The sequence below is a fragment of the Chanodichthys erythropterus genome, chromosome 15 (assembly GCF_024489055.1).
Source record: "Chanodichthys erythropterus isolate Z2021 chromosome 15, ASM2448905v1, whole genome shotgun sequence".
Taxonomy (NCBI): Eukaryota; Metazoa; Chordata; class Actinopteri; order Cypriniformes; family Xenocyprididae; genus Chanodichthys; species Chanodichthys erythropterus.
In genome coordinates this window covers 38,000,591-38,072,679 of record NC_090235.1, presented here as the reverse complement: position 1 = coordinate 38,072,679, position 72,089 = coordinate 38,000,591, and the positions used below count along the sequence as shown (strand labels likewise).

The 72,089-nt window shown below is 44.9% G+C and overlaps 1 protein-coding gene across 1 annotated transcript; it reads left to right on the top strand.

Moving 5' to 3' along the window:
• Nucleotides 1–65,141: 65,141 nt before the first annotated feature.
• On the top strand, nucleotides 65,142–68,195 carry 42sp43 (P43 5S RNA-binding protein). The gene is made up of 9 exons (XM_067361346.1): nucleotides 65,142–65,355; nucleotides 65,447–65,547; nucleotides 65,968–66,064; nucleotides 66,169–66,254; nucleotides 66,382–66,455; nucleotides 66,961–67,041; nucleotides 67,176–67,405; nucleotides 67,677–67,730; nucleotides 67,809–68,195. The coding sequence occupies exons 1-9, from the start codon at nucleotides 65,218–65,220 to the stop codon at nucleotides 68,046–68,048; spliced, it is 1,101 nt and encodes a 366-aa protein (XP_067217447.1). The 5' UTR covers nucleotides 65,142–65,217; the 3' UTR covers nucleotides 68,049–68,195.
• The last annotated feature ends 3,894 nt before the right edge of the window (nucleotides 68,196–72,089 follow it).

Here is a 72,089-nt window from a genome sequence, read left to right as displayed (position 1 = left end):
GGGGTGCATACAACATATTTGCCCACCGGCAACTATAGTTGCCGCACATTCAAACACGTTTAAAAAAAAACAAAAAAAAAACCTGGGAAAAATAAATGCAGAACATGTTCACATAGGACATATTAACAGGACTATATGCATGAAACCATTCAGAAAAATTTGGGCACAAATGGGTTAAAGTCCCCCTGTGGTCAAATATTTTATTTCGTAAAACTCATCTTTGATCACCAAAATGACATATTTTAAAAAAAAAATCAAGTGAAAAAAATGTCTTCATGCCTTAATAGCTTATAAACCCTTGTCTCATTTAATATGCACAGATCTATGAATATGCAAATTAGCCCCGCCTCCACTTGCTCAGCCGTTTTCCTCTGTGAACACGCTAATGGATGTTTGACTTCTTCGTTGCTTTTAGTTTTCAGATTAAAAAAAAAAAAAAAAAAACATTCAGATGAAATCCTGAAGGCGCCGGAGTCTTCTCCGTACATGATACAAATGCACATCCTTGAATGAGTGCGAACTTCCATCGTATTTACTTATCAGTTATTTAACTTATCAGGTAGGCAAAGATTTATAATGGACTGAATAGCTCTCTGAACTTGACGTGCGAGGACACACGAATCACGGTCACACGCACACGCTCAGAGCAATATTGTTTTAGCTATAGTATTAAAATATTTCTAAGGACAAAAACGTGAGCTTTATTGGCTTTACTTCAAGTCAGCTGTCACTTTACTTAGCGCGAGCCCCTATGCGCTTGCACACTTGGCACAGCCCTTGCGATGGTTCTGTCTTTAATATGGATTAATATAGATAGCCTTTTGATTGACTACGTTATCAAACAGCTAATAATGTGTTGCTAATGTTACACACACCGTTCCTGTTCTTCATCTCAGACAGAGTCAGACAGCTGTCTTCTTACAATCAGTATCCTTACAAATGCTTTGAACAACTCAGAATGTCACTGGAGAAAGGCTTATAGTTCATCATAACAGCGTAATAGACATAGTATATTGATAAATCTACACAATTTTTCATATCAACAGAAAATTTAACGGGATAAACTGGCTTCTCTCAAGACTTTCCTGCTTCAGAGCATTCATGGTTAATAATATGCTAAGCCTGCCGGTGTTAAGAGATTTTCGGTTTCTGAGATTTTCGGTTTCCGAAGGTGGAGCATACATGAATATTTTCTCAGATAAAATGTCGTAATTTAACGAGTTTATTCTCAACATTTTATCTCAACCTTTTTCTCAAAATTTAACGAGTTTATTCTCAACATTTTATCTCAACTTTTTTCTTGAAATTTAACGAGTTTTTTCTCGTAATTTAACAACTTTAATCTCGAGATGGTTTTATTTTTTTTTATTATTGCTTGGCCCTAATCCTCTTCCGTTACCACTGAAGACTATATACAGTGCCCTCCACTAATATTGGCACCCTTGGTAAATATGAGCAAAGGCGGCTGTGAAAATTAATCTGCATTGTTTATCTTTTTGATTGACCATTCCTTCATGCAGAATCTCTCCAGATCATTCAGATTCCCAGCTCCATGTTGGTGCTTCTTCTCTTCAGCTCACTCCACTCATTTTCTTTAGGGTTCAGGTCAGGGGACTGGGATGGCCATGGCAGAAGCTTCATTTTGTGCTCAGTGACACATTTTTGTGTTGGTTTTGATGTTTTTTTTTTTTTTGGATTTCTAGCAGAAGCGGTCAGGTTTTGATTTTTTATCTGTTGGTATTTGATAGAATCCATGATACTATATATCTGAACAAGACGTCCAAGACCTCCAGCAGAAAAATAGGCCCACAACATTAAAGATCCAACAGTATATTTAACCGTGGGCATGGGGTACTTTTTATCCATGCGTGCATTAAACCCATCTGGTGGGTTTGCTGCCAAAAAGCTCTTTTTTTTTTTGTTTCATCTGACCATAGAAGCTGGTCCCATTTGAAGTTCCAGTCTTGTCTGACAACTGAACCTGCTGGAGATTGTTTCTGGATGAGAGCAGAGGATTTTTATTGAAACCCTCCCGGACAACTTGTGGGGATGTAGGTGCTGTTTGATATTTTTTTTAAGCTTTCTGAGACTCAAGACTCAACTAATCACTGCAATTCTCCAGCTGTGATCCTTGGAGAGTCTTTGTCCAATCAAACTTTCCTCCTCATCATGCATTAGGATGATTTAGACACACGTCTCCTTCCAGGCAAATTTGTAACATCTTTAGTTGATTGGAACTTCTTAATTACTGCCCTGATAGTGGAAATGGGGATTTTCAATGCTTTAGCTATTACAGCCACTTTCTATTTTGTGAAGCTCAACAATCTTTTGCTGAACATCAGAACTATATTCTTTGGTTTTATTCATTGTGATGAATGATTAAGGGAATTTGGCCTTTGTGTTTTCTTAAATACTCTTGTGGAACAGGAAGTCGTGGCTGGACAATTTCATGTTTATGATCACCCTGGTGTGCTAAAAAAAATAAATATGAATGGGAATATACTTCAGAGATATTTTACTAATAAAAAATTCTAGAGGTGCCAATAATTGTGGCCAATGTGTTTTGGAGAAAAAACATTTATTTCATAATGTGATTTCCCCCCCACTTTCAATTGCTTTACTTTGATGAAAGGTTAGAATTTTGTGATTTTTTTTTTTTTTTTTTGAATGAAAGATCAAAAGGATTAACAATGCAGATTAATTTTCACAGCCACCTTTGCTCATATTTACCAAGGGTGCCAATAATTGTGGAGGGCACTGTATTTAAATAGAAAACAAATCACAATATTACTGTTTAGCCTATTTTTGATTAAATAAATGCAACCTTGGTGAGCCTAAACAAATAATTTTATGAACCCTTTTGAAGAGCAATAGGCCTGCATTTTAAGAACAATATCAGAATAGATATAGTCCTTAAAGGTGCCCAAGAACGTTCTTTCACAAGATATAATATAAGTCTAAGGTGTCTCCTGAATGTGTCTGTGAAGTTTCAGCTCAAAATACCCCATAGATTTTTTTAAATTAATTTTTTTAACTGCCTATTTTGGGGTACCATTAACAATGCACTGATTTACACTCGGCGCCGCCCCTTTAAGACGCGTGCTTCCTGCCACACGAGCTGTCGACTATATTACAGTGCATTTACAAAGTTCACACAGCTAATATAACCATCAAATGGATCTTTACAAGATGTTCGTCATGCATGCTGCATGCATGCTTCGAATTATGTGAGTAAAGTATTTATTTGGATGTTAAAAGTTTTATTCTGAGTGAATTTGAGGCTGTCCTCCGTGGCTAACGGCTATTGCTACACTGTTGGAGAGATTTATAAAGAATGAAGTTGTGTTTATGCATTATACAGACTGCAAGTGTTTAAAAAATGAAAATAGCGACGGCTCTTGTCTCCGTGAATACAGTAAGAAACAATGGTAACTTTAACCTCATTTGACAGTACATTAGCAACATGTTAACGAAACTTTTAGAAAGACAATTTACAAATATCAGTAAAAATAGCATGCTATCATGGATTATGTCAGTTATTATTGCTCCATCTGCCATTTTTCGCTGTTGTTCTTGCTTACTTAGTCTGATGATTCGGCTGTGTGCAGCTCCAGACGTTTGTCTAATGCCTTTTATATTGTTGGGAACATCATGGGCTGGCATATGCAAATATTGGGGCGTACACCCCGACTGTTACGTAACAGTCGGTGTTATGTTGAGATTCGCCTGTTCTTCGGAGGTCGTTTAAACAAATGAGATTTATATAAGAAGGAGGAAACAATGGAGTTTGAGACTCACTGTATGTCATTTTCATGTACTGAACTCTTGTTATTCAACTATGCCAAGGTAAACTGAATTTTTGAATCTAGGGCACCTTTAAAAATATTTATACTGGTTTATTTCAGTTGTTACAGGCATTGATGTACTTAATGATAACAACTAATAAAATACCGAGTTTTAAATCATCACAAAGGAAGAGCACAATGAGCTGAACTCATTGTAGACGATAGCTGAAGGTTGCTCTGCTATATCTGTCATTCAGTTACAGACAACTGCAGAAATCGTGCATACTAATGAAAACATTATAAACGTTTCCTAGAAGTAAACAACTGTAGTTTAGGCATAAGTCAGCTGTTACCTTTATGGAATAATCCACTAAATGTGCTGAGATACAATGTGAACTAAAATTCTCAGTTGCACGTGCAATCGCGCATGTCTGAGAAACTCATTAATATTCATGTATGCTCCGCCTTCGGAAACCAAAAATCTTAGAAACTGAAAATCTCATAACACCGGCACATTGTTGTGATTGACAACAAGGTACTCTGTGACGTCACAAACACCACGATTTTAAACCGCGGGTTTTTGGTTTACTCAGTTTTAAACATAAAATACTCAGCAATGGTGCTGACTTATGAATTTGCACATGGTTCGTCTTAAAGCATATTAAAAACACTACATAGAAATAAACAACATTAAAAACGTCTCGGTTACGTATGTAACCCTCGTTCCCTGAAGGAAGGAACGGAGACGTACGTCAATAGTGACCGACGAATTGGGATATCGATAGAGAGCCCTATCAGCTTCGAGAGAACTAAAACAAGCAAATGGAGATTGCCGTGCGATATATGCATAATGCGCACCGTCCCTATCAGGTGGATATAAATAGGGTAGCAGATGTTTTTCGCTGAGGAGACTACCGGTGTCCGTTGTGCCAGGGGAACGGAGAAGGGGGCGAGCTCATGCCGGGAAGTTTACTGCTGTTCTGAAATACCCACTTAGTAAACTAACTAGACTGGGGAAGTGAACCCAAGGGCACGCTGCGGAGACCACTACCTGCCTGTAGGGAGGAATTACATGAGAAACACATATGGACTAGCCAGATGGGCTGTACGGATATGAAGTCCCTGGGATGGCTCCACCTAAGAAGGGGGAGACACATCTGACAGGTGACGGCAGAGGTCAATCGTGCAAGTCAAATCGAAAACAAACATTCTGTGTTTATGTAATCTGTATGAAAAGAGAGCCATGTCAGAAGTCTGTGATTCAGCTCATTATCTGCTAATGCGGCCACACCCACGGAGCCAGCGCTATTCAGACGCAAATTCAGAGGCAACTCATGCATACATCATCTCAATCGTGTAATTATTATCTTGAAAAGTGTTTATCTGGATGTTAAAGCCATGGTTAGCGAGCTCTAGAAGACATGCCATTAGTTCCTGGTTCTTCTTCTTCTTTATATGGATTTGTGGCCTAAAGGTGCACAGAACGCCCTCCGGCTGCAAGTATGAATTGAAAACACAGTATCCAGCACTCAGTGATGAGAATAAATATAGAATAAATATTACTCCTCTGTATAGAAAATTGACATAAACATATAAGAATCCATCAATATTTCTCCAAATGTGCATGTTTTTAACCTAAAAGCCTATATGAAATGCCATAGAGGTAACATAATTGTTCAGACAATTTGCATCACAGAAATACATTATATTTTAAAGAATATAATAGAATTCCATTATTTTATATTGAGCTGAGACATGATTACAGAGGGTTTTTTCACAGCCTACCTGACTAAAAGGCCTCATTAATATGCAAGTAATTTCAGGTCATTATTATGTGATTCTTTTATCTTCTCAGGTGAGAATCATCCATTATTCATGATGATACACGCCTCCACGCATACTGTGTTTCTTGACAAAAAGTGTCTTACAAAAACTAAATCAATATATTGTTTTATATGAAGGAGTAGGCAGCATAATTTTTACATAATTCTGAAGCAAAAACACTAGTCTACAACCTCCAATACCTAGAAGTCTTATGAACACAGATTTAATATACTTTTTTTGGCCTTATTTCAGTGACTTAAGTTTTTTTGTTTTTTCAATAACCACGCAGAAACATTATTCCTTCAAAAACACTAACATGTATATACATGTTCCTCACATATTATGGTAGCCTAGTTTGTGCTGAATACAGTGTAATGACACTTGTGTCATTAATGTGTTTATGAACAAATGAAAAAAGCATAAATGTCAGGGCATGTCAAAACTTCTCCAGGCCCCAAATCAGCCTCAGACTCCAGAGGGTTAACCATGGATGATACACATATGGGACCGCTGACAAAGAGGGGTCACAGCATATGGAACCCAGCCAACATCAACGCCGAAGACCGACGTTGGCCTGGCATCAGACACTCCGCAATGTCCGAGCCAAAGGGGCAGGCAGAGGAACTCGACAGGGTTCGCCAAGCAGGGAACATGACTGGAGTCAAGAATGCACGTACCCAGCCCAGGGGGCAGGAGTGGCAACACAAGCCGACACAGTCTACCGGCTGGTGGAAGTGAATACACGGGAAGAAACCAGCTCTACACGTAGACTATAAAATCTAGTGAACGTGTTGGGTGTCGCCCAGCCCGCAGCTCTACAGATATCTGTCAGTGAGGCGCCATGAGCCAGCGCCCAGGAAGAGGCCACTCCTCTGGTGGAGTGGGCTCTCAACCCAAGCGGGCAAGGCACGCCCTGGGCTTCATACGCCAGGGCGATGGCATCCACTAACCAGTGGGCCATCCTCTGCTTGGAGACAGCCTTCCCTTTCTGCTGGCCTCCGTAAGAGACGAAGAGCTGATCTGAGGTCCTGAAGCCACGTGTTCTGTCCACATAGATATGCAGAGCGCGGACTGGACAGAGCAAGGCCAGGGCTGGGTCTGCCTCCTCCGCGGGCAGCGCTTGCAGGTTCACTACCTGATCTCTGAAAGGAGTGGTAGGAACCTTGGGCACATATCTGGGCCGGGGTCTCAAGATAATGTGGGAGTCACCAGGCCCGAACTCCAGGCATGATTCGTCGACCGAAAATGCATGCAAGTCCCCTACCCTCTTAAGCGAGGCCAATGCAACCAGGAGGACGGTCTTAATGGACAGTTCTTTTAACTCAACTGATTGCAAAGGCTCGAAGGAATCACGCCGAAGAGATGTAAGCACTAAGGTGAGATCCCAAGAGGGTATAGAGGAAGGGCAAGGTGGATTTAGTCTCCTCGCCCCCCTCAGGAACCTGACGATCAGATCGTGCTTCCCCAAGGATTTTCCATCAACTGCATCGAGATGTGCAGCAATAGTGGCAACATACACTTTGAGAGTGGAGGGGGACAGCCTACGCTCCAGACCCTCTTGCAGGAAGAAAAGCACGGATCTGACCGAGCATGATCGGGGGTCCTCTCGATGAGAGGAGCACCATTCGACAAATAGGTTCCACTTCAACGCATAGAGGTTCCTAGTCGAAGGAGCTCTAGCGGAGGTGATGGTGTCTGCAACCACTTGCGGGAGATCACTTAGAACCTCCGCGTCCCGTCCAGGGACCATACATGGAGGTTCCACAGGTCGGGATGCTGGTGCCAAAGAGTGCCCCGTCTCTGAGTCAGAAGATCCTTCCTCAGAGGAATGGGCCAGGGAGGGGCTGTCGCGAGGAGTGTCAAGTCCAAGAACCAGGTCCGAGTGGGCCAATACGGAGCCACTAACAACATCTGCTCCTCGTTCTCCCTGACTTTGCACAGTAGCTGTGCAAGAAGGCTCACTGGGGGACACGCATATTTGCAAAGGCCCCGGGGCCAGCTGTGTGCCAGAGCATCCGTGCTGAGCGTACCACTGGTCAGGGAATAGAACCACTGGCAGTGGGCAGTCTCTGAGGAGGCGAACAGGTCTATCTGAGCCTCGCCAAACGGGGGAGTCCAGGAACCGATACTTATCGGTCTCCCTCATGTTAACCAGGTTCAGCTACAAGTGGCGCTGCTGGACTACAAGTGTAGCCATCGCTTGACCAACAGAACGCGCTGTCACCTTAGTCGCTCGGAGAGCGAGGTCCGTGGCAGCGCAGCTCCCCCAGCAACTGTTGGTCAAGACCACCCTGGGGCATTTCGCTCAACGCTTTTGCTTGATATACTTGCAAAAGGGCCATAGCATGCAAAGCAGAGGCAGCTTGTCCACAGGCTCTGTAAGCTTTCTCTGTCAGATTCGAGGAGAATTTACAGGCCCGGGATGGGAGATGCGGCTCACCATGCCAGCCGGCGGCCGTTGGACACAATTGCATCGCAACAGACCGCTCGACTGGTGGGATCCTCGTGTAACCCTTAGCTTCCCCGCCATCCAGGCTGGTGAAGGCGGATGAGGGGCCAGGCCTTGAACGAATGCTATACAGCGTCCGCCAAGACTTGGTCACCTCATTGTGCACTTCCGAGAAAAATGGCATCGGAGCGGGACGCTGTGGACCAGCGCGGCCCGCCCAGAGGTACCAATCGTCAAGCCGAGAAGGACCGGGACAAGGCGGAGGATTCCACACAAGCCCGACCTTCTCGGCCACCCGGGAAAGCACAGCAGTCAACTTGGGATCTGGCTCGGCAAACGCTGGGGCCCTGGAAGGTGGCAGCACGGCTGAGTCTTCATCTCCCGAGGACTCTTGCTCACCTTCCAATACCATGGTCTTCCGCAGGTGCACCAAAGGACAGCCCCGGACGCTCTGTAGAGGGAACGGTGCGGTCAATTGGTAACACCACGGGCTGCAGTGCTGAAGAGGCGGCAGGGGCCCGCGGAAGGGCCCTAACGCTGCCTTAGGGAAGCGCCCTTACTCGGGGGTGTCGGAAAGGCCTATTTCGCACTCCGCGGACAGCCGTTCGTGGACACTCCGCACCGCCCCCTAGCGTCCGCAATCTGTACAGGAACGTCCTATCTTTCCACTTTCGGCCTACTTTGCACTCCGTGTACGGCCGTTCGTGGACACTCGACGTCGCCCCCTAGCGTTGGCGCCCCGTACATGAACGTCCTATCTGTCCCCTTTTGGCCTATGCCAGGGGTAAGGGGCAAAACGTACACTTGGCCGCTCCCTTGGGGACCCCGCCGCAGGCAAAGTCCCGAGCCTCGGGGCCCTTCCGCTTCCGAGATACGGCCACTTCCTGCCGGGCTTCGGGCGGCCGTATCTCGGGAACCGAGCCGAGTGGGAGCCCGAGACTCGGGGCGCGGGAGCGGCGTGCCGAGGGCCCCCCTCGACGGGCACGCGGAGCCCCCGGGACGCTCGTTTCCGGCCCCCGTCGGATAAGTTGGGTGCGGGCGCTTGCGGGTTAAGGGAAGCGCGTTTTGCGATCCGCGGCGGCCCATTACCACGGGTCCCGCGGGGCTCCCGGGGGCCCCAGCGAGACGGGGCCTTTTCCGCGCGTTGCCGGAGGGAGCGCGAAAAATCGTTTAGGGGGCGCCGCGCAGCGTCCTGGAACAGCCGTCCACCGAGTGCAAGATAGGCTGTTCTTGGCGGCGGGGGTAAGGGAATTCCCTAAATAGGGGTTAGGGCACGTAGTTAGTTGCCCTAGGCTTAAGAGGCCACTGTACCGATGTATGAGGACAGGGTGGCTGTCTTTGTACACCCACCTGCTGCTTATTCTGATGTCCATTGTCTGTTTTTCCCTTACTCCGGGGGTAAGGGTTTTTTTCGGGCGATAGTCGGTGTGTGTCCACCAGCGGGGGCGGTGTTGGGTCGGGGTGTACAGGGACAGCCTATCTGTACCCTTCCGACCTAAATTTTGGGAAACGGCCCGTGGCGCCCCCCGACGGGCGGCGGAGGGCCGGGGTTCGCCCGGGGCGCCCTCGGGTGGGCGTTTCGGGGGCATCCCCGAACGGCCTACGTGCCCTTGCCGGATAGGCCGCGCGTGTATGTGGGGGAGCGCTTCCCGCACAGGGGAGGAGGAGGGGGGTCCATTTCGGAGTAAGTTTGCATACCGGGCAGGCCGAGGAAGCGCAGTTACTGGGAAATGCACCAGCGCCGCTCCCTGTGCATTTTCGAGTAAGAATGCATGCGTTTACCCGAAATTGCAGGCCGGGTGGCCCGGTCCATTTGCGGGTGAATCTAGCTGCGTCTTACTGGAGAGTGTAAGTCAGAAGGGTCTCAGGGACTGACGGGTGAGACAGTTAGGTTTAGGGTGCAGGTCCAGTGGGAGATGGTTAGGTTTAGGGGTGCAGGTCCAGTGGGAGAGGGTTAGGTTTAGGTGCAGGAGGGCTGAGACGGTTAGGTTTAGGGTGCAGGTCCAGTGGGAGATGGTTAGGTTTAGGTGCAGGCGGGCCGAGACGGTTAGGTTTAGGGTGCAGGTCCAGTGTGAGGTGGTTAGGTTTTGGAGGAGAAGAGAAGTAAGTGATTTGGCCACGACTCACTGGAAAGTGTGTCTGGAGGAAGAGGCCTGTGTGATAGAACAAAGCAAGGGGAGTCAGAAGGTCTCAGGGACTCCGAACTTGTATATCGCAATATATGCATAGGTTTTTCAAGTCATAAAACCCATAAACGAAAAACCCGCTGTCACTGGGAAAGGAACAGCAATCCTACGGGCTCCTCGTCGAATAGATAGCAGGTGGGAGGCCGCAGGGTAAGGGAAGCTGCCATCGGTGTACAAACACATGCATATATTCAAGTTTCTCAAGTCACGAACCCCATAAAACGAAACCCATGGTCACCATCACGCGAGCAGCATCCCCAAACGTCCTACGGGGTCCTCATTGGATAGATAGCTGGTGGGAGGCTGTTGGGTAAGGGAAGGCGCCTGGTAGTCCAGGGGCCCTCGGTTCCAGGTCCTGGATTTCGGGGTTCAGGATGGTTCCCAAGCATGTTTTTTCGCGGTGCAAAATTCTTCTCCCTTTTCGGTTCCCATTGAAAAGAGTCTTTCTGCCTATGACAGCAAGAGGCCCGAGAGAGAGATTGCAACAAAGCGACCTAAAAACGTGTCCCTGCGTGCGGGAGACCCTTCCTCTCAACAAGCTGTCCCTGGGGCCCCACGTATAGTTTGGGCCCCTGGCTGTACACCAACAGCCTATGTAGAATAGGCAGGGAGTGGGATGCGCAGAAAGCAAAAGGGGCAAAACCATGGCCCGTGGGCCACGGACTATCCACAGACGGCCTAGGGGGGCCCTGTCGGATAAGTTAAGAGTGGGAGGGTGACCAGTGGTTGTCCACGGAATGCGCTTTGGTCCCCTTCCAGCCTATTTGGTGGGTCATCACAACAACTGTAACTTATCCAATGTGTGCAAACTGTGTACAGGCCATCCACTTGACCTGGACATCCCCAAACATCCTACAGGGTCTGTGTCGAATAGATAAAAAGTGGGAGACTTGCAGGTAAGGGAAGCCACCTGTGTACAAATATATGCACACTTTCAAGCTGTTCAAGTCAAAAATCCCATAAAATGAAACTCAAAGTCACTGCAGAATCCCCAAACAGCCTAAACGGTCTGTGTAGAATAGATATAAAGTGGTAGACTTGCGTGTAAGGGAAGTCGATAAGCCGCCTGTGTACAAAGATATGCATCATTTCAACATTTTTCAAGTCAAAAATCCCATAAAATGAAACTCAAAGTCACTGCAGAATCCCCAACCAGTCTGTGTAGAATAGATATAAAGTGGTAGACATGGTAGGCCCCCCTGCCCCTAACCCTAAGCCCCTAACCCTAACCGCCTGGGCCCCCCCGCGCCTAACCCTAACCCCCTAACCCGCCTGGGCCCCCCGCCCCATACCCTGGCCGCCTCCCGCCCCGGGCGGTCGTTTCGGGGGAGTTTAGGCGGTCAGGGGGAGGTTCGGGCGGTCCGTGGACGCGAGGAAGACTACGGTGGAGGAAGGTCGGTCAGGGGGAGGTTTAGGCCGTTCGTGGACGGGCGATGAAGGGTAGTCGGTCGGCGGTAGGTTTAGGCCGTTTGTGGACGGGCGGCGGAGGGTAGTCGGTCGGCGGGAGGTTTGGGCCGTTGGCGTACGTCTAGGCGCTCGGGGGGAGCCCTAGGCTGTCCCCGTCCCATGGCGCGAGGGCGCCCCCCCCCTGGCGTCCTTACCCTTGCCCCAGGGGTAAGGCCGAAACCTCCCCCCCGCGCGCTAGGAGATGGGGGAGCGGGCGTCCACGGCGAGCGCCGCTCCCTCCGACCCCCTACACGTCCAGTGGCTGTCAGAGGCTATGGGTGGCGCGGGCCACGAACAGCCGGTTCCCTTGCTCCCCTAAGGGCACGGCGTTCCGTGGGAGCGTACGCGAACGGCCTGTTTTGCAGGCCGCGGACGGCCGTTGGTGGGAGGTGCGCGCCGTCCCCCAGGGATTTTTGGGGGGCGCGTCGAAAATCCTGGCTCCCGGACGCGGTACCGGCTGCGGCCACTGGGTGGAGCGCTTCTCCGCGGACGTCCTAAACGTCCCCTTTCGGCCTAGGTGCTTCCACGGAAGTCCTAAGCGTCCCCTTTCGGCCTAGATTTTTTCCACCAAAGTCCTAAGCGTCCCCTTTCGGCCTAAGTTTTTCCACGGACGTCCTAAACGTCCCCTTTCGGCCTAAGTTTTTCCACGGATGTCCTAAACGTCCCCTTTCGGCCTAGATTTTTTCCACCAAAGTCCTAAACGTCCCCTTTCGGCCTAAGTTTTTCCACGGACGTCCTAAACGTCCCCTTTCGGCCTAAGTTTTTCCACGGACGTCCTAAACGTCCCCTTTCGGCCTAGATGTTTTCCACCAAAGTCCTAAACGTCCCCTTTCGGCCTAAGTTTTTCCACCAAAGTCCTAAGCGTCCAGTTTCGGCCTCACTCTCGCCACCAAAGTCCGAAAACGTCCCCATTCGGCCAAGGCTTCCCACCAAAGTCCTAAACGTCACCTTTCATCCTATGCCAGAGGTAAGGGGCAAAACGTACACTTGGCCGCTCACTTAAAGAGGAAACGGGCGTCCATTTGTTGCAACGCTCCCTCCGACTGGCTAGACGTACAGTGGCAACTTAAATGAATGGGGTTTTTCCCACCAACGACCTAGTTTCCCTTCTCATTAAAAACAAAGCAACTAAGGACCAAATATAAGTATTCTCATCGGACAGAGTCAAAAGCCTTTTCGGCATCAAGACTTATAACTACAGATTCCATATCAGTTTCTCATATGGTCAATGAGGTGGAGAGCCCGTCTCACATTGTCTTGGGTTTGCCTGTTTTTTACAAAGCCTGTCTGGTCTGAGTCTATTAAATCCTGGATTATGTTTTCCAATCGTTTTGCAAGAATTGATGCATATAATCTATAATCAATGTTTAAAACTGATATACAGTTGTGGCCAGAATTAATGGCACCCTTCATAAATATGATCAAAGATGACTCTAAAAATAAATCTGCATTGTTTATCCTTTTGATCTTTAATTTATAAAATTAGCAAAAATCTAACCTTTCATTGAAGGAAAAGAATTGAAAATGGGGAGGAAATAACATTATGAAATAAATCTTTTTCTCCAAAACACGTTGACCACAATTATTGGCACCCTTTTATTCAATTCTTTTTGCAACCTCCTTTTGCAAAGAGAACAGCTCTGAGTCTTCTTCTATAATGCCTGATGAGTTTGGAGAACACCTGAGAAGAGATCAGAGATCATTCCTTCATACAGAATCTCTCCAGATCCTTCAGATTCCCAGCTCCATGTTGGTGCTTCTTCTCTTCAGTTCACTCCACTCATTGGGTCTCATTCATGAAACATTCGTAAATATATGAGTAAATATGTGAGTGATATGCGTGTAAAGAGACCTTCCCGAAAACTCTTCTCCTGATTCACAAATACTTTGTAAATGTCAGAAGTGATATTTAAATGTGTGTGTGTGTTAATGAATTCCAATCAGTCGTAAATGGGACGCGCGTGCACGCTTATTCTCAATTACCATAAATCCCGCCCATTAAATCTGACTGACAACCATATATGGGCATCATATTATGACACCAAACGAAGGATTTTGGCCATTTTATAGGAAACAATTTCCGTAACAATTAAGGGGCCATTAGTTTGCCCAGCCCTATTGAAATAAATTAATTATTTGATTAAAGTGCTCCGTTTGCAGATGCTAATACTGTCTCTCACAATAAAAGTAAAAAGAAAAAACATATGTATATATAATATTTTTTCCAAAATGCTGTGTAATGTACCTTATTAAGGTGAATTAAAATGCAGCCTTATTAATGAGCAAAACATTCGGATGTTAAACGCACTATTTACATGTGGCTGGGAGCAGGTGTAGATTTCTTTCGTACCAACTAACATTTGGAAAATACAAACATTTTAATGAATCCGAAAATTTATGCCAGAACCGCTTTACACACGATTTATACCAAAATTTGTTCTGCTCGTGTTTCATGAATGAGACCCATTTTCTTTAGGGTTCAGGTCAGGGGACTGGGATGGCCATGTCAGAAGCTTCATTTTGTGCTCAGTGACACATTTTTGTGCTGGTTTTGATGTTTGTTTTGGATCATTGTCCTGACAGATGATCCAACCACAGCCCATTATAAGATTTCTAGCAGAAGTGGTCAGGTTTTGATTTTTTATCTGTTGGTATTTGATAGAATCCATGATACGATTTATTTGAACAAGATGTCCAGGACCTCCAGCACAAAAATAGGCCCACAACATTAAAGATTCAGCAGTATATTTAACCGTGGGCATGGGGCACTTTTTATCCATGTGTGCACCAAACCCATCTGGTGGGTTTCCTGCCAAAAAGCTCTTCTTTTAGTTTCATCTGACCATAGAAGCCGGTCCGATTTGAAGTTCCAGTCTTGTCTGACAACTGAATATGCTGGAGATTGTTTCTGGATGAGAGCAGAGGATTTTTCTTTAAACCCACCCAAACAACTTGTGGGGATGTAGGTGCTTTTGATATTTTTTTTAGGCTTTCTAAGATTCAAGATTCAACTAATCTCTGCAATTCTTCAGCTGTGATCCTTGGAGAGTCTTTGTCCACTCAAACTTTCCTCCTCACTGTGCATTAGGACGATTTAGACACACATCCTCTTCCAGGCAGATTTGTAACATCTTTAGTTGATTGGAACTTCTTAATTATTGCCCTGATGGTGGAAATGGGGTTCTATTTCACTTCAGTCAACACGCCACAGTATGGGTCAGCCTTGCTAAGGATGAGCTGTCAGGAGACGGTATATCAAATTAACCACGCCCCGCTTGCAATCACCGTCTATATATACAGGTGTTAATCACCCGCCCTTTCTCTTTTTTGCCTCCTGGCTATCGATAGAGCTGTTAACGGTAAGATTCAGTTGCTTTGTTTCATTATAATAGCTGGTGGACGGGAGCCTCTTTGCCTGTGAAGGTGAAAGTTGCCTCGTGGCCGCGTGCTGTTTGGAAAGGAGCCTCTTTACCCGCGAGGGTTAAAGCTACCGCGTTAGTGTGATCTGTTATATAAAAACAAACACGTGAAGGGTAGTAGGGTTAAGTTTGTTATTATAAGTTTTGTTATAATAAGTGATATGTTATTTATAATTTAGGTGTTATTAGTTACACAGATCATTTGTAAAGGGGCCTCTTCACCTGTGAAGGTGAAAAGCTACCGAGTTGGAGTAAGCTGTCTTAAGCACAGCGTGGGAAGAGATTCATTGTTCAAGTCAGCCAGAGAAACCCTCTTTGTCTGTGAAGACAAAAGCTAGCTGGTTTATTTTCACTTCCCTATCAAGATGCAAGGGGAAGATGACATTGAATGTCCAGAAGAGATCTCTGCAGGTCAAGTGCAGTATCGGCCTGGGCAGGATCTTCAAGAGGAAGGTGTCAGGCGTAAGCAATCTCGCAAACGCAAACATGTAGAAGTGGATCATCTTCAGAGGCAAATGCAAGGGATGCAAGAGACTCTGGATAATTTGCTACAGGCACAACAGCGGCCTTTAGGGCCTCTAGGTCCTGGGGAGCTGACGCATGGACAGCCATGCCGCCACCCAGATGAGTTATCTGTGATAGCATCTGGTGTGTTTGGAAGGGAAGACAATGCCATGCCATTAGATCAAGAGGACTTCTCTGATTCAGAAATGGGGGATGATTCTTCTCAGTCCTCGGATCCTGTTCCTTTGGATCCGTCAGATAAGGCAGTGATTGCTAGGGCAGCACAGCGGGCAAACCTAACTCCACAAGCTGCTTCAACTTCATCCTCAGTATTTGACAGAGGCTCACAGCGCCGGAAAATAGAAGGTTTGCCTATACTTCCAGACTTTATAACGGAGTTGCATTCTTCGTGGAAGGCCCCGAGTTCCACTGCCCTCCCTAGGATGCAGCTGGGCAACCTGGCAGGGGCGGCAGCTTATGGGCTGGCTTCAGCTCTGCAGATTGGGCCCACGTTTGCTATGCTGGCAGGAGCAACTGCCAGGGCTGGCAGAGATGCTACACACCCTAGCAAGCATTGTAGGGTAGTTGACAGTCAGCTGAGGAAAGCCTATCATGCCTCTGCCCTGTCTGCAAGACTTGCATGCACCAATTCCCTCCTTTTAGTTTATTTAGAAGGTATGCTGCAGGATTTGTCCTCGACTTTGACAAGCGAAGACATTCCAGAGACATTGCGGGTGGTGGATATGCTGATCCGAGGAACAAGTGCACATGCACAAGCTCTGGGACAGTCAATGGCCAGTGTGTTTCAAGCACGTCGTCAAGTTTGGCTATCTCAGGCCAATCTTTTGGACCAAGACTGCATGGCAGTTGTAACAGCTCCACTAGTCCCTGGTGAGGTCTTTGGAGCCCCTTCAGAGGCAGCGTTGGAGCAGTCCCGTAGGACAAGGGAACTGACACGCTCTGTACGTCGAGCACCAGCTATTCGTGGGCCTCGGATAACAACTGGGGGCAGTAGCTGGACTCGGCCTGAATCGTTAAACCAGGCCTACCCAAGTCAGCGTAGACCAGCTGCCCAAGGGGCTCTGGCTGGACCAAGCCAAGGAGTTCGCCAGTCCTTTCGTAGGGGCAGACAGGCAGAGACTTCCATCACACGAATGTCAGGCGGAAGGAATCGTCGCTGACGGTTCTCAGCCTCCGGCCACACACTTCTCCAGTCAACAGCTCCACCACTGGCGCCAATGCACTCGTTGCCCATGGGTGCTAAGCACTTTGGAGTTCGGATACAGACTCCAATTCAGGTCAAGACCACCCAGTTTTCAAGGGATTGTTCCTACTGTTTTAGGAGACAGGAAACAGCGCAAGTCTCTCGCAGCAGAGGTATCAGTCCTTCTGGGAAAGGGAGCAATAACACACCTGCCCTTGGAAGCAATAGGGCAGGGGTTTTATTCCACCTATTTCCTGATTCCGAAAAAGGATGGGAATCTTCGTCCCATCCTCAATCTCAAGGGATTCAACCGTCATTTAAAACGGCTGCCTTTCCGTATGCTCAACATATCAACTCTTTTAACCTTCATCAGGCAAGGGGACTGGTTCACAACAGTGGACCTCCAGGATGCTTATTTTCATATCCCAATTCACAAGGACCACAGGAAGTACCTAAGGTTCTATTTCCAGGGCAATGCATACGAGTACAATGTTCTCCCCTTCGGCCTGTCATTGTCTCCCCGCACCTTTACAATGTATGGATGCAGCGCTCATCCCCCTTCGTCGTCAGGGCATACGTATAGCAAATTACCTGGACGACTGGGTAATTTGTTCCCCTACGGAGCAGCAGGCCAGGAGCAACATAAAGGTGGTCCTAAGCCATTTACAGAACTTGGGGCTGAGACTAAACAGCAGGAAGAGTTGTCTCGTTCCCACAAAGTTGGTGACGTACCTGGGGTTAACCCTGGACTCAACATTGATGAGAGCATCTCTGACTTCCCAGAGGCAATCGGTGTTGAGGGAATGTCTATCCCAGCTCCTCGAGAAGGAGCAGGTTTCAGTGAAGTTTGGCCGGAGGCTGCTTGGCCTATTGGCAGCAGCCAGTCAGGTGGTACCATTAGGATTGCTACACATGCGCCCACTGCAGCTATGGTTAGCGAAATACAAAGTGAGTCCATACGAGAATGGACAGCGACTGATTCCAAAGGACAGGGATTGTCTTCCAACAGTTCGGTGGTGGCTCTCCACTCCAGGCCTAGAGCAGGGAGTTACACTGGGCCCGGTATGTTCAAGGGAAATGATAACAACAGATGCTTCACAGGAAGGCTGGGGTGCTGTCTGGCGAGGCAATCCAGTACAGGGGCAATGGAGTGCCTTGTGGAGAGGAGCACACATAAATCTGCTGGAACTGGAGGCGGTATTTCAGGCCTTAATCTGTTTTCTGCCTCAGCTTCGGGAGAAGCATGTGATTGTCCACTCGGACAGCACCACGGTAGTGTCATACATAAACCACCAAGGCGGGTTACGTTCAACGTCTCTTTACAGCAGAGCTCGAGACCTTCTGTTATGGGCACATGCTCGGGGGGTGTCCCTGAGGGCCATACACCTTCCGGGAGAGGACAATGTGGCAGGCGACCTTTTGTCCAGGGGAGGCCCCAGGCCAGGGGAATGGAGGCTACACCCAGCAGTGGTGCGGGAGATCTGGTCTCGGTTCGGGGTGGCGCAAGTGGATCTCTTTGCCTCACTGGAAACCACACATTGTCCCCTGTGGTATTCAATAGTGGGCCACAGGGGGTCACTAGGAGTGGATGCTCTGGCAAACAAATGGCCTCCGATGCTTCTCTATGCATTTCCCCCTTTTCCTCTTCTGTCAGCGGTCCTAGCCAAAGTAAGGATCCTGAAGGCCAAAGTCCTGCTGGTGGCACCAGATTGGCCCCAGCAGTCGTGGATGCCAGATTTGGTGGCAATGCAGAGGGGATCACCATGGTGTCTCCCAGTCAGAGTAGATATGCTGTCTCAGGCCCAGGGGAAACTCTGGCACCCGGATCCAGGGAGATACAAGCTGCACATCTGGCCGCTAGACGGGAGCCTTCCAGAGCTCTTGGAGCGGCAGTCCTAACAACTTTGCATGCGGCAAAAGCCCCATCTACAAGGCGGCTGTATGCTGCTCGGTGGGAAAGGGTCTCTCGATGGTGCCAGTCCAACGGGGTAGACCCGGTTTCATGCGAGGTGGAGTCCGTTTTGTCTTTTCTCCAGTCCCTGTTGGATACAGGTCTGACAGAGTCAACCTTGAGGGGATATGTAGCTGCTATATCTGAGCGCCATATGGACTATGGAGGCAACACAGTTGGTGTCCATCCTCTTGTGAAATGTTTTCTGAAAGGAGCTCGTAGGTTATGCCCATCTCAATCTCGGCTAGTTCCCTCATGGGACTTGGCCATTGTCCTGAAGGCTCTGACCCAACACCCCTTTGAGCCATTGGAGTCTTTGGAGCTAGAGCTTCTTACATTGAAGACAGCATTTCTTTTGTCTATTGCTTCAGTTAGGAGGGTGAGCGAATTGCATGCCTTGTCAGTACACCCTGCGTGCTTGAGAATGGGAGAAGATTCATCTATTTCACTCCTTCCAAACCCCTCATTCCTGCCAAAAGTTTTACCTCGTTCTTATGTCTCCAGACCACTGGTGCTAGAACCCTTTCATCCCGCTCCTCATGATTCTGCAGAAGCAGCCAGATTGCATCTAGTCTGCCCAGTCAGAGCACTGAAAACATATATTACTCGCACTCAACAGTTAAGACGGACTAATCAGCTGTTTATCTGTTTCGGGGACTCAGTGCGAGGCCAGGCGGTATCCAAACAGCGGCTCGCAAGGTGGGTGGTCAGGCTGATAGAACTAGCCTACCACAGCGCAGGGATGCCTTCTCCCAAGGGGGTGGTGGCCCACTCTACCAGAGGAGTGGGTGCCTCTTGGGCGCTATTTAAAGGGGCCTCTCTGGAAAAAGTCTGTGCAGCAGCAGGTTGGTCATCCTCTTTGACGTTTGCCAGGTTCTATCGCCTGGACCTTGCTAAGATGGTTTCATCTACTATTCTGCAACAGGAGAACAAGTATAAACTGCTTTATGTTAAGCTATGTCAAGGTTATTACCTGGTGGTTTTGTTGTGAATTATGTGGAAAACTAATAAAATTTTCTGTTGCATTAATCGTTTTCCTGGTTATTGCCCCGCTAGATTCCCCTCCTGACCTTATCTGGTACACAGTTGACCCATACTGTGGCGTGTTGACTGAAGTGAAATAGAACGAAGGGTTACACAGGTAACCTAGGTTCTGTGAACAAAGTCAACACGCCACGCAGGGGCGTAGCACCAAATTTTGGGCCCTGGGTACAAACCATCTTGCTGGGCCCCCGTACCAAATACCATAGTGATACCAATGGGTGGGGTATTGCATTTTTATCATAAAAACACTTAAAATGTAAACAAAATAAGCCACAATCTGATTAATATATTTTTGTTTTATTGTCAAAAGTGCTACTACTTACTGAGATGACAAAAGGTCTAGCAGGTCCAAACCTGGACTAAATCAAATATACTGTAAAGCAGTTCTGAACAATGACCATACCAAATGAGAAAAAACTTTGGTCTGAACATTAATAAACACAAACTAAATAATGTCAGTTTTTACTAAATGCCCATTGACGGGTCTTTGCATGTGCAAATTTGCTGATCAGTCCAGTCCAGTTTTTTGGCCAACTGACTTTCTACAGAGAGTATGGCAAGGCTGTTAAGTCTATCCTGGGACATTGTTGATCTTAAATAGTTCTTTACAAGTTTAAGTTTACTGAAAGCACGTTCCCCTCCAGCAACAGTCACTGGGAGTGTACAAAAGATATTTTGAAGAAAGTCGGTAACCAAACGACTGATGGACCCCATTGACTTCCATAGTAGGAAAAAAAAATACTATGGAAGTCAATGGGGACCAGCAACTGTTTAATTACCAACCTTCTTAAAAATATCTTCTTTTGTGTTTAGCAGAAGAAAGGAAATCATACAGGTTTCGAAAAACTTGAGGGAGAGTAGGCTAAAGGATGACAGAATTTTCATTTTTGGGTGAACTATCCCTTTAAAGTTTTAATGTGTACAATAACAATGTACCCATTTTGCTTATTTCCTCTTAACACTTAATTACTAATTACTAAGTGTTAAAACAGGCAATTCCGCTAAAAGCTCACCTTGTCTCACTGTCACATCCACCTCACTGTCACTGCTTTCACCTGGCCATAATGAGGGGCCTGCTGCTGCAGGGTCTGAAACTGAAATATATTGCTTCAAATGGTTGCTAAAATATCCTTTATTGTCACAATACCTTTTTTAAAGTGTAGGCTAAGTACAAGTACAAGTTAATTGCTGATTATTTGTCTGTTTAAAATAAATGCAGACTATAGAATCACAGGGTACACTAACCGTCAAACTAGACATTCAGTCTTTGAATTACGTTTTAAAATGAGTCATTTTCAATCATTAAGATGTGCATTAAACTGAGAACAATCCTGTACTTAATGTAAGAGCGTGTGTGAGCTAATTTGCATAACAATGTGGTAAAATAGGCGCTAACGATCTGTGTTTTCGCGGGTGTTCGATTTTGACAATGGAGGGAAATATACAGTGTTTTCATGTAAACTTCTGACTCTGGGGAGAACTGCAGCAGAAGAGGAGACAAGCTGCGCAGCTGCCTGGCGTGGCAGTGTGTTGAGCTCCCAGCTCCACCTCCGTCTGCTTCTCACTCCCTGTTATTTACCCAGAAATATTGTTTGCTCGCTATGTAGGCTGTGATACTATAAAGTATTGGTATATTATTCAAATAGAGTATTGTGGTAAGGTTCGTAGTTGTGGGAGGAAAGAGGACAGGGATCGGCTTTAGCTGCTGACAGTCGCTTTATTCTTTCTCAAAGAGAAAATGTCACACAAAGAACACAACAAAACAAAAGCTTGGTGCAACGCACACTTCAATTCTCCACATCCGAAGACGGGCTTCACTCCACTATTCCAGACGGCACACACGACTGTCAGCAGGCTCTCTCTCCCCTCCACTCCTGCTTCTCCTGGCGTTTTATCCTGTCTCCACGCCAATTACTGGAACGAGAAACAGGTGTTCGTAATTTGCATCCAACCCGTTCAATCACCGCGCCTCCCCTGACGCTCCCTCCTGTTGCAGAATCCGCTAAACCACGCCCCCCTCGCCACATACCCCCACCGCCCGACTCAGGCCGGGGAGCCGTCCGGCCTGCAGCCCCCCCCCCCCTTTTCTGGAGAGGAAGTCGGCCACAGCCATCTGAACACCCGGCCTGTGGATCACTTTGAATTTAAAAGGCTGTAAAGCAAGATACCAACGAGTGATCCGCGCGTTGGTGTCCTTCATGCGGTGGAGCCACTGCAGAGGGGCATGGTCCGAACAGAGGGTGAACTCCCGCCCCAGGAGATAATAGCGGGAGTGAGGACGGCCCACCTGATGGCTAAACACTCTTTCTCCACGGTGCTGTACTTAGCCTCTCTCTTGGAGAGCTTGCGGCTAATGTACAGCACCGGCCGCTCCTCACCCTCTATCTCCTGGGACAGGACTGCACCCAGCCCCCTGTCCGACGCGTCTGTCTGCAACAAAAAAGGGAGAGAGAAATCAGGGGAATGAAGTAACGGCCCGCCACATAAAGCAGCCTTCACCTGGGTAAAGGCCTGCTGGCACAGCTCCGTCCACTGGACCGTATCTGGTGCATCCTTTTTAGTCAGATCAGTCAACGGGCTGGTGAGGTCCGAATAATTAGGAACAAACCTTCTGTAATATCCCGCCAGCCCGAGGAACTGTCTAACCTCCTTTTTGGTCTTGGGACGCGGACAGGTTGCAACCGCTGCTGTCTTATCAATTTGGGGACGCACCTGTCCATATCCCAAGTGGAAGCCCAGATACCTTACTTCCACGCGCCCAATTGCGCACTTCTTCGGGTTGGCCGTGAGCCCAGCTCCTCTCAGCGATCTCAGTACAGCCCTCAAATGCTGCATATGCCGCTGCCAATCATTACTAAAAATAATAATGTCATCCAGATAGGCAGCCGCATACGCAGCATGGGGCCGTAACACTTTATCCATGAGTCGCTGAAAGGTAGCCGGTGCCCCGAACAGCCCGAACGGAAGGGTCACGAATTAGTGTAAACCAAACGGCGTCGTGAAAGCGGTCTTTTCTTTGGATAACGGAGACAAGGGGATCTGCCAATACCCTTTAGTTAAGTCCAGTGTCGAATAAAAGCGAGCTGTACCAAGCCGGTCAAGCAATTCGTCCACACGCGGCATTGGATACGCATCGAACTTCGACACTGCATTCACCTTGCGATAATCCACGCAGAACCGCACTGAGCCGTCCGTTTTGGGAACCAAAACTATCGGGCTCGCCCAATTACTGCTGGATTCCTCTATTACCCCCATGTCAAGCATTGCCTCTAATTCTGCCTGAACCACTTTTTTCTTGTGTTCAGGTAACCTATACGGCTGGCTGCGAATCACCACGCCCGGCTCGGTCTCGATGTGGTGCTGAATGAGGTCCGTATGGCCCGGTAAGGGAGAGAACACGTCGGCAAACTCAGCCTGTAATTTAGAAACATCAGTGAGCTGTGAGGGCGAAAGGTGATCTCCCCCTGGGGCCAGAGCGAGGGATTGTTTTTTTACATTCGCCTCTGGCCCAAGATCATCCTCTCCGCTAATCACCATCGCCAGCGTCACTGATTCCGCCTCACTCCACTTTTTCAGGAGGTTGAGGTGATAAATCTGACGTGCCCCTCTCCTATCGGACCATATTACCTCATAATCGAGATCACCAACTCGCCGTGTGACCTCAAATGGTCCTTGCCACTTCGCCAGTAATTTTGAGCTTGACGTGGGAAGTAATACGAGCACTTTCTCTCTCGGTGCAAATTTACGCAGATTCGTTCCCCTGTCATACAACCGGCACTGTCTGTCCTGGGCTTGTAACAAATTCTCCATAGATAGCCGCCCCAAAGTGTGGAGTTTTGTTCTCAAGTCCAGCACATACTGAATTTCATTTTTCGATTGAGACGGTCCGTCCTCCCAAGATTCTCTTAGGACATCCAGGACCCCGTGGGGGTGGTGCCCAAAGAGAAGCTCAAAGGGGGAAAATCCCGTGGAGGCTTGCGGGACCTCTCGCACAGCGAACAACAGGGGTTCCAACCATTTATCCCAATTTTTGGCGTCTTCTTGAACGAACTTACGAATCATGGATTTAAGCGTGCGATTAAAACGTTCTACCAACCCGTCCGTTTGTGGGTGAAAGACGCTGGTTCGAATCGATTTAATGCCCAACAATTCGTACAGTTTGCGTAACGTACGTGACATAAACGCCATGCCTTGGTCAGTGAGGATTTCTTTCGGAATCCCCACACGGGAGATTAAACTGAAGAGGGCGTCCGCAACACTCTTAGCGGAAATGTTGCGGAGAGCCACTGCTTCTGGATATCGGGTTGCATAGTCCACAATGACTAGAGCAAACCGATGTCCTCTCGCTGATCGCTCTAATGGCCCAATGAGGTCCATACCAATTCGTTCGAAGGGGACCTGCATTAATGGAAGGGGGCGCAAAGGCGCTTTTGGAGTGGCCGGCGGATTTACCAGCTGACATTCACGACAAGACGCACACCACCTGCGCACGTTCTCGTGAATGCCCGGCCAAAAGAATTGGGTCATGAGGCGATTTAGTGTCGCTGTTTGTCCTAAGTGTCCAGCCATTGGGCTAGAGTGAGCCGCATGGAAAAGCATTTCCCTGTGGCTCTTTGGTACTAACAACTGGGTTGTATCTTGTTTTGATTGAGCGTCTTGGGTCACTCGATACAACCTATCTTTAATAATCGCAAAATAGGGGTAAGTCAGTGGTCGTCCAGGCTGGAGAGACTGACCGTCGATCATGCTGACCCTCTCAAACGCATTTTTCAGCGTGTCATCGTGAGACTGCTCCAGGGGAAAATCATCACGGTCCGAGAGAATCAGTCTCCCGATTCCGCTCGGTTCCCCTGAAGCAGTCACCACTGGTCCCTGATCAGTCTCCCCCGCCTGCACTCGCACTACCTTCCCCCGCGAACATCTCTTCCAAGAGGCACCCGAACATAAATGTCCCAATAATTTATTAAACGCGGGCCAATTTGCCCCCAAAATTATCGGGTGCCGGAGGTGCGGATTAACTGCCACCTCTACACTATGCTTTTGACCCCTAAATAGAATCCTGACCGACACCAACGGATAACTCGCGATATCCCCGTGCACACACCGTACCCTAACCATGCGGCCTGTATCCAATGCCCCGGATGAAATCAGGCTTTGATGCACCGAGGTTTGGTTACAACCCGAGTCCACCAAAGCCTGATATGTACCCCCCTTGATACTCACTGGTATCTGGTACTGACCAGCTTGACCGGGGGCAACCTGCAGGTCGTCCGGGACCCGGATCAATGTCCCCACCTCCATCATTGGACACCGGTCTATAAAGGGATCCGGGTCCCCGCAACGGCAGCAGGCCGGCCCAGACCTGCCCGCCGCTCCAGTGGCGGAGAACGGGCCGGATGATTGGCGTGGAGAGAGGGGAGAAGCAGGCGCGGGGTCCGGTCCGGCGGTGGCCAGACCCGCCCCCCTGGGCGGGGCTCTCGGAGCCACGAACGGCCGGAAATCCGTTCCACCCCGCCCCCGGAAATCCGTTCCACCCCGCCAGTTGGATGGCCGAATCCAGCGACGTGGGCCGGTGGCACTGGACCCACTCGGCGGTCTTCCTCGGGAGCCGAGTGGTGAACTGCTCCAGCACCACACGACCGATGATCTGCTCCACGCCACCTCCGTCGGCCATCAGCCATTTGCGGCACGAGTCCCGGAGCTGTTGGGCCAACACGAAGGGGCCAACCGGACACTTCAGCTGACTTCTCAAACAAGTCGAGGAAGGCCTCCGGGTCATCGTGCGGGCCCATCTTCTGGAGTGGCAGCTGGAAGGGGGCAGCAGCTGCCTCGGTGGTTCCCACAGGAACCTCCCGGTCTATCCAGCTCCGGAACCTCTCGCGGTCCTCCTGCTGGCCCTGGATGATGGCCTGGAAGCGGCGCTCCTGGTCGTTGCGAAAATCCACCAGGGCCCGATGTTGTTCTTGGTGAAGGACCGCGAGGGTTGCGATGATGTCCGCAAACGGCTTTCCAGCGGCAGGGGCTGCCTGCATGGCGGCGGCTTCCGTCTTTTCCTCCCGGGTTTCGGCACCAGTGTGGTAAGGTTCGTAGTTGTGGGAGGAAAGAGGACAGGGATCGGCTTTAGCTGCTGACAGTCGCTTTATTCTTTCTCAAAGAGAAAATGTCACACAAAGAACACAACAAAACAAAAGCTCGGTGCAACGCACACTTCAATTCTCCACATCCGAAGACGGGCTTCACTCCACTATTCCAGACGGCACACACGACTGTCAGCAGGTTCTCTCTCCCCTCCACTCCTGCTTCTCCTGGCGTTTTATCCTGTCTCCACGCCAATTACTGGAACGAGAAACAGGTGTTCGTAATTTGCATCCAACCCGTTCAATCACCGCGCCTCCCCTGACGCTCCCTCCTGTTGCAGAACCCGCTAAACCACGCCCCCCTCGCCACAAGTACGAACATAAATGTATGCTATTCTCTACCTGGAGTAGATATTTATGTTAAAACAATGTCAATGCTCGATGATGCATTTGGAGCTCACCTTTCTTTTCAAAAAACTGAGTGAGCAACTGCTTGCCCTCATTTGCCTTTCTCTCTTTAATCTTCTTTTCTTTTCGTTTTTGAGCCCCTGAGTTTCCTTTCTTAAGGAAAGACATGACTCTTCCCCTGTCTTCCCAGTTCATATTACGGCTAACTCCAGCTCCTGTCTCATTAACTGATTCACTGCAGGTCCGCAGCAGAAGCGGGTCGTACCATTTACATGTAAATCGGGTCGTACCTGCGGGTCGTACCATTTGCATTGATTCGAGAGGGGTGGTGGGGCCCTGCACAGCATGAAAATGACTTTTTTATATACCAAACCAGTGCCTAACTACAAGTTTAGTTTGCACAGGAACTTTTTTATTTGTACATAAATGCTATACAAATGTTAGTGCATGTATATGTATGTATAGAAAACTGACTTCTAAGGGGCCCCCCCTGCCTCGGGCCCTGGGTGCTCAGTACCCTTTACCCCCCCAGTCCGACGCCCCTGACGCCACGAGGCATGGTCACTCGGGGATTGCTTGAAGCCAGTCGGAAAAAGAGAAAGGGCGGGTGATTAACACCTGTATATATAGACGGTGATTGCAAGCGGGGCGTGGTTAATTTGATATACCGTCTCCTGACAGCTCATCCTTAGCAAGGCTGACCCATACTGTGGCGTGTTGACTTTGTTCACAGAACCTAGGTTACCTGTGTAACCCTTCGATTTTCAATGCTTTAGGTATTTTCTTACAGCCACTTTCTATTTTGTGAAGCTCAACAATTTTTTGCTGCACATCAGATCTATATTCTTTGTTTTTTCTCATTTTGATGAATGATTAAGGGAATTTGGCCTTTGTGTTTCCTCATGTTTATACTCCTGTGGAACAGGAAGTCATGGCTGGACAATTTCATGTTCATAATCACCTTGGTGAGCTAAAAAAAAATGTAAATATGAATGGGAATATACTTCAGAGATATTTTACACATAAAAAATTCTAGGGGTGCCAATAATTGTGGCCAACGTGTTTTGGAGAAAAACATTTATATCTTAATGTTATTTTCCCCCCACTTTCAATTCTTTTCCTTCAATAAAAGGTTAGATTTTTGCAAATTTTATGAATTAAAGATCAAAAGGATAATCAATGCAGATTTATCATATTTATGAAGGGTGCCAATAATTCTGGCCACAACTGTAGGACTATAGGAGCTGCAGTCTGTTTTGTTTTTACCCATTTTAGAAATCACTGAGATTACTGCTTGCCTCCAGGACACCAGGGTCTCGCCACCTCCCAGAACATAGTTAAAACAATCCTTTAGCATTGGTGTTATTGTTTTCCTGATGTTTTTGTATCATTCTGATGGGTACCCATCTGCACCTGGCATTTTATTTGTTTTTAATCTTGATATTGCCTTGTTTATCTCATCATCTGTTATCTCCTGAGTTATTGTCTTGTTTTGCTCTGTCCCTATAGATGGTAAGTCCAAAGATGTTAGAAAGGATGATATGACAGCTGACTCAGTTGTTTGAGGCTGAGCATATAATTTTGTGTAATACGTTTCAAAGGCATTATGTATGTCTTCCAAATTATGATACATCTCATTGGTCCTGGGGTCCCTCACTTTATGCATAAATCTCTCAACCTGTTGTTTCCGTATTCTCCATGCAAGTAGTTTTTTAGATTTAGGGCCATTTTCATAGAAATTTAGTTTAATTAGTTTAGCTCTCTTCTCTACTTGATTTTCATATAGGTTGTTTAAGGTTCATTTAGTCTCTGTTATGTCATTTAGAATACTGGTGTCATTATACTCCATATGTTTACTTTCTAGTGATTTTAATTTTTCAATCAGGTCTTTAATTTGTCTCTCTTTTTCCTTTTTCTTTTGGGCCGACCACATCATGAGTTTACCTCTAATAACAGCTTTCGCAGCATCCCATAATGTGCCACGAGACACTGCTCCGTTGTCATTATGGGTTATATAATCTTTAAATTCTGTCTTTATATATTTTTGACACTGGGGATCATTCAGAAGGCTAGTGTTAAGTCCCTACAAAGTCTCTTTGGGTTTGTTGTCTAAATGTAATGTTAAGTACACCCCTGCATGGTCGGAAATGTCTCTTACCCCTATATCACTATTTATAATCCTATGTCTATCTAAATTTAGCATAAAGAAATCAATTCTTGAGTATGCAGAGTGAGGGTGGGAGAAAAAAGTAAATTGTTTATCATATGGGTGCAGTTCCCTCCATATGTCTATCATTCCGATTTATTTATTTTTTTACAGATAGCGCTTCAGGTCTTATATTTTTTGTTGTATTTGAGGAGTCCACGGATTGCTGTAGCTGGAGGTTTCTAGTCCCCCCCCCACAAATCAATACACCTGATGTTTCCGTAGAGATCATATAAGAAACTTTCTTGATCAGCTGTTTATCATGTCCTGGTGGTCTATAGACATTCATTAATGTAACTTCTTTGGAAGGTCGATAAAGCCTTTGACCATTAAGTATCGCCCTTCCTTGTCAGTAATTTGTGAGGAGAACTGGAAATTTACATTATTTGAAATTAGTATAGCTACCCCCCTCGCACTTCCTCCTTCAAAGGAGGAGTAATACTAATTTTGGAAACCCATTTTCTGCAACTTTTCATGTTTAATATTCGAAAGATGTGTTTCTTGCCAAAAAATGATGCTTTGTTTTTCCCTTTTAATTTTGCGATTACTTTACTTCTTTTTATAGGATTATGTAATCCGTTTACATTAAGTGTGATTATTCTGTATTTTTGATGAGGCATTTCAGTCAATAAGAAAGTAAAAATGTTTACCAAGATGTTTAAGCATCCCTAGAAGGCCTGAACAAATGAACGTCTGTCTGTGAAACAAAATGACACTTAACACATAAACACAAACGCTTAACATTAATGACTTCCATCTCTGAAGTATGAATTCTACTTCCAAAACTAGAGGGGAAGCCCTACATCTGGAAGGGGCCCCTCTAAGTGTGGACCAAAATCTATGACTACATAAAAACAGGCATAAATTCCCAAATGTGGTCAATTTCAATTTCTCAAACTTATATGAATAGGAAAGTTCGCCTGGTCTCATATTACTTCCTGGAAATACAGACCGATGGAGACATATGATAGGCTACACTCTTACCGGGCGGTCTATTCAAAAGTTACTCAGTTACTCATGGTAGCTTTGTTGCATCGAAATCCCTTTAGTTTCTCCTGCATGTGTCTCATGCGTGCCTCCTGGTGACGATGTGATGTTCCACCTGCCGTTTCCCAGGAAGGTTGTCTCCGTCTTGTCGGGGGTGTAGCACGGTCTTCCGCTGGGGTCCCGGCCCCGCCGTTTGGCATCAATCCCCTTTTCTTCAGGTCATCCATTGCTTCTGACGCGCTGTTGTAGATAACTGCACCGGTGTCAAGAAACACTCTAAGTTTTGCTGGAAGAAGAGTCTGAAAACGGAGCCCCTGTTCTTTAAGTGCCTTTCTGATGGTGGAGTAAGCCTTTCTTTTTCATAACTATTTCGGTTAGGTTGTGTGGTAGATTTTTCCCCTACGCACCTGACTTAGTTAAACCTGGGTGTCCCTGACACCATCAACCAATAAATTTATACTCTACTGAGCGTACTTCAGTACCTGTTCGAGTCGGCCGATGTCTTGGCCTGTTTTGGGGGCCTATCACCTGATACTAAGCTCTTTAGTGCTCCCCACCGGCACTATCACCTGATAATAAGCTCTTTAGTGCTCCTCACCACTAAACACTATCACTATAGTATAGAAAAAGATCTCTAGTGCTTAGGTTTGCTGCAGCCTAAAAACCAGACAGACTCCAGTCTATGCCTCAGAATATGCTTTAATCACGGCCGGGAGTCGTATGCTTTAATCACGGCCGGGAGTTAGTTCATTATTAATTAGTTCAAAAATTCCATCACATTCCCCTCTCTTGATCATATTTTACTTCAATGCAAAAATCGACGTGCATTATTATCCTGCAGATTTTGGTAATCATTCCTGACAGTCGGCAACAACTCCACATACTCACTTTCTTCTCTTGCTTCCACAATGCTTTGGACAAATCTTCCCAATACAACTCGAATGCACTTCAAACACCCAATTATCATCATTGCAACAAGCAAGGTTGCGAATATCATTGCCAAAAACTTCAGTATGGGTCCGAAGATATTGCCAAAAGCATTGCGGAAGGCATCAGAGATCCAATCTAAACTCCATCCTATCCCCTTATTCTTGGCCTGTTCATCTTCCCACAAATCATCCCGAACCTTTGTCATGTCAGTCAGCACCTTTGAAATGCTACCATCATCAGCATCATAAGCTGGAACAAAAGTACAACATTCCTTACCAATTTTCACACAAATTCCCCCCTCCTCTGCCAGAATCGTGTCCAGAGCCATCCTATTTCCTAGAGTCATTTGTCTCAGAGCTCCTACTTCAGTTTTCAAAAATGTCAAAGCCAATTCAGTGTCATTTGCAAATCGGAATAGTTCATAATGAATTCTGTTAATCCAATTCATGGAGTCAGTAACAGCATTGTGAATCAAAAAGGCCTTCCAAAATTGGGCTGTCTTGGCAATCACCCTGTGCTCAGTTGGAATATCAGAAATATCATGTCTTCACCAGGTATCACCATCCTTTTTACCCAAATTCCGCTTCTGCCTTTTCTTCTTACTCACATATCCAATTCTAATTCGTGCTCTGAGATGAACTAAAGCACAGACACCTCTCCATGACACAGGCTGGCTTGGGTAAGCAGTATGGCCACATAACCAGTAATAATCATACAGAAGGAAAGCCCCTCCCGCTATATGATCACTCATCCCAGTGGGACTGTCGCAACTTACGTTATGGATTACCTTACACCCCTCAAGAATCCCCATAAAATTAACCCCCTTTCGAGATTGGTAGCATTCTTTAAATATTTGTCCAGGGTTAGGCCAAATCTTTTTCTTTCCTCCACTGCTAAGTGAGAGGATTGGCGAAGCAGAGGTTACATTCTCACACTCAAGGGGCTCTCCCCTTCGGAAAATCTTTTGAGAACACTCCGATCCCGGACCAGCTATACGAATCATAATACACCTTAATTCATGATCTTCAACCGGCTCTGGAGACAATGGATATGGGTATGCGGCAGAGAAGGAGGCCTGTGCACAAACATAGCAATTTTTGTTTGGTGCATGCTGTTTGGCTGTGTAATTAGCATATTTCCAAAACATATTCAACTCAAAATGATGCTGGTTCACGTTGGATGAGTGGTCATGATGAACAGGAACTGACATTACCTCCCTTTTCCCTCTACTTGCAACACTCCCTGTAGAAAATTCAAATAGAAGCTCGTATGATCTCGTATGGCCCTAGCCACCTTGGGTTGTTCCACGCCTTTCGCCTGAGATCTTTGATCCAGACCCACTGTCCTGGCTCGTAAGAGTGCAGGGGTCCAAGACCTTTTAGCTGCGAATGGATTGTTTTGATAGTTTTGGTTAAGGATAACATATATTTTCTCATTTGCTCATCCATCGCCGCCAAACCCTCCTGGGGAGGAGGTTCAATTCCTACTCGCATGGGACGACCTGTAAGAATTTAATGTGGGCTGAGGGCTGTTCTTGCCCCTTTTCGGGCTCTCATGGCCATCAAAACAAGGGGTAAGGCTTGGACCCATGTCATTCCAGTTTCTTCCATAACTTTACACAATTTATTCTTTATCGTTTGGTTAGACCTCTCAACAGCACCACCACTCTGTGGTCTATAGGAGCAATGCGTTTTTAAATTTATTCTTAGTCCTCTTGCCAATTCAGTTATAACTTTATTTACAAAATGAGTTCCATTGTCACTAGACAATTTTGCAGGCACTCCCCATCTGGGAACTACCTCTCGTATTAGAGCTTTTGCTACAGCTGCAGCATCAGCTTTTCTGCTTGGGAAACACTCAACCCACTTTGAAAACATATCAATAATTACAAGACAATACTTATACCCTTGACATGGTGTCAGTTCAATGAAATCCATCATGACGTGCTCAAGGGGAAATTCAGGTACAGGGTGAGCAAAGGGAACAATCCGTTTACTCTGCTTTCCCACATTATTCGCTGCGCAGATGTGGCATTTCTGGCAAAACTTCTCTGCCACTGCTGTAAATCCTGGAGCCACCCAGGAAGTACTGATCAAATCATTCATAGCCAATTTTGAGGCATGATCTACCCCATGAGCCCAATTTGCAAAGTTTGGATATAGCTGTTTAGGCAGAAATGGCTTACCTGTTTCGGTATCTCTCCAGACACCTTCATCATCTTTTACACCCCTCTCTGACCAAATTTTCAATTCACAGTCAGTACCCAGTTTCTGAACCTCGCTTAATGATGGTGGTAAATGGGTGCTATCAGTAGCGAGGGATGTAAAACCTATACATTCGGTTGGTGCGCATCCTGTCAACCGAACTTTTCATATGAGCCGCGCATTTACAAATAGCGCTTTCTTTTGGCAACAATAAATTCTCCAATAACTTATCAATCAATTTTGAATGTGCCACGGGTTTTACATTAGCAGTAAGGAAACCTTGATTCTTCCATACTGCTCCATGGTCATGGCAGACGCCAAAAGCATAACGTGAGTCATTATATATTGTGACAGAACCTTAGGCCTTTAGCTAATTCACATGCACACGAGAGTGCAACAAGTTCTGCTGCTTGAGCTGAATGATGTTGAGGTAAACATTGGGTTTCAACTATCTCGAATTTAGTACAAATGGCATATGCAGTTGAAAGCAGTCCCGTATGTGGATTCCGGAGACACGACCCATCCACATAATAGATCGATTCAGGATTGGATAAAGGTGTATCTTGTAAATCAAGTCGTGGTTTCGTCATTATCTCTACTACCTGTGTACAGTCGTGGGGTTCCCCATCTTCCTCTGTGGGAAGTAGTGTCGACGGGTTTAACATGGTGCATCTTTTCAATGTGACATTTGACATTGTGAGCAGGACGTTTTGCCAGTGCAGTGAACGTGCAGCTGTCAGATGAGCTGTCCTTGACTGCAATAACAAAGCGTGTACTGCATGAGGAACATAAACAGTTAATTGATGGAAAGCCACCAAATCCGAACATGCTAATACAGCTTCGACCGTGGCGGCTACAGAACGTAGGCACTGTGGCATTCCTCTTGCGACAGTGTCTAATCGTTTGGAATAATATGCGATCGGGCGTCAACGGTCACCATGGGACTGAGTTAAAACAGCAGACATGAGCCCTTTTTTCTCAGAGACAAATAATTCAAAAACCTTTGTATAATCAGCCAGCCCTAAGCTGGGTGCAGTGGTCAATGATAATTTGAATTTCTCAAATGCAATTTGGCGTTCGTCTGTCCAAGTGATCAGATCTGTCTTTTTTTTGACCTCATGAGCTGCCATGAGAAGGGGATTTGAGATCTCAGCATAATCTTGAATCCATGGTCTACAGTATCCCGCCATCCCCAGAAATGTCATCATCTGCAATTTTGTAACTGGTTTTGGATTTTTTCGGATCGCTTCAATTCGATCTAGGCCTAAAGCTCGGCCATTTGCTGAGATTAGATGGCCAAGATACCTTACTTCCTGTTTTACTAACTGCAACTTATTTTTGGACACCTTATGTCCATTTTCTGCTAAGAAATTCAACAATGCACGTGTGTCGGTGTAACGAAGCGGGACTCAAGCAGAGATCCAAATGCAGCATTTTATTAAAGTAGAGTGGTCGTACAGGCAGGGTCAAAACAGGAACAGTAAGGAGCAGGCAGAATCGTAGTCAGGGTACAGGCAGTAGATCGAGGCAGGCGGATATCATACACAGAATGTTATACCAGGCAAGGGTCAGGACAGGCAGCAACGGTAACAGACAGGCAGACAGGAACATAAACGCTCAGAGATGATACACTGGGTAATCAAGACTTCGCGGTGAGGTGGTGTGTGTGTGAGTCCTTTATAGTCCAGGTAATGCGTATCAGCTGTGTGTGGTGATTAGTGTGGAGTGTGCATGACTGTATGTGGCAACAGGTGATTGGTGGAGTGAGTGCATGTGATTGACAGGGAGGATTATGGGAAATGGAGTCCGGAGTGAACAGGAACAGACTGTGATCGTGACAGTCAGCTTCACAGGAGGCTTTGTCTGGGGAGCAAATCAACAAATCATCCACATACTGAATTAATGTACTTCCTTTAGGTGGGATGAAACTTTCTAAATTTCAGGAAAGTTCTTCAGTAAACACAGTGGGAGATTCTGTATATCCCTGCGGCATTGCAAAATAATTTTCAATTGGAGTACTAGAAATATTATTTCTCTCTTCACTGCACAACCTGTGAACCGTCACTGTCTGCATTGTTGGATATGCTCTTAACCCTGCTTCATTTGTATAATACCCATCATCATGCCAAGTCCAGCCCCCCTTCTCCACTTGCTCCGTGAGCCACACTCCTACTTCCGCCCAGGAGCTTCCTCTTTTCCCCACTGAGACGTGAGGCTGGACTTGCATCTGTTGGAAAAGAGTAGATTGAGATGGTGTTAGTTTTACAGTGAATGCTGAGAAATGCTGCGATATTAATAGATACTCAAGATTTAATGTCTCACCCAGAGATCCATCGAACCAACTTTCTTCATACTCGCTATTTCTCTCATGACCCACAAACCATGAAGTGCAATGGAAATGAGATGGTTTTTCATAATCAGCAGGTATAAAACTATATTCTGAATACGGATCAAATGAAGGAGTTATAGCCCAATTATAATACCAGTTTGGTAATATCTGAGCAAAATTAGCACTCATAGTTGTCACTTCAACTCCCCTCAAGGAAACATTGATTGTTAATCTTAATTTAGAAATTAAATCCCTGCCCATCAAATTTAAAGGACATGTTTGAGAAATCAGAAATGAATGTGTACACTTTTTCTCCCCATTAACTACTGCCAATGGCATTGACACTTTATCAATTTGTGCTAACCCTGATATACCATAAGTAGTACAAGTTTGGTTAGAAAGTGGCAATTTGTCAAATTTAGATGCAGTCTCTACCGTAAGTGTTGACCTCGTGGCCCCAGTTTCCAATAACAATGAGATTGGAAGTCCTTGTACAAGTATCGTCATCATTGGATTTGAGCTTGGGTCTTTAGTCAGTTGAGTAGTCTGAGTCGTTGTCCGGGTTTGAGTGTCTCCCTCCTCATCCTATGCTGTGGAGCTTGCCGTTGTCGGAGGGGGAGGAAAAGAAGAAGTGTGTTGTTGCTCTCTGTAGTTCTGCCTCTGCTGCGGAAAGCTCTGCTGTGGCTGCTGTCGGAAGTTATTTTGGTACTGCTGCTGTTGGGGGAAGTTGTTCGGAGTTTCTGGACACTCCCTGGCCCAATGACCTCTCTGGCCGCAGATTCTACACCTGTCCCTGTCCCCAATCCTGCCATTCTGTGCATGCCACCTGCCACGGCCTCTGCCTCTTCCTCTTCTTGCCTCTTGATCGTTGTCATCTCTTGGTATTTGGTTGTTGGACTGGGACTGGGACTGGTAAAACATGTACTGAGCATTCTCCAACTTTTGCTGTTTCTCTGTGATCCTCTTTTCATCATTCCGCTGCAGAGCGGGGTTGAAAGCGTCTTCGCCTGCTCCACGCACTTCTATCCACTTCAATCCCAGTCTTGCACTGAATATTGCTGACCAGTCTCGACCTGTGGGTTTATAAGTTACATCAACATTTGTAACTGCACTTATAAACCGTTCTACCCCTTTTTCTGGATCTGGGAGTGCGGCTGTCACATTTCGAAGTTCTTCCAAATCCCAAGGTCTCTCCACCCACACTGGCCCTTCAGCACCTGGAAACTGAAGCATAGGCAAATTACAAGTTTTCTCAGTCTTTTTCCCAATCACAGAGACTGACCGAGTTTTCATTGAGTGTGTGAGAGGTGGTTTTCCAGCTTTTCTTTTCACCCCCTTGAATTCGCGGCTTAGGGGCTCACGCAACTCAGGTGTCATCGCCTCGTTCAGGAGTCTTCGAACTTCCTGATAAACCCCTGCATCCCTCTCATCCTCATCATCATCTGAGCTCTCACCCTCTGTCTTCACTTCCCCTTTCCTGGAGCATGGCTCTGCAGAGCTCCCAGTCACTGGCACTTGTCCAACTTCCTCTTCTCCCACAGCATTGTATGCACCCACTCACTGCCTGCATATCATCGAGCTCTTGCTTCTGCTTCTTGGTCTGCAAGGCAATAAGAGCAACCTTTTCCTCCTCACCTTTTCTTTGCCTCTCGTATCGAGCCTCTGCTTCCCGCTCCCATCTGTTGAACAGCGTCCAGTCAATCCGTCTCCGCTTCTTTGGGGATAGATTCTCCAAGATACGCCTTGATTCTCCTAAAACTGACACACTCAAAGTACCACAGTTTTTTCTCAAATTGTCCTTTTGTTAACTTTGACCACAATTGAATTTGAGCAATTTGCTCTTCTTGCAAATTCCACTTTCTAACCAATTCTCGGAAAGGACCCCGGATCTGTTTTTTCAGTTTTTATTTTACCGCAGCAATTCCCCATTGTTAATTAAGCAAGCAAGTACTTCTTTGCAGAAACATTAGCAAAAGCAAGATATTTGTCCTATATATTTCTTCCCTTATTTCAATGAGAGTAATAGCAACAGCAAAAAGAGGGCAGACAGAATAAGCAAATTCTTCGTTGCTAGAAGGAGAGAAAGAGGGAAAAAAAACAATCTTATAAATTCAGTTTACTGGATAAATATCTGAGCTATATCTCCAAACTCAAATCATGGGATATCCTGGAATAGGAGGAACAGGATTCAATCCCAATTCTCCTGTGCTTCTATCTATGTATGGTCTTAAATTAGGTCTAGTCAGCAAATACAAGGATGTTTGACCTACCATTAAATATGGGTCTAGATTGTAAATCATAATACCATGCTTTAGTAAAACCAATCCCCAAAACTGCAAAATCTTGCTCAAATATTTGTTCAACTTGGCCACTCAATCTTACATAAGTATATCTTGTTAAATTGAAAGAATATCGCTGTGGTGAATTCAGTCGAATTTCATCATCCCTATAGGCTAACGGGATACACCTCTTAAAACTGGGACTAGCCAGTGTCTTTCTTACTTATTCACAGCTCAACACAACACAACACAACACAACACAACATGCAAACAAAGAACATAAACAAACAAACAACATCCAACATCAGACAGAATTTCGAATTGCAAAATTGCATCTTGTTTGTCCCAATAAAAAGCAAATCAAAGGAAAAGACTGGAGTCTGTGTACCCTACCTCAAACCTTAAGTCCTTTCAGCCCGTCTCGGATGGATCCCTCCGTCGATCGGGGTCTCGGGGTCTTTTCTTGCAAATTGCAAGTTGGCAGAATGCAGAAACAGAGATAGGAAAAATAATAATCAAGTTCCTCTTACTCAAATTTAAAACTATCTGGCCCCTGGCCCCCACCGACCGGACAGAGGGAGGATCCCTTGGGCTCCTGGAAGCTCGCCAAAACTGTGGTAGATTTTTCCCCTACGCACCTGACTTAGTTAAACCTGGGTGTCCCTGACAACATCAACCAATAAACCTGGGTGTCCCTGACACCATCAACCAATAAATTTATACTCTACTGAGCGTACTTCAGTACCTGTTCGAGTCGGCCGACGTCTCGGCCTGTTTTGGGGGCCTATCACCTGATACTAAGCTCTTTAGTGCTCCCCACCGGCACTATCACCTGATAATAAGCTCTTTAGTGCTCCTCACCACTAAACACTATCACTATAGTATAGAAAAAGATCTCTAGTGCTTAGGTTTGCTGCAGCCTAAAAACCAGACAGACTCCAGTCTATGCCTCAGAATATGCTTTAATCATGGCCGGGAGAGTTCTCATCATTCCAGAGAATCTCTCTCCGAACAAAGGAATACAACAGGTTTTATAGGATTTCAGGTACACCTTACAGTCAGTATGGCATGATCTATTACTCATTATCATCAGTCTCAATATGATTGGTTTAGATTTAAGGAAAACATCTCAGTTCCTCTGTCCCGCTTACTGCCGGAGTAAATTTAGATTAGAACAACTTGTAGGGTCTGCACAGTCTCAAGGATGAGCAGGTCCCACCATAAACTGTGTTTAATCCTCAATTCACGGAACTTTGGTTTGTAAATCTTACATCGATTCCGGCCCGGCAGACACTAATGGATCACGAGACTCTTTTTTATGACTATTTCGATAAGTCCCAAAACTCTCCTCTGTGACTTCAAAGGAGATGCGAACCCCACGGATCAGGTTTCGAGGAGACAGGACCGAATTCCAAACGGTCATAAAAAGGAAAATACACGCACGCACCCACAGACACACACACACATACAAAGCCCTACATAAAGACTGTATACACAAATATTATACCTGCAAATATGAATGTATCTGCCTCTATGGTGCTTGTTGCATGTATGTGTTACTAATGTAGAATCGTAGAATTGACCGTAGTAGGTTAGTTTTCATGTTAAACGATAGTATTAGAGTAGAAAGTGTATCTTCTTTATGGGATGAGAGACACCTGTCAAGTTTGATCTCTCCGTAAAGCTGTGAGTCCGAGCTATTCACTCATGTACGTTACATTTCTGTCAAATGCATCGTTCAATGTTTAATAGTACAATGAAGAAAATGCATTGATTCAACATACCATAAATTAACTCATTGGACAGGACAAAGAGATGTGGAAAACCGCCAAATTGCAACGCTAACATTGGAGGACGTTATCAAGGAGGCGTCCTGGCCTGTTGTCCTTAAAATACCAGGACACACGTCGTTTCGATGCACAAGTTTTCTGCACGAGTTCCTGCCTTCAAGACGGACTCTCTTCTTTATTTTCCGGTCATATTACAACAGTTAAACCTTCGTTTGAAACTTCGCCGAAACAACCTCCGGAAGAAGAGACAACTATCAAATCGAGCGCTCCGAAACTCTAAGCACCCCAACGAACCTATGCAAGTATAACGTTTTACAATCTTAAATGCTGAGTTTCCTTGCTGGCTCTTAAAGGTGACTGTTGCAATTTGCCATGCTTTGATCATCTCTTTCGTTTCTGCCTTTACTTTCACCTATATGTACTTGTATCTACTTGTGTCCATTTATCCGTATAACCTTTGTATTACCCGTTCTGTGTATTAAATTCATCATATCCACGCTTATGTTGTTCACTTGCTCATTAAGCCACCACCAAGTCACTTTAACGTTCTGATTCTAATATCCTGGCTTTACATTTGGATGCTACCATAGAAATGTATCTTCACGGCCAGAGGGTAATATTTCTGTCGTAAGAGTCTGTGGAACTTACCGGTTTGCTGGATGGACCGATAGTTCTCTACACAATTATTAAAACAGAGCTAATCATATATGTGATTGATTATAATTTGTTGTATTTAATTCACCATATATGGTTAATTTCCCCTTGGGTCGGTATGTGCATAATGATTCATAAAACCTTATGAATTATTATATTCATATTCCACCCATAAATTGATTAATAACTGTGCAAATCGTCACATATATTTGGTGGAGTAACGCGGGGACGTTTTAAACTTGGTTTTGGTGTATGAGCGATTTAGAATAAATAATTGTTCGATTTGATGTGTAACGCGCGCTATATACTTCAGTGAGCTGACACGCGTCCCTCACTTTGAAGATACGTTAACAAACTGCTTTGTGTCTAAAAACACGGTAGTAAATTGTTGAACGTGAAATACACTGCAGTCCATTGATATTTCAAGCTCTTATCTGTGAAGGACGACAATCTTTGCAGTAAGTTAACAGTTTTGAATATTAATTTCCGTTTGAATAAACAAATTGAGTCGTATTCAGCGCTTTGAAAGATTTGTGGGACGATTTTCTCCCATCTGTAAAAAAAAGGCCTTGTTATATTTGCCACTATTTATCTGAATTATTTGTGTCATCCAAAAATTCATAGTATAGCTGGCGCTCCTGGGTTACGCCGTTTGGCCTAGCTACCCAAACCACGTGATCCCCCTTACAAATCTAATCGGAGAGCAGTTCAACTGGTTTATCGATTGATGTGTAAGATTTGGAGCTATATCAACATTCTGATCCAATGTTGATTTGTAACCCGCGGCGAAGGAATCCCGCAAACGTTACATGTTCGTGTGCACTAGTCTGCACAAAACTTTGGGACTGAATCCCAAAGTTGTGTACTCGCGATTTGCATGTTTAGTGTCCAGTGAATTGGCACCAAAGAATCCGCCGAGATTCTGAAAAGTTTGTATTTGTGATATGTGCAGTTAGATCAGCTGAAACGCTAATTTAAAAATATCACGGAGGTGGATGCAGTAACGCTGACCAGACGCCAGAGGGCAGTCTGTCCAGGTGGAGCGCCCCTCCCTACTTCATTGTTGTGTGGACTCAGTAACGCCACCGCGTGGATGTTCTGAGTTAAAGCTGTTCTCCGTACTTTGAACTGAATTGCCTCCAAATTTCCCCGTGACTACTTCAGCGTTGCTGTTATAACTGTTTGTTGATGGTTATGCTTTTCAATCGATTTTGCAAGGTGGTTTACTTATTTAAATTTGGTTTAAACATGTTTTAAATTTTTAATTTAGATTAAGTTGCCCTTCCAACTAGAGAATTCACTTCCTGGAAGTGCTCCCCCTTGTGGACGGATCCGGAAGTCAATTCCCTGCAATCTGTGTGTCCTTTCCTCTCCTTCGTTCCTTTGGTCACAGATTCTATTCTATTCTATTCTATTCTATTCTATTCTATTCTATTCTATTCTATTCTATTCTATTTTTTATTTTATTTTACTCCATTTTACCCCTTTGGTTTAACTCAGTTTTTGTTGTTCTTCTCCCTCGCTTTCTCTTGAGTTATTATTTTAATTTATTTTATTTTACTTCATTTTATTTATTATTAATTTTTTCTTTTTGTTTTGTTTGTTTTATTATTTCCTTTGTTTTATTGACTTTGGAAATTCTTTCCCTTGTATTACTTAATGCTGTATTCTATTCACTCTTAGTCCTGTGTCCTGTTTGTTATTGACCGGAAATAACATTCACACACACAAGCCTCCCTTATTTCATACACTTATTTTAAATTTAATTAAATAACATTTAATTGAATTTTAAAATTAAGTAGTGTCAATCAGTTGGCATTTTTCTCATAAAGAAGCAATTTTCTTCAAGGAAACTTACAAATAGGGAAGGCTTTCTCCTTTCTTTTTCCCATTCTGCTATTCTGTGCACTCGTTTAATGCCAATTTGAATCAAGTGCATCTGAACCTTTTGTTTTTCTTTACCCCCTTTTGCTCATTTTCTTTTGTCATACACACTTAGTTATTTAAATTCTATTTAAACAAGATTTAAATTTACAATTAAGTCGTGTTTACCTGACTGTTTGTGCACTTGCAGATAAGGCCCTTTAGCACCCTGGGGTGAGCTGACGGTTGCTCCAGTGAGTTCCAGTGAGTGGAGCTACCTGGCCTGGCGATTCTTGCACTAACTGTGTGTGAATCGGGGACATTCTGACCTCGTATCACGGGCAACACGCAAGGACATCAGCGAGTTGCGTATCAGGTACAGGGAGGCAACGAGCCCAGAGTGACCACAAACAGCAATTTTGTTTAATTTCCCTGCTCAGGCTTCTGCACAACAGAACCGCCCGTTTGGAGTAACTGCCCGTAAAGGGGACAGACTCTGAGTTCAGGGAAAACTCAATTTTGACCGGTCACCCTGGCAGTTGGCGCAAATACCTTGCCAAATTGCGCAATTGTGCTGGTGTTCCCTGTTTGAGAGGTTGCACCATGATACAAAGGGGACAGGTTGCCACGGACACCGCAGTCGAGTGTTTGAACGTTAGGAAAGGTTGCCTGCCATTGCGTTCTTATCTGAGCACTCACGATTCACCCAGGCCTAAATTAGTGACATACAGTCACTTCACCTAAGTGAAAGCCACAGAATATTACATGTTCTTCGACTAGTCAGGTGCAGGCCAACCCTTATACTCTTGATCCATACCATCCCTCTAGGTTTTATGAAGCAACAGTGCACTCGCCTGACACAGTCACAAACCCAGCTAGAATAGGAAGTTTAAGTTTCACTTCTCCCCTCTTCTGTTCCAGTTTTTGCTATTCTATTTTTATTCCTTTCTATTTGTTTACTGCTCTATTTCTCATTTAATTGCATCCACTCTGTTCTGTTTTCTTTCCTGCTGTGCTTGTTTCTTTCAGTTCACGTAGAAGCAGAACCTGTGAGAGCCACCACGGAAAACTGAGTAATAGATAGACGACCGAGCAGCGAGAGTCACCAAAGGACTCTTAGAACTACCGCCTGTCAAAATCTATAGTTAAATCCGACACTCACTCACACAAATTGACCTACGTGGTCCTTCTTGGTTTGACAATTAAGTGTCGAACCTACCTTCCACTAACTGTCTGCACCAGTTAACTGGAACCACACAAAAGAATTATCTAATTACATATTACATAACCGCTAATCCCTGCACAAGCTTGCATTGGTTCTTGTCTTTGTTGTGCTGTCTTTCTCTCGTCAACAGTAAAAGCCACTATGTCGCGAGCATCCATTCCTGACACCCACTGGGACCATCTCGAGACCTGGCTGGGCGTCATGACCAACCCGTTCCTGCCCAACGCCGCCGGCGACCTCCAGCACCTGAGCAGCGAGCAGCTGGACGGGGATTTGAATCGACTGATGGCCCACGATCCGATGCAGAGCTACAGTCACAAGGAATGGGCAAGACTCATCGGAGGCCTCGCCCACAACCTCATCGCCCAGGCAAGGCTCAACGAAAGGAGCAACGCACTTCTGGAGCAGGAAGTCGCAGCGCTCAAGCTCCAGGCTGAGGAAGCCCGGAGGAACCAGGCTCAGACCCAACATTGTCTTGATCAGCTACTCCTCGAGACCCCGGGGCAGCGTGGGATGACGATGGAGTCTGATCCTGAACAACAAGAGGAAGTCGAGAGACTCCAAAAAGCCCTCGAAGAGCTCCATTTGGAGACGGGGCGCAGAGAGCAGATGGAGAAGCAATCCAGAGAGGAACTAACTGGAAAGCTCCGGCATGGCGAAGCTCTCTTAGCAAGAGCCGAAATTGAACTGAAAGAAAGAGACGCTAAAGCTCGGGCCTGTGAAAATCACCTTAGACAGGCCCGAAGCGAGATTACTGCCCTGAGGCAGCAAAGAGACCATTTGAAAGATGAATTGGACATTGTGCACAGAGAACTAAAACACTCCTATAAACTGCAAAGTGACTTGGGAGGGGATGCGCACGCCATGCAGCTCCCTCTGGCCCCTGGGCCTAAGTGCCCCAGTCAAGAGTCCCTAGTTCGTGAGGGGGGTGAAAGCCCACTGCCCAAAACGTTCAGCCCCCACGAACCATGGTCAGGAGCAAAGGGATGGGAGCCGCCCCAGAAAAGCCGCGCCGCGAGCTATGGCATGGCTCCCAAAGAGCTGGACAAGCTAGCAAAGAATATCCCCACTTTCACTCCAAATCCTGCAGGGGGTGTTGACGTGCACGCATATTTGCAAGACATTGACTTCCTGTTGCAAAATGTGGCCAACGTGAGTGCATGGGACAAGTTGTATCTACTCCGCATCACGTCTAGCCGTGACGTACGCAGCTTCCTGGATCGACAGCCAGAAGCTGTCAAATCAGACTACCAGCTGCTGCGACAGGCTCTGATCAAAGAGTTTTCTAACCCTGAGTCGGACCAAGGGCTCCTCGCGGCTATGGATCTTAAACAAGGCCGAATGGAAACTCCACAAGCATACTACAACCGCATACGCAAGGCCTACTTCGGAGCACGTAACGAGCCAGGAATGGAGGAAGATTTCAACTTTAAGACTTTGTTTCTTAGAAACCTGCACCCTGCAGTAAGTCAGCATCTGGGAGTCCTGGCCTGCCCACGGAGCATGTCTATTCAACAGCTGCGAGATTTAGCCCACAAAGCTTATTCCAAGCAAAGGGCCATATCTGAAAAGACTGTTAAAAATCCAACCATCTACCCGGTCTCTGATCACTGCCCAGAACTGGCCCTAGAGGGCGCACACACACTACACAGTGACAGACCGTTCAACCGAGAGGCAAGACAGTTCCCAGACAGCAGAGGGCAGCCTCACCACGAGGGCGCCCATCCCAAGCACCAGAGCGGACGCTCTGAAAGATTCTGGGACAAGCCACATCCATCCAGCAATCAAAGGGGCGGCGCCACATGGGAGACCAGCCGGCGACCCAGAAATGGCAGGCCTTCATCGGCTAGAGCCTCAAGCCCCAATCGCCAAAGACAGAATGCCCCTCGACATGCATCAAACAAGTCCAAGTCCGAGCCCTCACAGGAGCCGAGCAACGCAGTTATGTCCGAGTCTGCAGAGATTCTGAGAGTTCTGAAAGAGCTGATCCAGAAAAAGCCCAAAAAGGAAGACAAGAAGGACAAGTCGGACTCCTTATGACTAGAAGCAAGGTCTGCCCCTGACGTCTGCCCTGACAGCCCTTTAACACAACCTCACACCCAACTCACAGTCGACCAGAGACTTACTGCTCAGTCAGTTAGTGCATCACTGAGTGACCTCATCACACAGTCACCTCAGCCAACGACCACACACTACGAGCAAACCAGCTCACATCAACCCACCGACAACCAGGACGCCACGGTACCAGAAAGTGCTGTTTGGTTGTCTGCCTCCAAAACGAATCACATGACACCAGCCCCACTTGCTTATCGGTCAGCACCCAAGCCCCGGTACCAAGACTCCTAGGAAACCTTATCGAAAAGGGGGTGGCCCGAAAGCTGTACATAGCCATCACTGTGGAAAATGACGTGAGGATTGAGGCCCTTGTAGACAAGGGAGCAGACCTAACTTTGATGTCAACTAACCTTTTTGAAAGACTCAGACAGGAAGCAAAGAAACAAAATCGAACTCTCAAATCACAAAAATGTGAGCTAAATGTGCAGTCATACAGCCAAACTGAGATCCAACTTGAACAAATAGCTCCCATTCATCTAACCATCGGTCCAATGAGTTTGAGCCCCTATTGGACTTCAGACAGTTGAAAATTTGGGCTCAAGTGCGAGAACTGCTGCCTTTCCAGTCACCCAGGTCACCTGAGCCAGACTGTCAGGTCACAGAGGTCACGGGAAACCCCACAGCTAGCCACGGGAACCCCGTCTCAGCACCAGGGCAAAGTTCAAGTTCGCTGCTCTGCACCCTTCAGCTCACCACAGACTCTGACTCCTTCTGCCCCAAGGTCACACCAGACCTGCAGCTGAATGGCTTAACAACCACAGACACTGTTCTCGCACTGTGGGCAGACAACTCAGCCATCAACCATAACGTGTTCAATGCCCTCAAGGAAAACACACCGGACCTCCCATTCGTCAACAAGCGAACACGTTTCTCTTTAAACTCTCGCCTGTCAACCATGACAACGGCCAAAGGCGTCTGCGCTCTGAACTTAAAATGGAACGGCCGGTTTCTAACCCATTACTTTCTGGTCCTCCCAGACCTAACGCATGATATTTACATTGGGGCAGACCTCCTGATTCGCCTCAAAGCTCACGTGGACATGGTTAATGAGGTAGTGTGGGCATCAATGACTGATCAGCCCCCTGTTGTTCCGGTCGACCTTGAGAACCTCGGGTCCGGCCAGACCATTCCAGAAGCCTGCTTCCTGGTCAACGAACAGGAAACTGTAGTACCCGCTTACACCAAAGGGGTCGCTATTCGCCTCAACATGAGGCAGGGCCAAAACCTGAACAACACACTGGGTTTCTTCCAACTTTCACCTGAAAGCGTGGAACTTGGACTCACCTTGGAAGCCACACCCCTCACTGAAGTGTCGTCCCGTGCAATCTACATCTTGCTCAACAACTGCATGGCTACCCCCATCAGAATTCCCAAGGCCTACCGGCTGGGATGGCTAGTAAGCCATGACTTCCATGACTTTGAACTCACGTTACCAGTCATCGGGTCAATACCAGCTGCTATGATACCAGAAGGGAGCCCAGACAACACGGTCTTAACCGCACCCTTCAAGACCATCTCCATCACTTCCATCATGCCGGTACCCACAGAACAGGTGTGCAGAACAGAACTGATGGAGGACCAACACCTTGCAGTATACACAGTCTCTAGCCAGCCGGCCTGTGAAACCCAGGAAAACATGGCACCACTGACAGCCAGCCTGACAGCTGACACCACAACAGAAGAGCCGTTCCCAGGGTTTGAGTCTCAAGTCCAACAAATCCTGAAGGATGTAGACGCCCTAAAGAACGAGGCAGACCGCCAGAAACTCAGGCAGGTCCTGTACAAATTCAAAGCATCATTTGCCAAAGACTCTTTAGACTGTGGCCTCACTAACCTCCACACGGTGCGCATTCCAACGCGCCCAAACGCTCCTCCCACCTTTGTCAGGCAGTACAAAATTCCCATCGCCTCACACGAACCAGTGCAAGAGATCATTCGCGCCATGGAGGAAAAAGGTGTCATCCGGCCATGCAACAGCACCTATTCAGCCCCCATCTGGCCCGTTCTCAAGCCGAACGGCAAGTGGAGACCCACCATCGATTACAGGAAGTTGAACCAGCAAGTGCCGCTGTCACGGTGGCCCATGACACAGCTGGAACAGGAACTACCCCAAATCAAAGGGGCCACTATCTTCTCTACGCTGGATGTGGCATCAGGATTCTGGACAATACCTGTACATCCAGCAGATCAACACAAGCTGGCTTTCACCTTTGGTAACCGACAGTACACTTTCACGCGATGCCCATTTGGCTATGCTAATTCACCGGCCGAATTCAACATCTTCCTGAACAAAGCATGTCCAGATGCAAGGATGAGAGGGAACCTCATCTATGTAGACGATGTGCTCATGAAAAGTATGACGGTGGCGGACCACCTGATAGAAATAGACCATGTTCTGACCCAACTGACCACTGCCGGCGCCAAAATTGCTCTCCACAAAGGACAATGGTGGCGAACAAAAGTCAACTACGTGGGTCTACTTGTCGGTTCACAGGGCATTGAACCGCAGTCCAGCCGCATTCAAGCCATTCAAACCATCAAACCTCCCACTAACGTCTCAGAGCTGCGTAGCTTTCTAGGTGTATGCAACTACTCGCGGCAGTTCATTGAGAACTACTCGGACATTGCAAGACCTCTGACTACGCTGTTGAAAAAGGACTGCCCATTTGTCTGGACGGACGCCCAAACAAGTGCAATGAATGAACTGAAACAACATTTGTGCACAGCCCCATGTCTGGCTTACCCCGATCCAAAGAAGGAGTTCTACTTGGAAGACGGATTCTCCAAGAACTGCCTGAGCGCTGGTCTCTACCAATGATACGATCAAGACAAAAGAGTCGTAGCGTATGCCAGCAAAACACTCCTGTCACCGGAGTGCAAATACTCAGACTGTGAAAAGGCTTTGCTCTGCACTGTATGGGCCATCCAAAGATTTTCCAACTACATTGGGGCATAAAAAGTTATCATAGAGACCTGTCACCAACCTGTCACCTTCCTCAACAGCCAACGCATCCGAGATGGCGTAGTCACCAACTCACGCATAGCCACATGGCTGATGGCTCTCCAGGGGCGCAACGTAGAGGCACGATACGCCCAAAATCACAAGTCTGCTCTGGGCAACGGCTTGGCGGCCTGCCAAAACTGCTCCGATGACACTCCAGCTTCCACACCAGAGCCAGAAATACCCCAAAACCAGCAACCGACCTGCCACCGGTACTTCGAAGAGAATGCGTGCCAAGGTATGCCCACAGCCTATGTCGATGGATGTTCGTACAACCATGAGGGCGTCCTAAAGGCAGGTGCAGGGGTGTTATGGTTAAACGACCAACCCTGCCCACCACAACACTTCAATTTGGGCTCACAGTCATCGCAGTATGCAGAGGTAGCTGCTATCCTCATCACCCTCCAAATCGCAGTGGCCCACAACATCAAAGAACTCCTCATTTGCACAGACTCAAACTATGCCCGACTCAGTTTCACGTGCCACCTCCCAGGCTGGAAACAAAATGGCTTCAAGACCGCGAACAACAAGCCGGTCAAACACCAACACCTATTCCGAACGTGCAACGATATCACGACAACACACAACATGATCATTTACTGGAAAAAGGTGAAAGGACATTCGAAGCTACCTGGCATGGACAAAGACTTGAATGACCAGACTGATGCCCTTGCCAATACGGGCGCACTACAGGGTGATCTGTGGTCACCCCCCACCCAAACACCCACCCCTGATGTAGCAGCAGTCACCCGCAGCCAACGTACTGCTCCCGTACTTGCTCCCACATCGCAGCCGCTATCACTAGCTCCACAAATTTCCAACAATGACATTGCCAACCTTCAAGCCTCGGACTCTGCCATCCACACGGTAAAAAACCTCCTCTCAAACCCCTCCTGCCCCCCGATCACGAAGTCTGACTTCGACAACAACCCTAGCCTCAAACGGCTACACGACGTCAAGCACATGCTGCGTGTGCAAGAAGACATTCTGTGGTATGCCCCTGATGATCTCACTGCACCACGGCTTGTGGTACCACACGGCCAAAGGGGGGTCATGCTCATGTATGCCCACGATGCACCATGTGCTGGACACCATGGCACCAAAGCCACTTACCAGACACTGAAACAAGTGGCATACTGGCCCGGCATGCAGCAGGATGTGGCAGAGTATGTTAGAGGATGCCTGGTGTGCTGCCAGTTCCAACCGGCAAACCCAACTCACAGAGCTCCACTGCAACGCAGAGGAGTCACGTTCCCATGGTCAGACCTCCAGATAGACTGGGTGGGGCCCCTGACCAGATCGACGAGAGGAAACAGGTATTTCCTCACGGTCGTGTGCCAATTCACCAAGTGGGTAGAGTGTCTTCCAGCACCGAACGACACGGCCCAGACTACAGCATACCTCCTGATGAACCACATTTTCAGCAGATTTGGGCTGCCACTGAGTGTTAATTCAGTGTAAATTCAGACAGAGATTCCCCAGCTGAGAGAACAACTCACCACTCAGAGCCAAACCCTTCAAAGCATCGGAAAAACTCTGAAGGGCACTGTAGTGGTTCTCAACACCCACAGTGTCCTGTTGAACCAGACAGTGAATTCAATGAAGCAACTGTTCACTGTCTTCCAAAATGACTTTGCCCAAACTCAGCTCATCACTGCTCTAATGACAGATATGCTGCGGGAAGTGAGCTCCTCCATGGACAGCCTGGCCATGGGAAGGATTCCCCCATATCTTGTACCCCTGAGCCTCGTACAAACTATGCTGGCCTCTGCTGCCGGCAGACCCACAGACCCTATCCAAACCCACCTTGCCTACTCTCTGGGTAGTGCCATCCTACTGCATGTCGACCCCGAACAAAGGGAGTTGGCCTTCCTCCTAAACCTACCTATCATCGACCCAGATAACATCTACAGATTGAAAGACATTGTCAATGTCGGGTTTTGGAAGGGTAACACCCACATCAAGATACACACTCCAGCTGTGGTAGCATACCACGACAGCAACCCCCAACTGTACCTGGCTCCCAATTTACGCATGTGTGTGCTGACCAAAGACATTCATTACCTCTGCCCTAGCAAACCTTTCCTCAGAGACAATACTGAAGGAATCTGCGGGTTACAGCCCATGATCAGCGACACACGCTGCCCTGCCGAGGCCAAGCCTCGCACCCAAGTCGTCGGAATACAAGCTGAGATTGTGGGCAATCGATGGCTTGTTAACACTCCCACTCGCATCGCCACCCTGACTTACGATCAGCACGACACTGCCACTCGTGTCAGCCTGCCCAGTCAAAGTATGTGGATCCAGGTACCCCTGGGTGCCATCCTCCACCTCGATGACCTGGCCTTGTACCACATCTCAAGTGAAGAGTACCAGTCAGAACTGGAGATCTCATTCTTTTTCAGGAACCACAACCTCACTTTGGCCCCAGAGCTGGAACTGAGGATTGAGAAAGGGGGGTCCCAGCTAATTGACATTACTCCTGTCGACACTGCCCTCCAAGCACTCTCCCGACTGCCCATCCTGACCAGCTCACCTATAGTCCAAGCTTGGACTGCCGCCGACACAGCCCTTTGCCTCTCCATGGCAATAGGGTACCTACTGACCCTGGGCCTAGCCTTCATCCTTTTCAAGAGGATGAAGGGGATGCAAGAGTCCATGGACAAGTGCCTGCCTGCCCTTCCCCGGGGTTTCAAGAGGAAACCAAGGAGAGGAGGCACCAACACAGAGAACATACCAAATCTCATCGAAATGGACTCTCCCTTCGACGACCCGAAGACCGAGGACCAGTAGGGACCACCTGCTGTCCGACATCTGTGCCATCCAACCTCGCTACCGTCCAACGAGATCTGCACGGGGAGCTCACTGGCCGAAAGGGGGAAACTGTAGGGTCTGCACAGTCTCAAGGATGAGCAGGTCCCACCATAAACTGTGTTTAAGCCTCAATTCACGGAACTTTGGTTTGTAAATCTTACATCGATTCCGGCCCGGCAGACACTAATGGATCACGAGACTCTTTTTTATGACTATTTCGATAAGTCCCAAAACTCTCCTCTGTGACTTCAAAGGAGATGCGAACCCCACGGATCAGGTTTCGAGGAGACAGGACCGAATTCCAAATGGTCATAAAAAGGAAAATACACGCACGCACCCACAGACACACACACACACACACACATACAAAGCCCTACATAAAGACTGTATACACAAATATTATACCTGCAAATATGAATGTATCTGCCACTATGGTGCTTGTTGCATGTATGTGTTACTAATGTAGAATCGTAGAATTGACTGTAGTAGGTTAGTTTTCATGTTAAACGATAGTATTAGAGTAGAAAGTGTATCTTCTTTATGGGATGAGAGACACCTGTCAAGTTTGATCTCTCCATAAAGCTGTGAGTCCGAGCTATTCACTCATGTACGTTACATTTCTGTCAAATGCATCGTTCAATGTTTAATAGTACTATGAAGAAAATGCACTGATTCAACATACCATAAATTAACTCGTTGGACAGGACAAAAAGATGTGGAAAACCGCCAAATTGCAACGCTATCATTGGAGGACGTTATCAAGGAGGCGTCCTGGCCTGTTGTCCTTAAAATACCAGGACACATGTCGTTTCGATGCACACGTTTTCTGCACGAGTTCCTGCCTTCAAGACGGACTCTCTTCTTTATTTTCCGGTCATATTACAACAGTTAAACCTTCGTTTGAAACTTCGCCGAAACAACCTCCGGAAGAAGAGACAACTATCAAATCGAGCGCTCCGAAACTCTAAGCACCCCAACGAACCTATGCAAGTATAACGTTTTACAATCTTAAATGCTGAGTTTCCTTGCTGGCTCTTAAAGGTGACTGTTGCAATTTGCCATGCTTTGATCATCTCTTTCGTTTCTGCCTTTACTTTCACATATATGTACTTGTATCTACTTGTGTCCATTTATCCGTATAACCTTTGTATTACCCGTTCTGTGTATTAAATTCATCATATCCACGCTTATGTTGTTCACTTGCTCATTAAGCCACCACCAAGTCACTTTGACGTTCTGATTCTAATATCCTGGCTTTACATTTGGATGCTACCATAGAAATTTATCTTTGCGGCCAGAGGGTAATATTTCTGTCGAATAAGTCTGTGGAACTTACCGGTTTGCTGGACGGACCGATAGTTCTCTACACAATTATTAAAACAGAGCTAATCATATATGTGATTGATTATAATTCGTTGTAGTTAATTCACCATATATGTTTAATTTCCCCTTGGGTCGGTATGTGCATAATGATTCATAAAACCTTATGAATTATTATATTCATATTCCACCCATAAATTGATTAATAACTGTGCAAATCGTCACAAACTGAATCACAAGATCATCAAAAAATGTCTCAGGGTTAATAGTTCAGATTACTCAAAAGGTCAAAACAACCTCTCAAAGACTATTTTTTATCTCCAGAAGGATGCTGTCTAGCCAGCACAGCAGAATGTTTCTGAATCACAACACTCAGTCCTAGTGACTGTTTTTCTATTTCTAAGTTAGATTATTATTATTATTAGGCCTGTAGAAGAAAAGAAATATTAGTTCATTATTAATTAGTTCAAAAATTCCATCACAGTTGGAAAGAACACTCTTTTTCCGTCGCATTGGATGTTATTCTTTTTCCAGGCAGTGCGGAGCACCAGCTCTTTGGTTTTATACTCCAGGAAATAGACAACCACAGACGGGTTAGCACCTTGTGGTGGTTTGGCTCCAAGGGATCAGTGACAGCATTGTTTGGCGAGGGTGACATCGGGGAGGGACAGCTCCGCTTTAATGAATGTCTCTAAGAACTCCTGTAAATTGTCTCCCTCGGCCCCCTCTGGGATTCCATGGATGCGTATGTTGTTTCTGCGTGAACGCAACTCCAAGTCTGTCAGCTGAGCTTGTAATTTGTCTTGGAGCTCCAAAGTGTGGGAGAGCAACTCACTGTTTTCTGCACCCTGCTCCTCCATGTCAGCCACTCTCTGCTCCGTCTCCTCGACTCTGTTGGTTATTTCTTTTAAATCTGTAACGATAGCGCTTAGCTTCTGGCTAACATCTTCCCTGAAGTCCACCAGTTCCTCTTTAGTGGCCCCATTGTTTCGATAAATTCTTTTTATCGAAAAAGTGACAACTTTTCCTATCTGGATAACCAGTATTTATTTCGGGGGAGTAAGACCATCTGGGAGCCTCTAACTTATGCTGCCGACCGCGTCTGCGCCATGCCAGAAGTCCCAATGCATCTTTTTCATTGTCTACATGGATATTAAAATCACCAACAACAAGGACTTTATTTGCAGCTAGTACTAACTCTGATAGAAAATCAGCAAATTCTTTGATAAAGTCTATATGGTGTCCTGGTGGCCTGTATACAGTAGCCAGCACAAATGTCAACATACATAACATTACATAAAGTACCATCACTTAGAAGGAATTATATTTGAAAGACTTTTGACTAATACTGTAAATATTACTAGAAATTACAGCAACACCTCCCCCTTTGCCTTTCTGATGAGGAGTGTGTTGATAATCGTATCCTTGTGGGCTAGACTCATTTAAAGTAATCTAATCGTCCGGTTTTAGCCAAGTTTCTGTCAAACACAGAAAATCTAGATTATTGTCTGTGATAATATCATTTACAATAAGTGCTTTTGAAGAAAGGGGTCTAATATTTAACAACCCAACCTGTATCATTTGTTTATCAGTATTATGTCTATTTCTATTTGTTGAACATCAATTAAATTTTTACCCTTAAATGGGTGTGGAAGTTTTTGTTTTTACTAATTCGGGGTACAGACACAGTCTCTATGTGATAATATCTAGGTATAAGAGTTTCTATGTGTTGGGAATTATCTGACTTCTGTGACATGAGCAAAGTCCCTTTAAGGCCGCATTTACACTGCAAGTCTTAATGCACAGATCCGATCTTTTGACCATATCCAATTTTTTTTGGACGACATGCTTACATTTCTTTTAAAAGTGACCTGTATCGGATGTCTCCTTTTTACACTGTACTTGGCGAAACCTACCAAAAATAGCCTATATGACATCACAAATCAATTTCAATGGTACATTGAGCTTAATTTATTGACATGAATTCATATAGAAACCCTTTTAATGCAATAGTTACATCCCTACTTAAAAATAATAAAAATTCTTCATGACAGTATACGTACGCAGCTCCGCTGGAAGCATGTGAGTTGAATAATACTTGGGTACGGGTAGATATTCACAGCTTCATAGGCTCGAATCCGCCATCCTATACTAGTTTTTTTCTGTGCCATATGGGAGGAAAAAATCGGAATTGGGTCACTTGAACCGTGCAGTGTAAATGGGGCTTAAGACAAGTCATTTCACTCGGCGGCCATCTTTGAAACACCTCTCGGGCATCCTGGGCATCATGCAATCTCTTTGAATGGGGAAACATCAAATTCTCCAAAACTGTTTGCCAACCTTATGATTAAATTTCATATTTGAAATCACCAATGAAATCTAACAACAACCGGCTCATAAATTTAGTTTCTAAACGCTCAAATCATGACAAAAAAAAAACAAAAAACTATTTTTCAGGCTGGATTAAGCTAATGTGTATGCGCAGATCTAAATGCGCGTCTGACTGTTTTATTGGAAACCGGTGATTCTAACGGCTGCTAAAGTGACGCGATGACTTTACCAGTCGGCGATTGGCTCTTATTTAGAAGGTGGGACTTATTCCGCCATATTGCGCGTTACACTTTCTCCCATTCAAAACAATACGAGTGACACGTCTTGTATTATTCTATAGTCTTTGGACTTGAGGCAGCTAGCAGACGGTTGGTTTAGCCAGTCTGTCTGCTTCCTGACCTGGGCCCCAGTTTGTCATGTTTCAGCTCTAAGACTATATGCCATATTACTAGAGAGAAGAGCAGCACCATCCCAGGAGGGATGAATACCATCTCTTTTCAACAGGTCAGGTCTGCCCCAAAAACGTTACCAATTGTCTATGAAACCTATATTATTCTGCGGACACCACTTAGACAGCCAGCCATTGAGTGATGATAATCTGCTAACTATCTCATCACTCCGACAAACAGGAAGAGGGCCAGAGCAAATTACTTTTTCTGACATTGTACTTGCAAATTCACACACCTCTTTAATGTTAATTTTAGTGATCTCCGACAGGTGAAGTCGAACATCATTAGTGCCGACGTGAATTATAATTTTAGAGTATTTACGATTAGCATTAACCAGCACTTTTAAATTTGCTTTGATGTCAGGTGCTCTGGCTCTTGGCAAACATGTGACTATGGTGGCTGGTGTCTCTATTTTCACGTTCCGTGTAATAGAATCGCCAATAACTAGGGCACTTTCAACAGGATTCTCAGTGGGAGCGTCACTAAGTGAGGAGAACCTGTTTGATGTTCTTATTGGAACGCAAGAGTCGTGTTTTCACCGAATTGCCCTGCTGCGCAGGCTCTACAGCCGGAACCGAACAATGTACAGAGTTCAGTAAGCTAGTTGCATCCAAAACATTATCTGAAGCCCTTGCCCTTCTGTTCTGATCTCAACAAGTCTTTGCAAACTACTGAGTAGGCACCAATCAGAGGCCGCAATTTTATGATGTCATCATGTAGACTTCTTACAAAGTATTTTGCAGTATTTTAAAAATACAAAACACTAAAGCATTTTGATACAAAATACGAAGCCATTTTCATCAACCCTATCAAATACAAATTACAAAATACTATTTTGTATTTGAAATATGTATTTGAAATACATGTATCATAAATACTGCCCATCCCTGAATAAAAGGTCCAACATATTAGAAATACTTTTCCCTGTGTTGCTATTTGTCATGAGCAAGCAAATTAGTAAACTAACACTGAGAAAGTGAGCGTCTCGCATTTTAGCTATAAACCCATTTAACATAACTGCATTGGCCACATTTTTTTTACATGATGCACCCGACGCACCACAAAGCATACCCAGTTATAATCACCACTGATTATATATATAATGGAACATGTTCGTAGGTCTGTATTGTATCACTAATTTAAGTTTGCTTTATGAAACAGATTACACTGACAATAAGTCTATCTAAAATAAGCCTGACTTGTATTCTAATCTTGTTTTATGAAACAAGTACCATGTACCATGAAGCCGGATTAACTGGTGTTACGGCAAAAATTAATTAGCTGACATCACTAGTAAGAGACAAACCTTAGGAGAATTCACTTTATAAAGATTTTATTTCTTGCAAGAAAGAGTCCACAGTCGACACAACCATACAATGTCTGCCCCGAGTGTGAACTAAGGACACAAGAGAACCCACAAACATTTATACCCCCAATGTTTGAGCAACTTTTCTCAGTACTTTTCCATACAGGGTAAAAGTGACAATACACATAAACAAATGGCTAGTGACAATACACATACACAAATGGCTTCCCCTTCTGTCTTAGAACTAATTTAATTAACAAGCAGGAAACACAATGGTCCCCTTTCTGTCTTTGAACTTATTTAAATTATCCGATACCCTAGGTTCGGGAAAGCTCTCAGTTTGGGTGTCAAACCTAATTTGTTTTAGGTGTCTCCTCGCTAAACATCTCATCAAATTCGTTCATCTACTCATTGTAATCGTCATAAACAGTTAGTTTACCCATTTGCTGAGACATATTAGTCTTCAACATTCTCTGTACTATGCTAGAAATGCACTGCTAAGTGGATCGCACAGTTGTACGTCCAGGACGTACGAGGAAGATTAGTTTTTATTTTATTTTTTTTCTCTATGCGTTTTCTTTGAAAACTGGTTGGCTCAGCACCACGTTGTGCCAGTGTCTCTGCTCCTGAGATGATAGTGGCAAATGATGTCTATATTTGATCTCTGCCTGCACGGACATGTGCCTCCTGCTCCTCTCCTCTCGGCTCCTCCTCCCCGATCACTGGTGGGACCTTTCTGCAATGGCTCGCATGCACCCACGTCATTCTCTCAGCTACCTTGACGGCGGTGTGTCGTCAGAAGCACGACAAAAAGGCCCAAGCCACTTTTTCGCCTTCCAGCTCTTCCTCCTCAGGTCCCTTATCACCATGTAATCTCCCGGCTTGATGTTGTGCATGGGAGTCTCAGCCGGTTTCCCCTGAGCATCTTTCACCTACACACAGATATTAGACAACAGAGAAGACTTTTCTTTGCGGTAATTCAACATATGTGCTCACACAAATCTGTGGATGGCAACTGTTGTTTACCCACTTCCATTCCCATGAATGACGGTCGTCCAAAAACAATTTCAAATGGGCTTAGATTTACTCTGGTTCTTTTTCTCATTCTCATGTACATTAACACAATAAAACCCTTTGTGAACCACATGTCTTTCATCTGCCCTACCATAGCCCCATTGCCTCCATGGTCTCGCCCATGGAGGCATTTAGCATAATGAGAGAAAAAAAAAAAAATGTCGGGGTAAACAAGGCTTGCCATCCACGCTCATCCACACATCATTCTCAAGTTTGCAGCCACAACGTCTCCACAGGTTATTTTCCGCTACTATAGCAAATGCCTGCATACTCTGTAAGGAAGTCAAAGCATTTGTGTTAGTTTCAGATAATAAAATACATTCTGGTTCCTTTGACTGCTGTGCTGCCGTGGCCTTCGCAGCCATATCTGCTCTGGCGTTTCCTGTTGAAATGAAATCTTTGTTTTTAGTATGCGCTGCGCATTTACAGATAGCAAGTTGTTTTGGCAAGAGAATTGCGTCTAGAAGAGTAGACACAAGAGAAGCATTTAGAATTGGCCGGCCATCAGATTTAAAAAAAAAAAAAAAAAAATTTTTTTTATATGTTTCCATAAAGCCCCAAAATCATTCTCAACCCCGAACGCGTATCGTGAATCTGTGTAAATCGTTACACTTTTACCCTCCATAAGCTTGCCAGGGCTACGAGCTCTGCCGCTTGAGCTAAAAAAAAAATTTGATGGCAATGTGCCAGATGTCAATGTTTCGAATTCAGTGGTCACCACGTAACCAACTTTGTTCAGGCCTGTCTGTGGATCTCTGAATGCAGAGCCATCCACAAACAGGATATGCTCACTGTTTTCGAGCAGTGTGTCCAAAATGTCAGGGCGCGAGGTACATATCTGTTTGAGTGTAGTCAAACAGCAATGATGTTCCTCCCCATCCTCCTCTGTTGGAAGAAGAGTGGCAGGATTCAGCACTGTGCAACGCTTGACCGTGATGTTTGGCATATCTAACAAAATTGTGTGATACCTCAGCCATCGTGCTGTTGACAAATGTGATGTCTTCTGTTCCTGCAAAATCATGGAAACGGCATGCGGAACCATTAATGTCATGTCAGAATACCCCACAAATTCTCTAGAGGCCATCACAGCCTGTTCAGCAGCTGCCACGGCCCTCAGACAGTGCGGCAGGCCTGCTGCTACTGGATCTAATTTGCCAGAGAAATAACCCACTGGTCGCATTCTGTCTCTATGTAGCTGCAAAAGAACAGAAGACATGAACCCTTTTTTTTTTTTTTTTTTTTTTTTTTTTCCCATAGTATCTCGTTCTGTTGCGACATGTGACATGCAATGCAAATTGTCCGGCATCATAAAATCTGTACCAAATGACAGCGTTCTATTTTTCCCCAGTTCACAGATTGTTTTTTTTGGCCACTCAGTTTTGGTTATGTGCCATTTGTAAATCCATTTTTGGTTCTGTTTTCAAATACATTTGCTCACCCTCTCTCACTACAATGCCCAAGGGATCTGCAACAATTACCAAATTTAATTTGCACATTAAATCTTGGTCCAGAATGGGTACTGGGCATGTTTTTTTTTTTTTTAAGTTAAAAAAATGCATGCTTCAGCATGTGGCCCCCTTCCGTCTCACACTTTAGTGGCACAGTGAACAGTTCTGTTATATAATGTCCTGATACAGACAAAGAACCATGCATTTTATTTGTTAGCGCTGGTTCACATGGCAAGTCACATGATCGCAAAACAGATCGGGTCGCCCCTGAGTCTACCAAAAATGAAATCATTGTCCCTTCAACTAGCAGGGGATATTCAGGCATGTTTAAAAATCCCTTACTGCTATACATAATCAAACTTTTGTAAAAATCTTCTCTGTTTGTTTCAGAAACACACAAAGAGGTGCAAGCTTTTCTTTTTTTCTTTTTTTTTTTTTTTCTTTTTCATTGTGGAGAGCATTATCAGAGCATGTGTTCAGGTGTGGGTGCGTTTGTGTGTGTGTTTGACATTAGTAAATGTGTACTTCCCTTTGCGGCGGTTTTTGCATCCTTGGCCGTGGTCCACCCGATCTCCTCCTGCTCTCCGCATCCTTTTTCTCAGTCAGCCTTTCGCAGTTCAGGGCAGTTTATTGCCCAATGTCCGTCCATTTTGCACTTCCTGCATCTCCTGCACTCACGAACAATGTGGTCATCAGCTCCGCACAGATAACAGCCATTTTTATCTGAATTGTGTCCCCCTATGTTCCCGCTGAATCTTTACGGTCTTTGCACGGCTGCCAACTGCAATTCTTTTATTCTTGACCTTTCCTTCTTTGCCCTCAGCTCATCTTCCGCGTGCAAGGCATGTTTCATGATGGTGCTTACTCGTCCTTCAGTCCATTCAATATAGCTGTGTTTCACGGTCCATTCAAAAGACTATTCGCCAAACAACTTTCCCACGTGGTTGGTCTGTCGCCACGATCTGCTGGTTCCTTTAACCTGCTGTGCTTGCAAAACACACTGTAGAGTCGCTCATAATAAACTTGAACGCTCTCACCTGGTTCTTGACGGCAGTGGCTCACTCTGGTCGATGCGCGCTGGAAATGCTCTCCTCACAGTCTCAGTCAGTCCCGTCACAGCTGCTCGATATCCGTCGTTTGAAGCATGATGCCAGTTAATGTGACTTCGTCTGTGATCTGCTGCTGGTAATTCTGCGCTGATCTTGTGCCAGTTCATTCCTCCCAGCTTTGCCATCATGATTCTTTTCAGTTCATTTAGCGTCGGGCTGAACTCTTGGCAGAATGTCATCAGTTCGGTGGCGAAACGGTCCCCTGCGTCGTCGGGATTCGGCAGGTGGGCCATCGCCTCATGTCGGTTAAATTCCAAGGGCGGTATACGAATTCTATTAAATTTGTTCCCATAACTTCCACCATGGGTGCTGTGATGCTCACCCGCTCTTCCTTCGCAGTTCTGTCCCAGTTCTTTGTTTTCTTCAGACTCTGGATCTCGAAATCTTCCTCTTCCTCGTCGCTCTCTGTGAGAGTATCAGGATTCAGATCGAAGTCCCCGTCTGACTCCAGCATTCTGGCTCGTGCATGTGTGTTGGAACGTAAAACATATGATTGCGCACCTTTCTTTCTTTGCTTTGTCTTCCGGATCGCTAGTCTCTTTCTCCTTCCGGATGGCAGTGTTTCTTTGCCCCGGAAGCTTTCAGCTGTGTGCGCCCCCTCTGCTGTTGGCTCGGCTGCGCATGCTCCTCCTTCTGTTGACCTTTCAGCTGTGCATGCTCTCTCTTCTCTTATCTCAGCGGCGCGTGCTCCCCCGTCTCTCTGCTGGGGAGCTGGAGTTGGTTTGTCTGGTAGAATTGGTGGGTTCGGTGGAAACGGAGAGCAGTCGAGGTTGGGGTCCACTTTCAGGCCTTGGAACTCCGCATTGGGATAAATTGTGTAGCTCGGCGGTGTTTCATGTGGAAAAGCACAAGCATAAGATGTGTTAGTAATAGTAATCTCATTCTGTGGAGGCGCAGTCGCCTTTTCTTCATTTTTCTTTTCTTTTTTCAACATTCTTATTTCCCTATTATCTGCCTCTTCCACCCAGAAATTAATTGTTTTCTCACATTTCCCACATGTTTTTTAGCACAACCCTTTGTTATGTCACTCCCTTCTTCGATCGACAATTTTATCGTTTTCAATCTTGTATTTCTAAGTGTTCCTTCTTTTGGGAAATCATGATATTTGATCAACTTTTCTATATCTTGCATGCATCTTTGGCCATATAATTTTCTCATTTGACAAAATACCGGTGTCTCGTATTCAGCTAGCTTGCTTTGGGATTTCCCCATATTGGCAGTCTGATTCTGTGGCTTTTCGCGCGCGCGCTATTAATCTGTTGGACGTCTCCGTACAGATCTGATCTCTTCACCCAAGATCAGCCGGGCGGACGCACTCAATAGCCCCCTATTCGGGACCGCACACAACTCAGTCCCTGGACTGCACACAACTCAGTCCCTCTAGTCCCCGGACCGCACACAACTCAGTCCCCCTTATTTGCCCACGTGATTTCAGTTTTTTTTTTTTACCTCGTAAAAAACATCAGTTCACACTGCATTTGCAACAGATTCAGACTTCCCCTATGGTTTATCCCTATCGATTCATTTTTCAATTTAACCAAATTCTATTTAAAAACAAAAAAATTTTTTTTTCCAAATTTGTCTCTTACCAGAAGCTCCCGTTGCCGTCTCGGGTTCTTTTCTCTTGATTCCAGTGGTCGTCCTCCCGGACCTACACAGCATCAGCCCCTTGTCCCTGAATCTAAACGGGGTTAGGGCTGACTTGGGTCAGGATTGCAGGTCACCGGTGCTGCCCAGGTCCAGAAGGTCCGTCCAAGGAATCCCACTTCTGACACCAAAATTGTTGCGGCAAAAATTCATTAGCTGACATCACTAGTAAGAGACAAACCTTAGGAGAATTCACTTTATAAAGATTTTATTTCTTGCAAGAAAGAGTCCACAGTCGACACAACCATACAATGTCTCCCCCGAGTGTGAACTAAGGACACAAGAGAACCCACAAACATTTATACCCCCAATGTTTGAGCAACTCTTCTCAGTACTTTTCCATACAGGGTAAAAGTGACAATACACATACACAAATGACTAGTGACAATACACATACACAAATGGCTTCCCCTTCTGTCTTAGAACTAATTTAATTAACAAGCAGGAAACACAATGGTCCCCTTTCTGTCTTTGAACTTATTTAAAATTATCCGATACCCTAGGTTCGGGAAAGCTCTCAGTTTGGGTGTCTCACCGTTACCCCTCTGGATTTCAGCATACACTGTGTCTGTTGAGCTCAGAGAGGTGTTTTGCATAGCTTGAAGCAGATATTGACATATTAAATTTTTTTCCCAACACTGGCTAGCCAGGTAAGTTTCAGATTAGTTTGCACCAATCCTGGGTTTTAGGTACCATGAAAGTGACTAGCGGTGTTCATCGCCATAGCAACTTACCCTCCACAGCTAACCTGCTCCAGGTTATGGATAAGAGATCTCAAACTGAAATTGGGCCAATGAGATGCGAGCTAAATGAACTGACACATCCAATGCAATAAAGTCACTCCCCCAGTTTCTCTTCCTCCAAATCAAAGGTAACTATTTAGAAAAAAAATAAATAAATAATAATATATATATATATATATGAATAAATAAAATTAAACAAATTTTAAAATTGAAATTGTCTTGCTTTAATGATAATTACTTAATATATTATTTTATGATTTATATAATAATTCAATGATACATTATTAATTAATTCATGACAAGCTATTTTAGTTCAACAGTTATTAATTATTTAGTTTCTATGAGTATTAATATACAGATCATAGGTAATATAATTAAGCTGTAAATAATAGACAGAGAAAGTTGATAAGTATCATGGTACCAACAAAGCCTGAGTTGACATAGAAAGCTGATGATAAGCATCATGGTACCAACAAAGCCGGATTGGAGTAGTTTGGTTTTGTCAACTCGAATCTAATTGAAGTGAAGATAATGGGTAGACGCTCAGTCTAGGTGCTAATTCTGGGTTTATCACCAGGTTCACTCAGGTGTGTCGGCCAGAACACCACTTAAGGCCAAATATTCCAGAGTATGAAGAGCGGAGAGATAATTCTTATTATTCTGTTTATTCCTCCTCTTTCTTGTAGGAGTGAGTTTAAAGGTGAGTGTAATTTCGAGTGTGGTTTCTATAAAGAGAGAACAAATACAAATGAATAAAGGAAACATATGCATACACTCATTCCTCCTTAAGCACTAATACACATTACAAACATAAAATAAACAGTAGTCAGAATATGACTATATCTCTTAAACCCTAAAATGTAAGCAGAGAGAAAGGATTCAAACACTTCTCAGATTTTCTACCATGCATTAAGTTATCAATAACGTAGATAGAACTTACTGTCATCTATGATATACTTTAAAGCATCAATAGCGGTCCAGATAATGATATTTAACACCACTTCATATTTTACTCCGCCACAGAGTACTTAACATTCATAACAACAAGTATTGAATAAAGTATAAACATGTCTGAACACGATGTGACCCATTTAACCCCACATGCTGAGTCAGGTGGACCGAAGCTAGAAAGTAACGTACGAACGTGGATATAATTAACACAACGGTCGTGTAACGACCCTTAAACTCCTAACTCTCATCCATATCGAATATCAGAAATAACAGCTGTCAAAGAAATACAATATCACAAGTAATGCAGCAGATTTACTTTTCTCATTCACGCACACGCTGAGGAAAGTGTCACTCACAATTATAATTTTACCGACCGATGATCTCTATCATACTGAATACTAACTGCGTGACAACCGACTGACCATCTCTATCGTACGGCACTGCGACGTCAGATATAATATACAAACCAGCGCGCGCCTTTGCTAGCACTGAATAAGCACTGAATAAACGGGAGTAAAAGTGAAACATAAAGCACGTTATGGTCAACTGTACTAAATAATAGCAACACTAACATAACTTTGGGGCCTTTTTTACACTAATCCTATTACCCCGAGTTTGTTCAACTACCCTCATTGTACAGGCCCCAGGGGCCCGTTTCAGAAAGGAGGTTAAGATAGTACATTAAAAGCACATTTTAGTTCAAATTCACAGTGTCTCAAAATAGCACAGTTGAGTACACTTAGATGATCTTAAGATTATATTAAGAAGTTCTAAAGAAGAGCTTTTAGTATATTAAGTACAAAATAAGTGCACAAAAATAGAGCACTTTAAGTAAATTATGGAAGTGTACTGTGTACTAAAATAAAGTGTTTTCTACTGCACTTTTTTTTCACCTGGGGGAAAATGTACTTATAACTAGTATATTAGTAATATATTTGTAAGAAAATCAATGTCATTTAAACTTAGGATTACTATATAAAAGTCTACTAAGATTGAACTAATGTTAAAGCATTGAAAGCACACTTTTAACAAATACACTAATAAAACTCCTCTGTATATTTTTGTGGTAGTATACTTTATTTAATTACACTAAAAATCCATTTAAGTAGTAGTGGTATTTAGTATACTTTTCCAAGTGCAGTGAAGTACTACTGAAGTACAAATATACATTGAATTAGTGTATTTATAGTGTATAACTATGACACTTTTATTTAGCACCAAAATAAAAAATGTACTACAAATGTACTTGCTTGTATTTAAGTATTTTTTTAATGCACTCAAGTATACGTAAGTGCAAATTTACAGTAGCTCCGCCCACCAATGTCACACCATGTTAAAATTGACATGCATTCTAATGGCTGCAGTGGTGTAGACAATAGTGTGTTGGGTGTGGAGATTTAACTTGTGATGTGATTGAATGGGTTCGAATTCTCCTTTTGCAGAGCTCGCTATTATTCCTTTTCCCATCACATATCACATCAGAAAGACTTATTTTCAATAAAAATTAAGAACATTTTCTAAAAGTGGAAGTAAATTGCCTAAAGAGTGTTTAATAACGATAAAATCATTTACACTCTTATTACTGCATCATGCATTTTTTTTTTCTTCTTTTTTTTGCATGTGGGATACCATGAAAATAAATATTAGTTCAATAACTTACCATTCTACCAGTTTTCACCTTTGATATTATAACAGTGATAACAATTAGTGATAGTCAACTTGCATTGACTCAGAAGTATGCGGACGTCATTTTGTCACGTGCTGTTGCCATGGTGAATCATAATATCGGAGCTCCATTGATGATGGCTTTTCATAGTCGTCGTGCACGCGCTTAACTCTGAGTTAACCTACTCAGAATCGACTGAACTAACTCAATTCAGCTGTTCTGAAACCGAAAACTCAGTGTTTCCCATCTCAGAGTAAGTCAACTCAGAGTTGGTTGAACCTCCTTATTGAAACGGGCCCCAGCTGTGCTCTCATTTACTCTCCCTTATTATTACTACCAAACATCATTAGCGCAACCATTTGCAGGTGGCAGGAGTGTAAATAGCTTAAAGCCGAGACGGTCATCAAGCAATTAATAATTCGAACGCACACACAAATCACAGTAGAACGCATTGGTACAGATGCAAGCACGTTTGTAAAATGATGACCACACAGGTGGTTAGGAAAGAGGATGCTGTGCCACGACTGCAGTTGTTTAACTGCTCTTTTGCTGAATGTGGCGCGACATTCACTCGGCAATGGCGTCTGCAGGAGCACGAGACTGTGCACACCGGTGCGGTGAGTCATAATACACACAAGTGTTTAAAAACAACGTTAACTCTGTGCTCTGTATTTATGATCAGTCTCCTCTTCTTTCTGTTCCCTTTAGCGACCTCACAAGTGTGTATTTGCGGAATGTGGACGCAGTTTTACCCGTAAATCACACCTGAGTCGGCATGCTTCAGTACACAGCGGCGTGAAAAACTTAAAGTAATATGGTTATTAAATACGATCACGTTAAAATAAAATAAGAAAAATAAATAAGATAATTTTGTGTGGTCTTTTTTTGCCAGGCGTGTCCTGTCGTTAGACCTGTATAGGCACATGTTAGATACTCTAGACGTCAAGACCCATTTGGGTAACCTATTTGGGTAAACTTTTAATTAAGTTATGGCATCGTATTAATTTAAAAGGTAGTTTTATTTGTAGGCTACGTTAAAAAAAGTGTTCCCTTAAAGTACATGACTAAAGTCGACCACAAAATGCTAAAATAATGGTATGATGGAACTTAAAGAAATTGTGGCCAGTTTAGAAATTAATGAAGATTCTTGATGAACAGGCCTATACTATGTATGGACTAATGATTTTTCCTTTTCTTTTCTTTTGACAATGTTGTTTATCATTGAGCAGGTGCACTGCTGATGCATGTGGCAAAAACTTCTATGCTGCAGATAAACTTAAGAGGCACGTGCGTTACGCGCACAGTGAAAAACTCGATTACTTCAAGGTTTGACTCCCATTTTCTCTCTCCAACACTTAATTTACTGGCTCTTGCCGCATTTAGCTTTTCGCGGAACAAGTTAAGCTTAATCAGACAGTCTGTTTCCCCAGTGTAAAGAGCCTCATTGCGCAAAGACGTTCAGGAAACGGCGAGCGTTAAAACTGCACCTGGCGACGCACGGTACTTCAAGTTTCAGGTGCGTCTGCAGCCTAAAAGTGTTTATATAATACAATTCTAATCCTTTTATATAGGAAATATTACTTTCTCTCTCTCTCTCTCTCTCTCTCTCTCTCTCTCTCTCTCTCTCTCTCTCCCCACCCAAGATGCTTGAAAAGCGGCTGTGGAATGAGGTTTGAGTCCCATATTGCACGGAAAGCTCATGATAGAAGACATACAGGTGAGGATTCATCAATTCTTTCTTTTCTTGGCATTAACTTAATATCCATTGTTTATTTACTTGATGTTTCTATGGCAAGTATCTGTGCTGTCAGTTTCAGTAATTAAAAACAAATGCACTGAAGGGAGTTCTTTATGTAGCTTGTACAAACTTTAAGTCTCAACTCCAAAGCATCTGAAATTTAATTTCCTGACCATGCTACTGAGGCGAGACACTGTAAATATGGCAATACTAGAGCTTAAATAAAATGGCTTTTTACTGAATCATGAAGAGTTCTCTAAATCAAAATGGTTGTGACCTGGACTATCTGGGTTTGGCCCAACTCCATTTTGACAATGTGCCATTTCTGCCTTTTGAAGGTTGTTAAACTAAACTTATTATTATTTATTTATTTTTCAATAGTAGGTTACTCTATTGGTACTGTAATGAAGTACAATTACTCAAACAACTCTGCCAGACAGAGACTACTTAATCCAACACCGTTTTACAATGGCCACCTTTTCAGGTTATCGCTGTCTTTATGCTGAATGCCCCATCAGTGTGCACACCTGGAGGAATTTATGGAAACACATGGCGAGTCACCCAGGTAAACCAGTGCAAACATTCGTGTTTATTGGATGTAAACTGCCAGTACCTTTCAAGTACACATGTGCTATGCATGCTCTTTGTGCCTGTAATGGTTTACACAAAAGCTCAAAAGTAAACAAATTTTGTCAACAGCATCATTCTCCTGTATGGTATGTAAAAAGGCATTTCGGAAACGTGATGCCTTGAGGAGGCACAAGCGGACACATGCGTTGCAGAAGCCAGTTTTGCTATGTCCCAGTCAAGGTTGCCAAGCGTACTTTTCCACAACCTTCAACCTGCAACACCATATTCGAAAGGTCCATCTGCAGCTTCTCTCACACGGCTGTTCCTTCCCTGACTGCAGCAAGACTTTTGCCATGCGCGTGAGTTGGTTGTGTGTGGGTTTTTTTTTTTTTTGAGGAATGTGGACGTATAGGTAGAATGGACTTGTCTATTCTTGAAGAAATTGATCATCAGTGCATCAGATGCAGCTGACCTGTAGTTGAAATATTAACCGGAAAGGGGGTCCCCAGGACCAAAATTAAACTACTGCAATTCACAACTCAAGTTGATTTCATATTAAAGTTTACTTGTAGGGCCTCTGTGTTAAATATTGTGCTAGTAACCCTTACCTTACCTGTGCTGTTTCTACAGGAAAGCCTTGTCCGCCACATGTTGCGTCATGAACCTGATGTGGCCAAACTCAAGGTAGTTATGTCCCTTTTTTTTTTTTTTTTTTTTTTTTTTTCCATTAACCCACTGTTTTTAATACTTGTTTTTGTTTAGCACCCACATAAGCGCAGCAGCAAGAGTTGGCAGAAGCGGTTGGAAGGGCGAAATCGACGTCCTCTCTTTGAAGACCTACACTCACTTTTTTCGCTACGCATGAACCTCACTCAGAGGGCCAAACTAGAAGCTGATCTGACAGGCCTGTTTAATGAACGTAAAATCCCACACCATGTTGATCCTGAAGTAAACCTGCGAGATCTGTTCTGTGTCCGGCCAACTACAAAGGTGGTTGGTTGAGTATTTATAAAAAAAAAATATATATATTTTTTTTTTTTAATATAAACTTGCAAATACTGTGCTGACATGCTCAGTTTATTTGACAAATGTTTTGTTTAATGTGTTCGTACTTGAGGTACAGCTTTTCTTTTTATTAGCCTACTGAGAACAGGAATTGGTTTTTGTGAGTCTGAGTTATATATGCTAAATAAAAGTGGTTCAAGTTTGGCAGTCTGGCTTCTGTACATTTTCATATTAGACTTGTAGTTCCTTGGTCTGTGAAATATGCTTTTTGAAAGTAATTTTAAGTTGATGTTTTAAAACATGCAGCTTTTCACAGAGCTGCAAATATGATTTGCGTGCAAAGAATTCAATATACAGGTGTTTTGATTTGAAGGTGCAGACATGATGTGAAAAGTGACTTTCACAGACACCAATATTACTTTTGCATCTGTTTTGCTGTACAGCCACAGGGATGCACTTACAACCTCAAACCGATTAGGGCAATTGCTTTCCACCCTGTGCACGCTTATTTGAAGATCTCACTATGAAACATGGTTGGTTTTTTTCACTTACACAGTGTAGTGGTTGTACAGTTAGTAATCAATTTATGGGTTAGATCAGGGTTTGAAATGACTTAGGACTCTTGGGGGTTCCCCTAAAATTTAATTATTAAAGGTTCTGAAGGCCCCCCCCCCACCTCTTTGTTAAAAAATATAGATTAATAGTAAATATATTTAGTCATATTTGTATATTGGATATAATAAACAGATTGTCTCTTTCAGGGGCGTCATGCACTCATTATTTGAGGGGGCATGAGTTATTTTTTCAAACTGAATTATCATGAAATAACTTCTCACCTTTTATAGATTATGATCTATAGTGGGCAATGGTCAAATTAACCTAATGTAATATGCATAAACAAACCTGTCTGTTTACTTAACAGATATGGATGTCATGCCATAACATATTTTAATACGAGTTTATATATTTAACATTGCAAGTTAATGTAAATAAAAACATTGCAAGTTATATCATCAAAGAACATTTTCACTGACAGTCTCGTTCTAGCACTCTCAAAAACTCCCATTAAAATCACTGAAAGCATTTTTTCTCATTGGAATATGTAAATTGATTATATGTCTGTTGTTCTTGCGTTTTATTCTGAATGGATATATTATGTTATTTGTTATGTGCCTACGGATGCAGTGTTTATGCAAGTCGTACACGTTGAAAAATTGATTTTAGGACTGTAAGGAACCCTGCATCGGCCCAAAAACGCGCGTATGTCTTTTCAGCGTCTCTGAATGTTCACTTAATTTCACTCGTTTAATCTGACTCCAATTTCAAATGATTCTTACACTTAGGTTGTGTTTCCAATTAGAAATTAATCTGTTATATAGGCCTATTAATTTAGATATTCGATTATTCTGATTACCTTATATCTTCAATTATTTCATTCACTGCAGTCCCGGTATCGCTTTAGAAGAGTTACTTCGGCCGATTTGAGCACTCTTCCCGGACACAAACTCGTCAGTCTGACCTTAAACATTGGATGCAGGGTAAATATCTACCTTTAAGTCGGTCGCGCTCTGCTTACTCGTAACAAAAAGCATAGTTTTTTATATATTTATGAAAACTGCAACTTATTTAAGGCAGTGATAGTCAGAAATCGAAAAGGATTTAATTGACGTGCCCCATGCTCCATCTATTAAACCTTTCATATGAACAATCCTGAAGATTTGAGGTAATACCTTTGCTTTGATCTACTAGAAATAATGGATTAAGAATAATACAGAATCAACCAAATATAACATTTTATTTGTCAAGTAAAAATATATGATGCCAATTACATTACAATTAGACAATTAAAGCCAATTCAGAAATGTTAAATGCATAACATTGATTACTCAAAGAAATGCATATATACACAGGGATGGGTGAATGTCCTCAGACATTCACCCATCTCTGTGGGGGCTACAGATGATCCCCCATGACTGCTTTGCTCTTTAGCTTTTATACCAGAACCAGAACAAAAGGATCGTAAATGTTTATTACACCAACACCTGTTTTGGGGGAGAGGAGAAGAGACACCACCCAAAAAGAGGACAGAATTTTCCTTAATTTTCCATCTTCTTCATAATTCTAGTGACTGCTGTGAAATTGAGACCATTTTACCAACCGCACTGAGACTTTTAAAATGATACCAAACATGAAAAGGGAAAAACAATAAATACACAAGTTACATTAAACATGTTAAATAACTGTCAGTCAGGGGGAAGGAGAGTTTGTGTGTGTGTGTGTGTGGTGGGGGGAGGCATTGTCCTTTTGGAGTTGGGGCAAGGCGTTGCCCCTTGCTATTCTTTTAAGATTTTCTCTCCAGATACGCTTTATTGCAGGATGCTTGATCTCAGTTTTTGTTTAGCAGGAAAATCAAGCCTTACAGAACAATATAACGTGGCAATAAAATTAAAAATCTAGCTACAATTCCTTGCGCTCAGGAAACCTGGAACACAGCATAATACCGGGAATGACACGCATCCGTTTTCTTTCTCTGGACTGCGTTTACGGGGAAACTCATTGAGATGGGAACTTTGACTTATTTTTTTCGAGCACATCGTTAATTTTTTTTTTGTTCAAACAAATAGATAAGAAAGACAAGGAAATTCGGCGTTCATGAACTTCACGTGCTGTCTGCGACTGCATGGCTCTGTGCGCCGACAGACAGACCAGTTTACATTTGGATGTTTAACATAAATATATTGTCACGGTTCATGAATCCGCTGTCTCATTCTGGTGTCTGTGTGTTTGTGTGGGTGTGTCACCTGATTGTTTTGTGTGGGCATCGCCACTGATTGTTTGATCAGCGGCAGCTGTGCGCAATTACCATCTGCCTATTTAACGCCTTGTCTTTCGTCTCATGTTTGTCAGATCGTTGTTTGGAGTCCTGGTGTTAGTGTCCTGTGCTTTCTCCTGTGTGTTTGTTCCCTGGATTGGATTTCTCGTCGTCGTTTCCTGTTTCCTGTTCCTCGTTGGATTTCACCTTGGATTTCACCCACGGATTACGGACTCATGGACTCACGGACTCACGGATTCACTACACCACCACGATTCACCAATGTCTCACGCTGCCCATCGAAGTCCCTGCGTCACCATTTTCCTGCTGTGTTTTATGTGACTGACTTACATTGTGTGTGTGAAGCTCTATTAAAAGAGATTAACTTGCATCTGCATCTGTCCTTCTTTCCGTGACAGAATGATCTGAGCAACTATGGATGCAGCAAGTTCAGCAGCCTTGACAGAGTTCATCAATCACATCATTTCTCGTATGGACCAACAGCAGAAAAGTATATCTTCCACCGGACGCGCTGTTCAAGTGCTGGTGTTCGAGCTCTCCCAGCAGCTTCAACAACTTCGTACTCCCACTGCGGCGCCCACACCACCGATTCCCCCCACGCCGCTGGAGCGGTTGGATCAGCCGGAGCCACGCCTCCCGGTTCCTCAAACCTACGCCGGTGAGCCGAACTTTTGTAGAGTGTTTCTGACTAGATGTTCCATGCATTTCTCGTTACAGCCACACACCTTTGAGAGAGAGAAATCCAAGGTGGCTTTTGTACTCACGCTCCTGACGGGAAAAGCAGCGTTGTGGGGATGTGCTGCTCGACTGCTCACCGAACTCAAGCAGGGTAATTGCACGGTCGCTGAATACTCAATAGAGTTCCGCAATCTGGCGGCAGAGTGCCGATGGAACGAGGAGGCGCAGTGGGATGTGTTCCTGCATGGGTTGGCCGACTGTGTCCACAGATTTATGTTCTGGATCTTCCTCAATCACTCAATGGACTCATCGATCTCGCCCTCTGAGTGGACGCTCGACTTCAACGACTGGAGCGTTTGGATTCTCCCAGTACAAGGTCCCAAGGTGTGCAGGGCCGGTCGGCCAGTTCAGCGGACACGGTCGGTCCTTCATCCGATCCTGAACCCATGCAGGTAGGGAGGGCTCGGCTTTCCCGGGAGGAGAGAGAAAGACGGAGATCCCAGGGCCTATGTTTATACTGTGGAGCA

What these genes read in the sequence shown, in the direction of transcription:
- 42sp43 (XM_067361346.1), top strand. Translation starts at nt 65,218, where the DNA reads ATGATGACCACACAGGTGGTTAGGAAAGAGGATGCTGTGCCACGACTG. An exon ending in AGACTGTGCACACCGGTGCG is followed by an intron (nt 65,356 to 65,446) that starts GTGAGTCATAAT and finishes TGTTCCCTTTAG; the next exon opens with CGACCTCACAAGTGTGTATT. An exon ending in CTGATGTGGCCAAACTCAAG is followed by an intron (nt 67,731 to 67,808) that starts GTAGTTATGTCC and finishes GTTTTTGTTTAG; the next exon opens with CACCCACATAAGCGCAGCAG.